The sequence below is a fragment of the Homarus americanus genome, unplaced genomic scaffold, assembly GCF_018991925.1.
Source record: "Homarus americanus isolate GMGI-L3 unplaced genomic scaffold, GMGI_Hamer_2.0 scaffold32583, whole genome shotgun sequence".
Classification (NCBI taxonomy): Eukaryota; Metazoa; Arthropoda; class Malacostraca; order Decapoda; family Nephropidae; genus Homarus; species Homarus americanus.
Window position 1 is genome coordinate 15232680 of NW_024713129.1, and position 72089 is coordinate 15304768.

General features: G+C 39.3%; 4 protein-coding genes across 12 annotated transcripts in view; 1 reads left to right on the forward strand and 3 right to left on the reverse strand.

Moving 5' to 3' along the window:
* Positions 1 to 9070: 9070 nt before the first annotated feature.
* LOC121868607 (nuclear pore complex protein Nup54-like) lies at positions 9071 to 44037 on the reverse strand. 4 transcript variants are annotated; one of them, XM_042369418.1, is made up of 16 exons: positions 43899 to 44037; positions 36357 to 36450; positions 20819 to 20869; positions 19603 to 19650; positions 19010 to 19057; positions 16045 to 16150; positions 15072 to 15109; positions 14673 to 14819; positions 13718 to 13868; positions 13047 to 13183; positions 12637 to 12710; positions 12204 to 12285; positions 11758 to 11863; positions 11187 to 11337; positions 10786 to 10905; positions 9071 to 10340 (listed from the first exon to the last, which is right to left on the reverse strand). In XM_042369418.1, the coding sequence occupies exons 2-16, from the start codon at positions 36361 to 36363 to the stop codon at positions 10131 to 10133; spliced, it is 1476 nt and encodes a 491-aa protein (XP_042225352.1). In that variant the 5' UTR covers positions 36364 to 36450; positions 43899 to 44037; the 3' UTR covers positions 9071 to 10130. The 4 variants fall into 4 exon arrangements, with proteins under 4 accessions (XP_042225352.1, XP_042225331.1, XP_042225341.1 ...); XM_042369397.1 differs by having other exon boundaries at positions 19004 to 19057; XM_042369407.1 differs by lacking the exon at positions 43899 to 44037 and having other exon boundaries at positions 19004 to 19057; positions 36357 to 37193.
* LOC121868618 (vasorin-like) lies at positions 21748 to 42943 on the forward strand. 2 transcript variants are annotated; one of them, XR_006089432.1, is made up of 8 exons: positions 21748 to 21935; positions 25503 to 25733; positions 26448 to 26624; positions 27335 to 27550; positions 32713 to 32924; positions 33336 to 33859; positions 34635 to 34831; positions 42134 to 42943. XR_006089432.1 is itself a non-coding variant. In XM_042369441.1 (7 exons), the coding sequence occupies exons 2-7, from the start codon at positions 25512 to 25514 to the stop codon at positions 34760 to 34762; spliced, it is 1479 nt and encodes a 492-aa protein (XP_042225375.1). In that variant the 5' UTR covers positions 21749 to 21935; positions 25503 to 25511; the 3' UTR covers positions 34763 to 36734. The 2 variants fall into 2 exon arrangements, 1 of the variants encoding a protein (XP_042225375.1); XM_042369441.1 differs by lacking the exon at positions 42134 to 42943 and having other exon boundaries at positions 21749 to 21935; positions 34635 to 36734.
* A 4047-nt stretch (positions 44038 to 48084) lies between the features above and the next one.
* On the reverse strand, positions 48085 to 55189 carry LOC121868626 (adenosine 3'-phospho 5'-phosphosulfate transporter 2-like). Of its 3 annotated transcripts, none has more exons than XM_042369475.1 (8): positions 55136 to 55189; positions 54530 to 54708; positions 53699 to 53823; positions 53244 to 53340; positions 51970 to 52135; positions 51132 to 51322; positions 50605 to 50786; positions 48085 to 50165 (listed from the first exon to the last, which is right to left on the reverse strand). In XM_042369475.1, exons 2-8 carry the CDS (start codon positions 54698 to 54700, stop codon positions 49985 to 49987), a joined length of 1113 nt encoding a protein of 370 aa, XP_042225409.1. In that variant the 5' UTR covers positions 54701 to 54708; positions 55136 to 55189; the 3' UTR covers positions 48085 to 49984. The 3 variants fall into 3 exon arrangements, with proteins under 3 accessions (XP_042225409.1, XP_042225393.1, XP_042225403.1); XM_042369459.1 differs by having other exon boundaries at positions 55104 to 55163; XM_042369469.1 differs by having other exon boundaries at positions 55071 to 55149.
* A 1085-nt stretch (positions 55190 to 56274) lies between these two features.
* LOC121868645 (rab3 GTPase-activating protein non-catalytic subunit-like) overlaps positions 56275 to 72089 on the reverse strand; it is a 19682-nt gene continuing 3867 nt past the window's right edge. Inside the window, exons 7-25 of one of the 3 annotated variants that reach the window (XM_042369492.1) lie at positions 71954 to 72043; positions 71282 to 71421; positions 70634 to 70802; positions 69911 to 70045; positions 69183 to 69418; positions 68802 to 68947; positions 68499 to 68603; positions 67820 to 67973; positions 66999 to 67190; positions 66285 to 66695; positions 65798 to 66022; positions 65362 to 65535; positions 64663 to 64844; positions 64203 to 64421; positions 63782 to 63931; positions 63562 to 63633; positions 63263 to 63388; positions 62214 to 62366; positions 56275 to 61156 (exon numbers count right to left, since the gene is read on the reverse strand). In XM_042369492.1, coding sequence (XP_042225426.1) covers positions 60989 to 61156; positions 62214 to 62366; positions 63263 to 63388; positions 63562 to 63633; positions 63782 to 63931; positions 64203 to 64421; positions 64663 to 64844; positions 65362 to 65535; positions 65798 to 66022; positions 66285 to 66695; positions 66999 to 67190; positions 67820 to 67973; positions 68499 to 68603; positions 68802 to 68947; positions 69183 to 69418; positions 69911 to 70045; positions 70634 to 70802; positions 71282 to 71421; positions 71954 to 72043 — 3247 coding nt within the window. In that variant the 3' untranslated portion in view covers positions 56275 to 60988. Of the gene's footprint in view, positions 61157 to 62213; positions 62367 to 63262; positions 63389 to 63561; positions 63634 to 63781; positions 63932 to 64202; positions 64422 to 64662; positions 64845 to 65361; positions 65536 to 65797; positions 66023 to 66284; positions 66696 to 66998; positions 67191 to 67819; positions 67974 to 68498; positions 68604 to 68795; positions 68948 to 69182; positions 69419 to 69910; positions 70046 to 70633; positions 70803 to 71281; positions 71422 to 71953; positions 72044 to 72089 lie in introns of all 3 variants that reach the window. The other 2 variants (XM_042369484.1, XM_042369499.1) reach the window with 2 other exon arrangements.

The window sequence follows — 72089 nt, forward strand, 5'->3', positions numbered from 1 at the left end:
GCGGGAGGGTGCCGCCCCGCGGAGCCTGCCGCTGGCCCGCTGGCCGCCTCCACCAGCACCTGGGCACGCCCCATGCCGCGCCCCCCGCCTCACCCGCCCAACACCGCCGCCCGGGGCCGCCCAACACCACCCGCCGGGGCCGCCCACTTCACTCACCACCAACACCACACCAACAACACCACCAACACAACGCCAGATTATTGCGAATCGTATGAGTGGCCGGGAGGCGATACACAGACTGGCTACTCCAGATCAATAGACACAAACACCGAGCCAATCTCACTCACTACACACTCTAGCTCGGTTCTTATATAATCAATACACAGCTAGGTATGTTCTTACACTATTAGTTCACTCCCAGTAGCTATTTCCAAGGTAAACTGCGGCCTGTGGCTCCGACATTAGACATCACTAGCTACCGGAAGGGGCTCCATAAGGCCGCGGGATTACTGGAACCCTGGCGCGGAGGGATACACGGGACTCAGCACTCCGATCCCGCCTGGAATGTTGCGCCGGCGTCAAGTAGTGCGCTCTCGTTCTCATAAATAATGGGATGCTATCACTCGCCCCATCAGCCAATAGGATTCTGGCTGGCAAGTGACGTCATTGGTGTGGTGTATTGATCTCTGAGTGGCCGCTCGTAGTGTGGCTGTGAATGAAAATCAGAGTCAGTCAGAGGCAACCCCGCAGTGGTTAGGTCTGCTGATGACTGAGATGAAATGATTTGGAATTCTGACGCAAGTAAGCTGGACCGCTAAGTTCATTTTCGTGCAAGTCTGCCCTAGTCGGCCACCCTCGCCTGACCAGAGCTTTAAGACTGAGCGGCAAATGACCTAAAGTGGTGCTGGGGGCGGCAACAACTTGTGTACACGAGTGCCTGGGAATAGTGAACCATTAACACGCTATGACCAACACTTAGTAGTTAGTTTACAGCTCCAGGACAACAACCACTTAACCTAACCTAACACTACTTGACCCATCTTAACCTCGACTGACTTGACTACTGTAGGTGAACTATTATATAAGACTTAACTCATCCTCTCCTATCCTATCCTATCCTATCCTGACCTAACCTAACCTTCCTCTCATTATCTTCTCAAAAAAATGTATACATAAACAAATCGGTTAATGTTTCACCGTCAGGTCAGGTCAGGTTCAAATGGGTTATGTTAAAACTGGATTAAGTTAAGTGTTAGGTTAAGGTACATTAGATTACGTTATCCTACAAGTCGTTAATCTCCAGCTATCGTACCGTTATCCTACAGCTATCGTACCGTTATCCTACAGCTATCGTACCGTTATCCTACAGCTATCGTACCGGGTATCCTACAGCTATCATTGCCGGGTATCCTACAACCTCATTGCCGTTATCCTACGGCTATCGTACCTGCGTTATCCTACAGCTATCTGTTACCGTTATCCTACTGGCTTCTATCTGTTACCCTGGGTATCCCTGCAGCTATCGTACCGTTATCCTACAGCGTATCATGCCGTTATCACAGCGCTATCGTGCCGTTATCACTACAGCTATCGTACCGTTATCCTACAGCTATCGTACCGTTATCCTACAGCTATCGTACCGTTATCCTACAGCTATCGTACCGTTATCCTACAGCTATCGTACCGTTATCCTACAGCTATCGTACCGTTATCCTACAGCTATCGTACCGTTATCCTACAGCTATCGTACCGTTATTCTACAGCTATCGTACCGTTATCCTACAGCTATCGTACCGTTATCCTACAGCTATCGTACCGTTATTCTACAGCTATCGTACCGTTATCCACATTCTCAAACGCCTCAATTTTACTTCAAACTAAATAAATACAGGTAGAGTCTCACTGTAGTTTGGATGACTCAACCCCGAGAGTATGATGACTTAACCCCTCGAGTATGATGACTTAACCCCTCGAGTATGATGACTTAACCCCTCGAGTTATTGGGTTATCATCGTACTTCAGGGGTTGTCATCGTACTTCAGGGGTTATCATCGTACTCCAGGGGTTGTCATCGTACTCCAGGGGTTATCATCGTACTCCAATGGGTTAGTATCGTACTCCAGGGGTTATCATCGTACTCCAATGGGTTAGTATCGTACTCCAGGGGTTGTCATCGTACTTCAGGAATTTGTCATCGTACTTCAGGGGTTGTTGTCTCATCGTACTCAGGGGTTGTCATCGTACTTCGGGGTTGTCATCTTCTCCAGGGGTTGTCATCCATACTCAGGTTGTCATCATCTTCAGGGTTGTCTATCATTACTCCCAAGATTTGTCTCTGTCTTCAAATTTGTCCTCCATACTTCAAGAGTTGTCATCATACTCAAAGTTGTCATCATCTTAAAATTGTGTCTCATCACGTATTACTCAAGGTTGTCATCATGCACTTCAAAATTTGTCTGTCATACTTAAAGGGTGTCATCATACCTCCAAGAATTTGTCATCATGTGCCCAAGGAATTTGTCTGTCCATCTCAAGGTTGTCATCTCATACTCCAAGGAATTTGTCATCGTACTCAAGAGATTTGTCATCGTACTCGAAATTTGTCATCGTACTCAAGGAGTTGTGTCATCGTACTCGAGGTTGTCATCCTCACGAGATTTGTCCTCGTACTCCCAGAGTTATCATCGTACTCCAGGGTTGTCATCGTACTTCAGGGTGTCATCGTACTCAGGGTTGTCATCATCCACTCAGGGTTGTCATCGTACTCAGGGGTTGTCATCGTACTCAAGGATTTGTCATCGTACTCCCAGGGAATTTGTCATCGTACTCAAGGAGTTGTCATCATACTCAAGGGAATTTGTCGCTCGTACTCAGAAATTTGTCATCATGCTCAAGGGAATTGTCTGACTGTACTCCCGGGGTGTCCATCGTACTCCAGGGTTATCCATCGTACTCAGGGTTATCATCGTGATACTCGATTCATCGTACTCGAAGGTGTTATCATCGTACTCAGAAGGTTGTCATCATTACTCCAGGGTTGTCTTTTTCTCATCGCCACTCCCGGGGTTGTCATCGCCTCTCCCGGGGTTGTCATCTTTATTACTCCCAGGGGTTGTCATCGTACTCCAGGGGTTGTCATCGTACTCCAGGGGTTATCATCGTACTCCAATGGGTTAGTATCGTACTCCAGGGGTTATCATCGTACTCCAATGGGTTAGTATCGTACTCCAGGGGTTATCATCGTACTCCAGAGGTTATCATCGTACTCCAGGGGTTATCATCGTACTCCAGAGGTTATCATCGTACTCCAGAGGTTATCATCGTACTCCAGAGGTTATCATCGTACTCTAATGGGTTAGTATCGTACTCCCCTTAAACGATAACACAATATATCTGACTCATCAAGCTACGATACAGAGACGATATCCACAATGGCGTCGAGTACACAGAGGGCGCGAGTGACGAAGGGAGTGAAGTAGAGATTACCGAGGAGGAACTACAGTGTTGTCATTCATTCGGCTTAAGCCAACAGCTCCTCCTTTGTTGACGGTAATACCTTAGTTCTCTGTCTACTCCTCAAAAGTCCCCAGCGACCTCCTTCCTCCGCTCTACACTCTTATACACACAAGTGACCACAATAAGCCCATTCTAAAAACAGACGTTGACTAATTCAGACCCTTTTCCTTTATTCTCCTCACCCACCTTATGTTCCAGGACTCAGCCTCTGTATGGCTCCTTACCACGGTTAGGGTTGCCGAGTCATTGCTCATTATTTCTTTTCCGCTAAAATCACATATCATGGCGCTTCCTACCCATGTGGCTAAAACTTAAAAGAAACTTTGTCCAACTTTTGTCTCCTCGTAACTCCTAATGACGTCACACAGCATTATGTACTACAAACGCGTCTGGTGGTCGTTATTATTACTGTTCTTCACAAATAACAATACAGACTAGAGCATCTATTATACTGTTTATTTATATAGTTAATACGCCACCTTTTGTGTTCTTAAATTTTAATCAAACCGGTAATATTTACACTTTCTTATCTATTCCCTAATGCAGTGTTACGACACAAGGGAGAAACAATCAAAAAGTTTACAATCTTCTATCTAATTATCAATTACTTTATTTTAAAATTGTAGTTTGCTAAATGCCACTAAATTTTTAAGTTATTTTAGGATTACTTATTTAACACCCGGAAGAATTATTATGCCATTATGCCGAATGATTTTCCAGATAATGATATGGCTCTCCTCGCTAGATGCCACAGGTAGACTCACATTTACTGATACGGTATTTTAATCGTTATCGTGGCTATTAGGAAAGACCATTCACTATCACAATTATTCTTTAAGGGTCGTCAGGGGTTACAGCCTTAAATGGTTCATGTCACGTCAACATATGATGTCGAGGCATAATTTTGTATTATAATTTTTGTAAACTTTTTATTTCCTGTCCAAGCAGCTGTTATTTTGGCAAGTTTAGGGAGATTTTATTGTATATATTGATGTATTACTTATATAAGATTATTCTATAATGAATTGCATCATTTATTTTTTACTTTTAACTTTTATCCTTACCGTTGGTACGCCCCAGGTGCATCCTCTTACACTTCGTGACATTGAATCTCAGCAGCCATTCCTTCGACCATTCCTGGAGCCCACAGAGGTCCTTCTGCAGCTCTTCACAGTCCGCTTGGTTCTTAATTTCCCGAAATAACTTGCCATCATCGGCAAACATTTGTATGGAGGAGTGTACAACGTCAGGCATGTCATTTATGAAACAAACAAACAACAGCGGGTTGTTATGATTTACTTCTTATTGCAAGTCTCGATCAGAGTAAAACAATCTACTTTTATTCTCTTCGCCACTGATCAGCTCGCTAGCCGCCCGGGCGATCGGTCACGTCTCTGTCACGCACTGTTGGCAAATACTGGGCATGCACCGGCTCCTGAATGTACCTGAACCCGCTAGGATCGTCTGACGTGAACAACTGAAGATAAATGCTGTGCAATTATTGTGGAATTGTTGTGAACAATATAAAAGTGAAAAGACTAAGGAATTGTACACCGGTAGTGTGCTGACTATATATTAGAAGTGAGAAGTCCAGCTGTGAAGACATTACCCTGTTAACAGTGTTGTGAAGAATTAGTGATTATTAAAGAAGACTACAGTGCACAAGTGTGTTTCTGTGACTGGTGGAAATCTACCTGCCTGTTGTTTGTCTATACACTGATACCGATCGTCGGGGAATTACCAGAGACTGGCGGGACAGCCAGTGGTAATACGACGACATTTGTTCTATCTACTGCTTCTGTACACACGACCCTGGCCTCTGGTAACACGACCCTGGCCTCTGGTGACACGACCCTGGCCTCTGGTAACCTGTGGTGGAAGGTGGGTAAGCGGTGAAGGGAGGGTCGTAACAATACCAATAGGAGATAATTACTTCCCATTGCACATTGTCGACATCTGGAGCAGGTTGGCCCTCGAGAAAAACTACAGTAGACAAACACTGGGCAAATTAAGAGTTCATGTTCGACTATATTTTTAAGTAATTGTTGAAAAGTCACCACTAGCGGCAACAGCCCTCCGCTACAGCACCAACCTATGTCAGAGAAGCTGTTTAAAACTACAGCACAAGCCACACAAGCGTTCAAGCAGGCCAAGGGCAGATCCAGGGGTGGTCATGGAGTTCAGACCCCCCTTTTTATCAAGAAAATTCCAATATTTTTCTTTAATGCAGTATTGTACTCAGGCATTTTTGTATAGTAAAAAGTAATTACTATTGACCTCAGAATATCTCTTAATATCAAGTGCACATGGCTTCAAATGGCCTCAAAATGCCCATGATATTGGTCAGATTTAAAAAAGTCTGGGGGCCTTCAGCGCCCCCCCCAAGGTTGAGGCTGTTTGTTCTGCCTGTTCCCCATCCAACACTTCTTGTAAATTCCCCTATGATCCGTCCTGCACACTGGCCAACTAAAAGACGAACAACAGAAAACGCCATTCTGCAATCTGGTCGAGTCCTGATTCTTTTAACTCTACCGCTTTATTTATAATTTCACCTCTAAATATTCACCACAAAACTACTACGTCTACCTTAACTAAACACAAAGTCAAAGGAACCTTATGATCAAGACGAGTCACAGACTACACTGGAACGGGAGAGTAACACACCTGAGCCTGGGTAGGTTGTGATCACGTCACTCGTCTCTCTCTCCTCCATAACACACATTATCCTCTTCGCCACTGATCGGCTCGTTAGTATCTTGGGTTGTCGGTCATGTCTCTGTACACACTGTCGGCAAGTACTGGGCATGTACTGGTTCTGTTACGCTCTGTTGGCCAGTACCGGCTCTCTATTACACATTGTTAAGTACTATACTGACAATATATCTGTACCCAACTCCGAAAAAGTTTGGCCTCGCAATTTTCTGAACTTGTGGCTACTTCATCCTTAAGCTGTGAGCCGCCGTAGTGGGAAGGTCATCCACCAGCTCCAGGTGTAAACACTCAACTGGGTAATGACCTATTAAGTCACCGGCTCCACTGAACTGCCTCTGCTCGAAGCCCAAGTCGACCATACAGTGAAGCAAACTCTCTCGAAGGGAATCACTTACGACATGAATTCGATGATACCAGAAAATATCTTACTTAAATAAATTGTGAAGTAGATTATTATTTTTAATATTTTCCCTTTAAATGGTGGAAATTAAGGGACAATACTGTATTTGTTTACAAAGTCGCCGGAAGATTGAGTAACTACCGAGCGACAAACTACATAACTGCTCAATTACATCTCTCACTAACTATATACTGTATGTTAACAACGTATACTGTAGTACTGTATCGTAATACTACTGTAATGTATGAATTAATTTATATATTGATAAGAAATGTTTATACAGCAACACAGACCTTAATGCCTCACTCAAACTGAAAATATGGCATCACTTACAAATAAAATTTAAGATTTATTGGAAAAAATAGACTTTAATAAAGGATATATAGAATTAGGCTTCTATAGGTATAAAATCTTTACTGGGAAGAGGTAGATATTTATTGATAAAATTTAAATTATCAAAACAAAAATTATCCGAAACTGCATCTACTTTCTCAGGTCCACCAACACTCCCCCAGCTCCACCACCAACACTCCCCCAGCACCACCACCAACGCTCCCCAGCACCACCACACCAACACCCCCAGCGCCACCACCAACACTTCAGCACCACCACCAACACTCCCCAGCGCCACCACCAACACTCCCTGCACCACCAACACTCCCAGCACCACCACCAACACCCCCCAGCACCACCACCAACACTCCCCAGCACTCACTCACCAACACCTCCAGCGCCACCACCAACACTCAGCCCACCTGCCAACACACAGCACCACCACCAACTCTGCCACCAACACTCCCAGCACCACCACCAACACCCCCCAGCGCCACCACCTCCCCCAGCTCCACCACCTCCCCCAGCTCCACCACCACACTGGAAGCGCTCCACCAACACTCCCCCAGCGCCACCACCAACACCCCCAGCGCCCACCACCAACACTCCCCCAGCTCCACCACCAACACTCCCCAGCACCACCACTCCCCAGCGCCACCACCAACACTCCCACGCCATCACCACTCCCCACCAACACTCCCCAGCTCCACCACCAACACCCCCCAACCACCACTCCCCAGCTCCACCACCAACACCCCCAGCATCACCACTCCCTAGCTCCACCACCAACACCCCAGCGCCACCAACACTCCCCAACGCCATCACCACTCCCAGCTCCACCACCAACACCCCCCAGCACCACCACCAACACTCCCAGCAACCAACACTCCCCAGCACCATCCCCAACGCCATCACCACTCCCCACTAACACTCCCCCAGTGCCAACACCACTCCCCACCAACACTCCCTCAAACAGGGAGGTACTACCGCCTGGGAAGATATTGGAAGCATACTGTACAGTAGTCTAATGGTAGACCCTGCTGCCATATGGCATCACAAAAATTGTGACCAAGTCCCAGGTTGCTGATCTGACTTTCTGCCTCATTCACACACAATTGCAGGGTCTCAATTGTTTCTCTTACCATTGGCAACACAACATACATATATTGTTTCTCACTTTTGATCTTTTTTTTCATTTTTGTATTTCTTTATGATTTTATTATTATTACTACAGTGTTGTTGTTGTTGTTGTTATTATTATTATTTCATCTTAAATGTTCTATTTTTCCATTATAGATTTTATTTACTATGAATTATTATTACATTTTCACCCCCCTGGCCCCGATGTGGGTCAGTGACCTGTGCCTGGGTGGACTGAACCCCGTAAAAAAAAAATAAATAAAAAAATAAACTCCCCCTGCACCACCAACACTCCCCCAGCACCACCAAAACTCCCCCAGCACCACCAACACTTCCCCACCACCACTACCCCAGCATGATGGAGGCTGATCAACTCCACAGGCCTTATTATATATCTTTATACTCAAAAAATACCTCATATGGTTTCCAAAATATTAATACCTTTAGTTTAATCTTACTTGTTCATTTTTTTTTTCATCAAAATTATACAGTTCTTCTACACATTCTGCCTTACTTATTTCCTTAAAATAAAATTATAGTTCTACACATTCTGGCAGCTATTATTTTTTCCTTTATTAAACTTGATTTTATTAAATTTACTGTATTATTCTACCTTATTTAATATTCCTTTAATTATCCTCAATTTACATTCATATATAAAGATAAGGTAAAAATAGACCACCTGAAGAATCTCCATCCCAGCTCACTTCACCTAAAGATTACCTACCCTAACACTATTTGGGGGGGTGAGGTTAAGTTAGGTAAAGGTTAGGAAAAGTTAAGTTAGGTTAAGGTCAAGTCAGATTAGGTTAGGATAAATTAGGTTAGGTTAGAATTTGGGTGGTTAGGTTAGTTTAGGTTAGGTTAGGTTAGAATTTGGGTGGTTAATCTTTAGTTGAAATAAACTAGTGGTCCTTTCCTTACACAGTACTCACGTCCCACAACAGAATCAGCAAAAAATATTGATCCCTAAAAATTTTTACTCGACTTCAAACAAAAACATAAGTTAAGGATAAATTAAGCACAATAAAACACAAACTTCCTTTATATAAGATTTTGTCACATTTCCCTTTATCTTTAACACCAGTTGAAGTTAATTTGACATAGATTCAGTAAGAGTTTGTTCCAGATCTGCTTCATCACTTTCTGCAGGTGAGTTCTGATGATGCATTCTATGTTGACAGCAGCTTGTGTTTCATCTGATTTCACTCATTGTCTATTGGGTTTAGGTCCAGGGCACACTAGTACTCAAATAGTCCTGTATACACTTAATAAGGAGTGGTGTTGATACATTATTGGGGGAAAGAATACAAGCATACAGGTACTCCTTGACTCAAGACCTGGTCGTCGGTCCCTAACCCCATCGTTAAGTCGAGGACTGACTCTACTATTGAATCATCATATAAACATAACTATACATGAGAAAATAAATGAAAATATGGATCCACGGGCATATTGCCTATGTACTATCACAAACATATTAGCTCAGATAAGTTGTAATTTTAACCAAACACTCGGCAGAAGGTAGTATCAAATGTTTATAAATTCATCATATAAAAAACATTAATCCCTTCACTATAAGGATGCCGACTTTAGTATTTTAATTGGCAAACACCCAGACCATTTTATTCAGCACAGAGGAGGCCCCGTACACAAGAGGTTAATCATTATCCAAGTACAAAAATAAACTTATGTTAAATCTAAGTTAAATCCATCACAAAATACAAGACCAAACTGTGATAACATTAACATTTCACTGCAACATATTTCTTTTCCAAACAGGTACACTGGCAGAAGATCAATCAGGCCTCCTCATATGAGTGTCATGTTCTAAACCAACACACTATGACACATCAACAATAATGTCAAATGTTTGGATAAATTTGGTTATGAAAAGACATATTATGCATGATGAAAAACCTCAAATTTCAATAGTTATTTCATATAGCAACTGAAACATTATATCTTTCTCAAAAGTTTTATGTATTAGTTTTAAAATATGAATTGAATTTTTAAAACTATGGTAAATAAAGCACAGTAAGAGCCTGCACGGAATCCAAGCTATTAAACCTATTCAATGGGGTTAAGTTCAAGATTTCCGTTGTATTTCCTCGATCATACTGTCGACCACCTGCATGTCTTCTTTGAGAACAACAACTACAGCCTGAAGAGCATTATGCTGCAGTGACACATATTGTGAAACGTCTCTCTCTTTATCACTAATGAGGCCATACCGTGGACCGCCTCGACAACTCCCTGGCTTCACCGACATCTGGGCCATCAGTTCGTTCAAACATCCCTGTAGTAATATTAACAATTATTAGTTATAAATAATGAAATGAAATATAACCTACCATCTTAACAGTTAACATTCTCAGCAAGTACTGTTCTGTATATTGGCTCCTTGACCTCTTAGCTCCGAGAGGTCCATATGGCCCTAAACCACCAATCAGAGGTATCATATTATTTCACCTGTACAGTACTTGGCTCAAAATGTTTTAAATCTACATTATATTTCATTATTATGCTTGAATGTTGTATTTCCCTCTTTTCTTTTTATTTCTCAGTGTATATTTACAACATATACTTTGCTCTGAGATAAATACAGTATTCAAGGTAATACTGTAAGGGAAGGGAACGTGACACTGGAAAAAACCTCACTTTTTTTCCACCGTTCCTGACTGTTCCATGCAATAACTAGTGTGGTAAACTGATGCACTACTGTACTCTACAACATAACTCACCCGGTACTGTGTGGGCTGCATCAGCTGCAAGTACAGGTCCTCAAGTCGCATTCGAATCTGTTCTTCCGTCTGGTCCAGCGGCACCCCTCTCTTCCTCTCAACCTCTTGTGCTGACACCAACTAAACATTCAAATAAAACACAAGGTGATATATTCATTTATTAGTAAGATCTTGGTGACAAAAAACACAAAATTAAATAAGAATTACTTATATCTTTGCCTAAATAACAGATCAACTCCATGACTTCTCAGATCTTAAAAGATTTATGAACTAGCGGCCTAACTAGATGTGGGATAACAAACTATACCACCTGCACAAGAAACTGGGTGTACTGTCTTGCCACTCTGAATCATAACAAGAAAGGACATGGAAGACCGACACAGAAACAAAACATCACAAACCTTGAGAACTCTACGGGTGAGACTGGCCTGTTTCCACTTAGCGTTCTGAATGGCAGCCTTCACCATGGTTTGTTTGTGCCGTAGTTGTGTTATTTCGTCCATAATGTTGTTCATGCTTGATTGGAGGTTTGCTGCGTGTTCTTCTTGATACCTGCAAAAGAACAACTTAGATGTACTGTATGTAAATGGACATATTGGTATATACAGGAACATATTGGTATCTTGAGGGATATATTGGTATCTAGAGGGGCATATTGGTATCTTGAGGGATATATTGGTATCTAGAGGGGCATATTGGTATCTAGAGGGGCATATTGGTATCTAGAGGGGCATATTGGTATCTAGAGGGGCATATTGGTATCTAGAGGGGCATATTGGTATCTAGAGGGGCATATTGGTATCTAGAGGGGCATATTGGTATCTAGAGGGGCATACTGGTATCTTGAGGGATATATTGGTATCTAGAGGGGCATATTGGTATCTACAGGGACATAATGGTATGTTTTTGGTAGTGGTCACAGGTACTCATATAGAACCCAAGTCTACACAGAATGAAAGGTACATCACTCACTTGAACTGTTGCTGTAGCTCCTGGAAGCCAACTTTCACAACAGGGACAAACTTGTGAGGGTTTGGATTTTCCCTCTTGCCCTGTTCCCACAATGCTGGGTCAATACCTACCAGGAAGGACATGACATCGTTAACCCACTATTCCTTGAACATTTCCCTACATAGATGATTAAAAGGTTCATATTTAAAGATGAAAAATCTATAGGAAGAGTTTGGTGGATTTGTCTATTTTTTCAGGTACAGTATAGGAACAAATATGATTTAAATTCTGGAGGTATATTTGTTAATGTGACTCCTTGTAACGCACTCTGACACTCCTGGTAAGTAACTCACTCTCACACTCTTAGTAATGCACTCTCACACTGCTGGTAACTCGATCTCACACTCCTGGTAACTCGATCTCACACTCCTGGTAACTCACTCTCACACTCCTGGTAGGTAACTCACCTCTTTGTGGAGTATCAAGGTATTCTTTCATCTGTACCTCCGTCAACATCAACATCGGAGTCACCTGCTCGATACACAGGTTCTGCAAAGAGAAATGACCCACATCACATCTGGGGGGGGGGGGATACAAAGGAAATTGGACCTACTACAACACTAAACACATGTGGTTATATTCTCTCCACACTGAACTAACATTAAACATGACTATTATCTCTATATCATCATCATCATCATCATCATCATCATTATCATCATCATCACCATCCAAGGCTACATCCCATTCTTCTACAGGTTAGCCTTCAGAGATATTAACACTTTATCATGTACCGACAATAGCCTAACTTTATGACAAATTCAGTGTGACTTTAGCAATACCTTAGATATGACAAATCTTTGTTTTATATAGGAAATAACTCACACATAGCTATTGTACCTTTAACGACTGGGCATAAGCCGGTCCCAACATGTGGCGGGAAACGTCAGCAGCGGCCGCCCTCTGTTTCTCTCCTGTAACAAAATTGTAAATAAACTTTCCATCTAACGTCAACCGAGTTCTCTATAAGCTCTGCGTTATGGTCATTTATGGATTGACTTTGATAAATTGGACGTTATAGATTTCCTAACCTAATCAAATCTAACCTAACATAATCTAACCAAATTTAACTTAACCACCCCCCCACCCCCCATAGTATTAAGGTGCTTGATCATCAGTTAAAATTGCTGAATGTGAGGGGGGGAGGGGTTAAAATCTTCAGTTGCTCAGATATACTCTTTTTTAAATTGTAAAGTTTGGATAAAATCATAAAAATACTAATAACAACAATAAACATCAAATATAATCACCATTAGGGAGAGGCTGTTGGACGTAAAACCTTATGTTAGTCTTATCGGGAACATCAGCGTTGAAGACTTCATCGATGACGACTTCGGCACCGCCAAATATAGACGACAACGTTGACACGATCTGTTGTTTGTGGGGCCTGGCCGGGATAAACGGAAACAATTAACCAATACGTATTTAATTCACTTCATAACAAAATGTAAACTAAACAATAGACTATAACAAATATGTGAAATTTGTACAGGTTAGGTTAGATTAGGTTAGGTTATGAGTCATGTGAAAACCAGCTTAATTATTTGTCCTGGTGGCCTCTAGGTCCTTAAACTTTTCAAAGAATTATTGGATTACGATGAGGTTCTTCTCTTATTAACTCTTTCACTATGGGGACGCCACTTTTAATATTTTACTTGGCTAATGACGAATGATTTTATTCAGCTCAGAGGTGAGCCCATACACGAGGGGTTATTAGACTAACACCTTCACTACATTGACGCCACTTTTACTCTAATTGGCTAACACAGGACTATTATATTCGGCACAGAGGGGAACCCACACTCAAGTTGGTTAACGAGCAATCCAACATGAAGTTAACCATTTATGCAACCTTAATTACTGATCAGTTTAGGACAGTGTCTCTACTAAGGACACAGTAGAGTAAAGAGATTGTACTTACTCTACAGCTGAGACTCCCTTTCCTAGGATGATCTGCACAATACCATTTTCATTGCGGTAGTTGGGTATCCTGGCGTAACAAACTACCTTGAAGCGACAGTATGGGTTTTCCGCTGTGAACTCTACCGGGGGCATGTTTGGGGCGTAATAACCTGAAAGACAATAAATAAATAAATTAATAAATACATACATAAATAAAAAGGCTTTAAACTTCAAATTACCATAAGATTAGACTCTCAATATTAACATTAAACACAGACAACAAACACTCATTAAATCCTTTCTTCAAAAATTACAAATATTCTTCTAAGAAAATTATTTAAAAGAGATTGTGAAAGGCATTATTGTGTCATAAGATAATTAAATAAATAAAACAGACGGCAAAACGTGGAACCACATATGAGACGACCAATCAACTGGTGAATGACTGGACTGAGGTGTGGACCCTGGAGCCCCCCTTATATATCCCACTTGGGTCGCAGGGAACACACAGGTACACAGTAATACAACTATCTACACTCTCAGTTCTTGCTTTTGGACACTCACTGGTGTTGGCCAATAATCATAAGGGCTGTGGATAAACTAAGGAAGATCCTATCTCTAGATTTTTGCAGTATAGACCAGTTGTAGAGTCACACACAATAGTCCTGTCATCTCTTCTCCTGAATCATGAACCCCGAGATTCAGATTCGTGAACCCGAAGCATTTAAGGATAGAATAATGCATCGGTCTACTGCTTCGGGTTCGCGAGTCAGAATCTCGGGGTTCATGGTTCAGGAGACACGACGGGACTTTTGTGGATGACTGCACATATGAATCATCCCTGGGAATCTAATTAATAAACCCCCAAACCTTGTCAGTACAGTAGGAGTCACCCAATCCATTACATCAATTATGAAAAAAAATCTATATTCAAAACATTGAATATTATGAAAAAATTTAAATAAACATTTTACCTTTCCCAGAACCCCAAAATGCTTGTAGCTGATTCCACTTGCGTAACACCTCGTCATTCTCATTGTTGAAGTAAGAGGGGGTACAGATGGCAAGGTGCAACGCTAAGGAGGGATCAAGTTGACCCAACGCTGGCACCTGGCATACATCTGAAAAGAATTGAGGAATATCCTGTTTTGTACAGTTGTGGACAAAAAGAAATTGGCAGAGAGAGAGAGAGAGAGAGGTGGTATATAGGAGGGTAGAGGTGTAGGTGGAGACTTGACAATGTTGCATTATCGATCCTCACTACAAATTGATTTCTTTATTTTAATTATGTCACACTGGTTTACAAAGGTCAACTACACACAGTACACCTGGAGGTTGTCAGATGTTACATTATACACAAACACATACAGTACCTGAACTCTGTGTTCCGAACGCTGAAGTCGTTTTTGTTCTGAAACAAAAAGATTTCATTATATTCCAATACTGTACATCTGAAATTCAGGGAAATATCTAATTAACTGATATTTGAAGTATAAATTGTTGCTATTCTTTCAGTAAATTTATATGTAATAATAATAATAATAATAATAATAATAATAATAATAATAATAATAATAATAATAATAATAATAATAATAATAATAATAATAATAACAATACTAATAAACTTATATCTTCCTAGAGAAGTAACTGCAAATCAAATCTGCATAAAGGTTGTCATTATATTGATCACAGTATTGTACAGGTCCACCACTTATTTTCCGGCACCCTTGGTTCCAAAGCCTTGCCAGATTATGTTTTGCCAGACCAACCGAGGTCAGGTAATTATAATTCAACAGTACACCTCTGACCCACTAATTATACACCTCCTGTGTCTCTAAAGCACCATGGACTGCTAGAAACTTAAATTAAACAAATATTAAATGTAAATTAAATGTGAAAAAGACATAATTTTGAGCAACATTACTGGACACACTTTGTAATCAAATGTACTGTACTACACTAGACTAAAATGTTTATCTCTTGTGCAAACTATGTGATGTTTATACTCAAATTAATCAATATCTTACAAGGATTCCAGCAATGTAATTTATATTCTGCTAAGTCTGGTCAGCTACATTTTGTAAGATAAAAACTTTAAGCCTAAAACTACCATCACTCAGGCAGGGAGGGAGGGAGGTTAAGTGCCCTCTCATAGTATTGTCTGGACTAAAGGAGGTGCTGGACCATCAGTTCCCGGTGGTGTACCTGTACTGTATTAATGGAGATACATTCCTGACAGCAATAAATCTTATATATGAAGGCTTCCTTAGTGTACCAGCAATAGAGCCAATAATAATACAAATGGTCAACATGATATAGCAACACCTGTTACTCACAACCTACCCAAATCCAGAGCCCAGCAGAAAGCCTCCAGATGTGCCGCCAGTAGATGTACCAAATCCAAACGGTGTCTTGGCTGGTTGGCTGGTATTTGTCCCGAAGCTAAAACCTATAAGCAATAACCAGTGATAATTAAACAATTACAAATAATAACACAAAAAAGGCGATTAAAGTATCTTTGTCATTTGCACTGAGTTCCAGCTAGGTAAATATAATCTACATAATCTAATATATACGCTGAAGTTTATTGTCTTCTATAGATATAACAAACAAAAGGACACATTTATCTATAACCCCATGAGGATTAGGAACACATAGTAAGGCTCTCCAATGTTCACTGTCTTCATTACTGAGGCATCAAGCAATAAAATACCTAAACAGATACATACCAGAGAGACAGAAGGCCATACCCACTCCTGTATTGAAGTCATGGAAGCATTGAAGCACTATTATCTGGCCTGTCAACTGCTGTATTAAGAGTGTAGGTGTCAGTGTGCCAACATGATCTTCATCGCATTTTTCTTTATCTCATTTGTGTCCTCAAATCTTGAAACCTTCAGCGGCATCATCTTAATTTTAGAAAACAGCCAAAAGTCGCAGGGAACCATGTCGGGAGATGAGTCTTGGGTGTATGGATACAACCCAGAAACGAAAGCTCAGTTGTCACAATGGAAGTCACAGGCATCACCAAGGCCAAAGAAGGCACGGCAGGTTCAGAGCAAGGTGAAGCTCATGCCGACAGTTTTTTCGACTACCAGGGTATTGTTTATTACGAGTACGCTCCAGAAGGCCAAACAATCAATAAAGAGTACTACCGGGGAGTTCTCCGTGCAGTGCGTTGTAAGATACGAGAGTTGTGGGAGGCGGGGGACCACCACAACAATGCTCCAGCCAGCCCACTCATCATCCCATCTTGTCCAGGATTTTTTTGCCAAACACAGGATCACACAGGTCCGGCAGGCTCCCTACTCTCCTGACATGGCTCCCTGCGACTTTTGGCTGTTCTCTAAAATTAAGATGATGCCGCTGAAGGGTTCGAGATTTGAGGACACAAATGAGATAAAGAAAAATGCGACGAAGATCATGTTGGAGATCCCAAAAACTGACTATACAAAATGTTTCCAGCAATGGAAGGACCGCTGGGCTAAGTGTGTTCAGTTCCAAGGGGCCTACTTTGAAAGGGATTAAAGTCTCAACTCAGTCAGTAAGCTTGTTTTTTTTTCACCTGCTAAAGGTCGGATACTTTTCGATCAGACCTCGTATAAGGACCTTTACCCTACAGACAGATATTGAATAAGTGTGTCTTACCCAGGAGGTGACAGAAAACACTTACCCTATTGAGTTGACAACATGATGAACTAACTCCACCATCAAGTACAGTCCCCATCACTAGTGCACTTACAGAGGCTAGTCATATAAACATTCCACAAATAATTATCTTTGATATGTTGTTTTAATATGATTCCATAGTACTGTATGTTTAATATTGTGAGTATCCTCCTGTCGAATATAAACAGACACACGGCTGACACATTGCACAAAACCTGATGAGCCCTTGTAAACACACCAGTGAAGGGGACTGTACATACATTATGAGGAGAAAAGCAGAGGCATGAAAGCAGTAAATTATAATGTGAAACTGAAATAAGTAAAGCAAACTATTAATCTTGACAGGACAGATTAAGCATGATGTGTGATGGTCCCTACTGGAAGCTGAGGTATTGTTATTACAGTATAGGAAAGCATTAATTATCAGGAGAGTTAAGGTAGTTTATTATCTTTATCAATGGTTTTAACTCCACAGGCATACTAAGTTCAAGCTTTGTTTCTTACAACTGCAAAATTTGGCGATTCATAACAAATCGCAACTAGGCCTTAACATCATGACAAATCAGAACAAAGCGTCCACACCAGCATTTTTTAACATAATCACAACACACCTAGTCTTCCTACCAGCAGTACTCATCACGACCATAACACAACACAGCCAACACATAAATCAGTACACAAGTATAGTATACCATGATAGTGCTGTACTCACTACTTGTTCCCGGCATTGTGATAGTTTTCCCTCCAAGACTGCCAAAGCTAAACATAGATGGCTTGGGAGCCCCTCCACCAGAGTTAGACAGAAAACCAAACCCTGGTAATTGTATAAACTAGTTAAGGTAGGCGTCCACACAACACTTCTCAGATGTTAATAACTAATATTGTCTCTATAACAACAAGATCACAACCACATGATGTAAAGACAACACCAGTGTCACCAATGACCATTATTGTGTTGTACTGTATAATGTAGTAATATATTCTGACGGTAATTAATCTCTCCCTCATGGAACTGTCTCCCTTAATAAAAGGTGAGGAAAGAAACAGCAGTTCTAGGAGACAGTGAGTCAGGCACCACAGAGGACATGTGTGACTCAGGCTCAGCCAGGTTACACAGCCAACACTTGAGGACTGTGTGTACGAGCTGATCATAATGTCAGAACAGGTCCTCACCGCGCAACCGTGTGACCGGCCTGAAATGTTGGTCCTCGTGATGTCATCCGTAGCCAACGTCACCAAAAGGACACCGGACTGTACTGTATAGAGTAGGTGGAGCCAACATTCTGTCTCCCCTCCACACTTTGACACCAGAGAACATCTCAACAATGTATCCAGAGAGATGTGACAGCCTGATAAAAACTTACAAGGTAAACACTGCTGATAAACTGGCATGCTGTTTGACGACAGTTCTTAAAACATCTACAGATAAAATGAAGTAACTAAATATCTTAGTCAAAATTTGGGAGATTTGTTTATAAAAGAGAAGCACAAGCACTGTAAACCTGAACTATACGGCAAAAGTAATTCAGAATTAATCATTTTTAACATAACTAGAACCAAAATCTGAAAAAATATAGATAAAAATTACATTAAAGAAACAACACCACCACTTCATACTCCATCCATGCCTCACCTGTACCTGAACTGGACACTGCCGGGGTAGGTGTACCAAAAGGTGTCCCAAAGGCTGTAAAAGCAATGGAACAATAAATATAACAACATCCTATGCACTTTTGTCTGCATTACAGTACAGCAATCCATTACCGTACACCGAGCAATATAATCAACATAAACGTGATTGATGTATGGTAATTAACAAGCGTCTTTGTGTGAGTTTACCAGATGATACTATTACTGGTAGATGAACTGTACCCTGTGCTATAACTACTGAGGCCAAATTTATCTTCTTTAATACTAGGACATCTACTGTTTCAGGCTGTGATAAAGAGCTGCCCTGGTGTATATTACTGTACTGTACCTCCACCATATCTGAATACTCATTCTCTGGTTTCTTCCTGTACTAACAATGGCCAATAAAATTCATTAATAACAAAGATCAGACCGACCGCCCAAATGGCTCTTAAGCTGATAGGTGGTGAAATGTTAGATCAATATGGGCCAACTTTCCAAGGTAGAGAAGACTCAACTCACATCAAGACACAGACATATAATGGGATAAAAAGTATTATGTCAGTATTTCACTTTATCACCAAACATAGAGAAGACTCTTACGTGTCGCCATGGTTGCAGTGCCTCCGGTCGTGCCTCCGAAACTGAAACCTGCAATTTATATCAACTTACAGTTTTGAAAGGATACAGTACAGGGCAGAGTACAGTATATAACAAAACTACATATAACCTGTTAACTGCTCACAGGGATGTTTACAGAAGCAGTGTTGTAATAAAATATATCATATCTCCCTCATCACAGGTTAGATGCCAGAAGGTCACACACCAGCTCAAGAGAACCCACCTCAACCGTGCTGCAGGTACAGTGAAGGAAAGGTGATATCCCCAGACAAGGTACGTATCATGCATGAAACTATATCCCTATATGACTGCACGGGATGACTCGAAGCATGATCCACGAGGCATTAATCAACCGCCCCCCCCCCACTCATCTCTACTACTGCGATGCTTCTGCCACATCTTAACTGGGGGTATCACAATGGATATAAAGACACCTTACCTTCACTGTACCTGGCCAGCAATTTATTAGGATCACCTAACCTAACCTAATCTCCAGGGAGCCAGAGGAAACAGAAAGTTTTACCCCAACTTTTGCTGAGACTAACCTAACCTTTATATTCGTATGTTTCTCAGTACAGTACAGTGTGTATCCGGCAAACAACCTCAGAGAACGTTCCCAAGCTCCTCCTAGATATAAAATCACAGCTGCTGTAGAATCCACTCCACTTAAAACATGAAATCAATCACACTGTCATAGTCCTGAGGTTGAGTACGGTTAAATAAAGAGTTCAGCTTACAATAATCACCATAACTAGTACAAGAACCAGAACTAACCAGAGTGTTTAACCCATATACACAATTGGGGAACTTGGAAACTTTACCCTAGTGAATTATCTACAATGAAGAGAAAAGTTATAGTCAGCAAAGACACATCCCATCACTTAATATACAATACTGCAATGACTTGTCCACATAACCTTGAGAATATCCCCTGCCTATAGTACAGGTTATGGTGTACGACAACCCAACAAACAACCTATGATGCAGCCAGAGCCACACTGTAGTACTGCACAATAACACACAATACATCACTAAGACTCCCTCTAGACGCGTTGGGTGAACGGTTGCTAAGACTTGGCCAAGAAATAAGCTGTTTTATAAGTAATCCACATGTAGGCCTATGATAGTAATTATCCACTAGGGTTATTGGATACCCTTTTTAAGTCAATATAGTTGTTTTAATACCCTTTATGCTCACCTCCAGTTCCTGTTGTAGCTCCACTGGGGGCAGGTGTTCCAAAACCAAAAGCTGTGATGAAAAAAATAAAATAATAATAATAATAATAATAATAATAATAATAATAATATAAATTTGAGTAGCTTCAGTAATGACCAATAAACAGAGAATGATCAGCTTTACCCCACAAGTTAAAAATAAAAGATTAATTCAAATACAGTATCTTTTCATAGTCCGACCCCACACTAGGCAGCTCTGTTATAATGTACATACTAAGCCTCTGGACTCATGACAGTAGTGACCAGGTCGGACAGACAGACAGAGGATGGGAAAGTCTGCCTTATCATAGGTCACATTTTACCAGAACCTGACTCTTACCATTGTTATGTATATATTTATAAGGTAATGTATTTATAAGGCCAAAATAATCTTGTTTTATTTTACTACTTCTAACATTCATCACTCTGGGGTACAGCTGAATAAGTTGAAGCTTACTACAGTACTGTACTTCAATAATGAAACATATTTAAATACAATCATTCTGTACTAAATCACCACTTTTCTGATCATACCACTACAGTATTTCTACACGTGACATTCTAATACCATATTATCATTAACAAGCTGGGTTAAGACTCCAATAAATTAGTACCCGTAATAAGGCTTCATGGCAACTGTGCGAGTCATCCCAGGTGTCTTCTAGATCTTTCCTGAAGGCACCAGATAAGATCCACAGGAAATGGCTTAACACAACCCTTCCACACTCTGTACCTGTATTCCCCACTTTACTTGTTGAAGAGCCTACACAGTTTATACTTAACCTAAATACACCCAATTTATAATCTATATAATGACCATAAGCTTTAATTAATCAAATCAATTAAAAGAATAATTACACTAAGATTCCAAAAACACTTCATAGTTAAAGCAGAGACACAAGATGATGACGTAGAATCCAAGACTCACATCCTGTTTATAAGAAAAGGAGTCAGTCTCAAGTACAGTATACTGGACAGTATTTCCCAGCTTCGAGTTGCTCTCAGTGTAATTACAAAGTGCATCGTCTCAGGAGCTCAACATACAGTAAATGAATATTTCTCCTATACCCTGAAACACCTAACAGTCTGCATATATCCAGGTATGAGTGAACAGTTCATATTTAGCTTTAACTTAACATATACAGTAGTGACAAGGAGGAGAAGTAAGATCAATTCTCGCTACTTCTTTTTCTTTTCTTTTAGGTCTTGATATAAAGATTGAATCGTCATCTATTACAGTGATCCCTCGGTTAACGAACGCCTCGGTTAACGAAATTTCGGTTAACGAACTGCCTTCCATAAGGATCTTCAATTCGGTTAACGAATTTCTTACGAACCGACCTCAACATGTTTTCGCTTGCACTGGCCGGGTAACCAGCTTTAGTATCAATCCGCCAATACATTAATCGGTTCTAGGGCTTAAATTCCTTACTACAGTATTACCCCGCTTAATGCGGTTTCGCTTAGCGCGTTTTACCGTATACGCGGTGCCTCGCCAGAGCCTAACTTTCACTTAACGCGGGTTTTTTCCACATATACGCGGTGATTGTCCGGCTGGAGAGCTATTTTTAGATTCGCCCCACCCCGCACCCGCCACCCTGCCTGACTGCCTGTTTTAGCTCATAAAATTCATACAAATTACCCGGTCAGAATATAATTTACATTGCTGGAATTCTTACAATTTGGTGATCATTTTGAATATAAACATCATAGATTTTGCATTAGACATACAAATTTTAGATGTAATGTTTACTCTGAGTAAATATGTTATCTTTTGTGCAAAATATATGACATTTATATTCAAAATATTCCTGGTCTTACAAGGAATCCAGCAATGTCAATTGTATTATCCTAACTTTAGTTTGAGGTATTATTTATTAAAATTTAGTGGTTTTCCCCCAAAAATTTCTCAGAGAGGGAAGAGCCAGCAGTGTAGTGTGAGGAGAGGGGGAGGGAGTTGAGTCCATTATTTGAATGGACATTAACTTGGCGACTGTATTTCTCTATTTCTCTTAAGTATTAATTGTGTGCATGTGCCATCATAAAATTAAGATGTTCTTTTTACTAGAACATAGGTATTGTGTCGGAAAAAGTGGAGTTTGGGGATTGGGCCAGTTTCTATTGGAATTAATCCCATATGTTCTGTTGTTCACTTAGCGTGGTTTTCACTTAACACGGTACCCTGTGGGTTTTATTGACCGCGTTAAGCGGGGTACTACTGTATTTTAATAAATATCAAGAAGTTTATACTATCCAATAATTTTAAAAGTTTAATATTCAATTTTTTAGTCATTTTAACTATTATTGAACATAATTGAAGGTAAAGTGACTAGTGTAATGCGCGGCATCCAGCCTCTTAACACAGCAAACAGGCGTTAGTCTCTCTCTGTTTTCACTGGAGGTAACATCTTGCTTGAGACTCTCTTCAACTAAATGCTTTTTTTCTGTGTTTCCAAGCAAATTATTGGTCATATTGAAATATATTTTACATATTGACAATATATAATGCAGTGCAGTGTTGATTTAAAGAAAATAATCTTGAAATACACCAAGAGAACTAAAATTTTATGGGTGAAATGGTGCCATGGGGTGACTTCTCTTCCACCCCAATGCCTTCTCTTCTTCCTTCTCCTCCACCCCCATTCTAATTCCCATCATCATCATCATCATCCAGGAGCCTTCTACATACACACCTCAAAGTAAGTGAACTTTTCTACCTTTTTTGTTGAATTTAGGAAATTTTCGGTGAACTGGAACCAATTACCCAAAAACCCATTGAAACAATGGTTTATGTTAGCGAACTTTTCGGTTAACGAACAACCTGCTGGAACGGATTGAGTTCGTTAACCGAGGGACCACTGTAATACTATGGCAAATAATATTCATAAGAAAAAGAAAGACAAATCAATTGGTGATCTTTAGGAGGAATGAAAAATGTGGTATTAATGATGAGCTGAATATTGTATTGTATATAATTTGATGATATTCATGATTTTTACAATTTATCTCATTACAAGAACAATACTGTACAGTGGTCCCTCGGTTAACGAACAAAATTCGTTCCATAAGGTCGTTCGTTAACCGAAAATTTCATTAACCGAAACCAATGTTTCAATGGGATATTGGGTAATTGGTTCCAGCTCACAGAAAAATATATACAAAGTAAAGCCAGAATATAATTCACATTGCTGGAATTCTTATAAGATGGTGATTAATTTGAATATAAACAAGCTAAAATTTGCATTAGACATACAGTACAAATTTTAGATCTACAAGATGTTTAGAATTTTATTAGGGAGAGCAAAAATTTTATCTTTTGTGCAAAATATATGAAGTTTATATTCAAATTATTCCCTGTCTTGCAAGGATTTCAGCAATGCAAATTATATTATCCTAACTTTAGTCTGAGATATTATTTATTTTTAAACCTGTAAACCTAGTCTTTTTCCCCAAACGTTTCTAAGGAAAGTGGGGGGTGGGGGTAGGGAAGGAGGGAGGGGGGTGAGGGAGGGAGGGATGGAGGGGGGGTGAGGGAGGGAGGGAGGGAGGGAGGGGTGACAGTGACATGTTTGACAGTTGGCGCCTGTGGTGTGAAGTACAGTATTTAATTGTTAATTTATGTCCTTTAGATTGACTTTTTGTGCTTTGCTTATAAAATTTAATAGAAGTGACATAGGTGAATTTAATTTGCATTGCTGGAATTCTTATAAGATAGTGATAAGTTTGAAGAGATCACTGAATTGGCTGAGTACCTCCTCAGCTTATCAGCTAATGTTCAAAACAAAATGTGATTTTCGTAAGGATTTCGTTAATCGAATTTTTTTTCGTTAACCGAATTAAAGATTCTTATGGAAGGTAATTCGTTACCCGAAATTTCGTTAACCGAGGCGTTCGTTAACCGAGGGACCACTGTACTGTAATAAGAGGTTAACAGCTATAAACTAGTGTGTGAAAAGTTTTTGGTCTGCAGCAATTTCTTTACTATATTTTTTTCACTTCACGTATACCTAAAGTACTAGCGTGGGGTCGGCCCTCCGAGTCCTTAATTCCTTCACTATGGAGGGGACGCCACGTTTTGTATCGTGGTTGGTTAACACCATCATTCAGCTAAGAGGAGACCACTCACAGTACACGAGGGATTAACCCGTTTGGTGCTCTGGACAGTTAAAGATATAATCTTGCTACCTCCACGCGATATTATTCAACTGAGAGAAAACCTCCAGCACTGAGAGTTAAAAACCATTACAAACACATGAGCCAGACTGTTGGGTGTTCCTGACTGCCACATCCACTACCCCCAGATATTATTGTTGACTTATAACAACATGAGAGAAAGCTGGTACAAATAAATTCTTCCCATACATAACAACATCAAGAACTGTGTAGGACAAACTAAAGAGCCCAGTGTCCAATATATTTCAGAGCCAAGGAACACGAGCTTCTCTGACAGACAAGAGACACAGGTGACATGTTCCCTCTAAGGTGTTGGCTGGTGGAGTGGAGGTTGTGGTACTGTACTGTGAAACATACAGTACAGTACAGTACATTATAATGGATACTTCGCTATACTGTATTATAATCTGAATTTATATCCTTATACACTACTGTATTTATTTAGCATGACACCATTTTGCTCATCAGTAGTCACGTCAATATTTCTTTAACAGCAACAGGCCATGGAAGGTGTAGTGCTGGTGGTCTGTAGCCTCATTGTGGCCATGGCCTACTGCAACCCTGTTGAGTGTCCAGCCAAGTGTGAATGTGACAGTCCAAGGATCACATGTGAGGGAGGAACAATATCCATACTAGACAAGAGACTCACAGCCTTGGTGATACAAGATGCTGATCCACCCATCACTACACTCAACCATGCCATAACTCAGCAACTGGAACATCTTGTACGGAAGTTATTCTCTTTTATCTATTTCATTACCTTATGGTATTTTTATATTATTAGTTACAGTTCTAGAAAATCTTAATATACTAAGACTCCAGAGATCCCTAACTCACATGCAACCCCTGAACCATTTATTTGCAGCCTTCAAACTTTCCAGTAATAGACTAGTTACTTGTAGGTGTGGTGGAAGAGTTTTTAAATGAAGTTCAGAACAGCATACAGCATTAATATAAATGACACTATTTAAACAATAAACAGGGAGAATAAGGACTACTAAATATGTTGGCTGGTGGACGGAAAGTATTGTTCAATGCAGTAATAGTGTACACAAGATTATGATTGTCTTGTTACCATTAGTGTGTATGTATCTTAATGTAAACACACATGCACACATGCATGTGCACACACATACACACACACACACACAAAACTTCTATATGTATATACAGGTACACAAATCACTTCCAACTTTTTTAATTCCAACAGTAAAGATTACTCAAGCAAAATTAACTGTACTCTGGACTCAGTGAGTACTCTAGGCTTTATCAGGAGGTACTCAGCATGCTGGAGTGTAATCTATCACTCACTCACACCTATAGTACTCTTCAAAGGATTCATAACTCTTCCTCTTGAATGAAATTTCTGGAAATATTATATTAACTTAGATTAACTTGATCACTATAACACAGCCTCCGTGCACTGCTTTACTGAACAGGTGAAGCTACAGCTGGACTCGGTAGGCCTGACAGAGATAGACCCCGGAGCACTGGCAACAATACAACGCCTGGAGACTTTGGAGATAACCAACAACCGCATCGCTACGATTGGACCCGCCACCTTCCGAAACTGTGGCAAATTAATTTACCTCAATCTTGAAAATAATAATATTGAAGTGAGTATAATTATTACTGATCTATCTATAATCAACTAAATATAATAATCACTGATCCATCCACCTGACTTCCCAATTAGATGACTATATACTGAAGCTATCTTAGTATATAACACTGACTATATAGACCATTCCCAATTAGATGACTATATACTGAAGCTATCTCAGTATATAACACTGACTATATAGCCATGGTATATACTGTACTCTATTTCATCATTAACTTATTGGTTATATGTCTATTATTCAGTGTATCCTAGATCACTACTGTCTATGGAAAACTGTTTGTCATGTTACTGAGTGGAAGCATTCATGCACCTGACCTGACCCAAACTAAAGTAAACTGAACTAACTTAATATAATCCATCTGAACCTAACCCAACCTAACTAAACTTAACCCAACCTAAACCAAACTAACTTGACTTAACCCAACACAACCTAACCTAACCCAACCTAACAAAACTTAACCCAACCTAAACCAAACTAACTTGACTTAACCTCACCTAACCCAACACAACCTAACCTAACACAACCTAACCTAACACAACCTAACCTAACACAACCTAACCTAACCCAACCTAAACCAAACTAACTTGACTTAACCTCACCTAACCCAACACAACCTAACCTAACCTTTATACAATTTACGTCATCAAATAAATAACACTCACTGTCATTTACCATAACAGACGTCTATAATCTCTCAACAGGTAATTGAGGAAGGGACATTCACCTCGCTGGATAACCTCCATCACCTCAATCTGTCTCACAATGCCTTAACCACTCTGCCGAAATATTTACCCACCAGACTCCAGGTTCTTGACGTGGAGTATAACCGGATAAGTGAAGTCCAAGATTTATCCTCCGCTAGTATGACATCACTCAACCTGTGTCATAATGACATCTCCCACATTGACCCAGACCAGGTATGATGTTGTCAATTCTCTTTGTTTGTCTATTGTCTCTTTGTATGGGCCCACATATGTACGTACATGTAGATATCTCACACTAAGGATTGAGGTAAGATAGAAACTCACAATGCATTCTGTATATACCTGTATTGTATGTACAGTACAGTGCTAGGGAGTTGCCGTGTGGTGAGAAGCTTGCTCAGAGGTCCTGTTGGGTGAGGAGCTTGCTGAGGGTCTGGTTGGTGAGGAGCTTGCTCAGAGGTCCTGTTGGGTGAGGAGCCTGCTGAGGGTCTGGTTGGTGAGGAGCTTGTTTGGAGGTCTTGCCCGTTCAGGAACGTGGAGTAGAATGGACTTCAATGGCGAGACTGAGAGCTTATATACTCGGCCACCGGAAGTAAAACCGGATGTAAGCTGAACTCCGCCGCTATGGTATGCGGCTAGGCTTGTCAGTTGTAGGGGAGAGTATCCACTACAATACTCCCCTTCCCCTCCGAGCGCTGCAGGAGACTTGTTGTCGGCACGGTTGTATACCACTTGAGAGACATGTTAGGGTTTGGAGAAGACTGGTGTGGGACCGCTGGTAACGCATCTTCAGAGCATCCCACAGGGCATCGAACTTGTGTGGGGAGCTTCTGTGCGTGAAGCTGATGCAGGACAGTGTTGGGAAGCCTGTCCGTGTGCCTGGAGTTCAGTCTACACATCTCGTCCCAGAGACGTGCAGGCGTGGAGTTGCCGAGGGAGAGAGGGAGTGAAAAGTCTCCGGGTAGGCGAAGGGGCTCGCCTAGGGTGAGATCTGCTGGGCTGCAGTCCATGTCCTCCTTGTGTGATGCACGGATGCCGAGGAGCACTAAGGGTAGAGCATCCGTCCAGTTGTAAAGGTCGTGCTGTCCTTGATTGCGTCCTTCAGCTGCCGGTGGAACTGTTCTACCATGCCGTTTGATTGAGGGTGGTATGAGGTAGTGCGGTGCCTAGAAGTGCCGAGAAACTGTAGGAGGCTGTGCCAGAGTCGTGACTCAAACTGGGCTCCTCGGTCAGTGATGACGGTCGTGGGGGGACCAAAACGGAAGACCCAACCGGACAGGAAGGTGCAGACGGCAGACTCTGCTGTAGCATTGGGCATGGGAATGGCTTCTGTCCACCTGGTGAAACGGTCGATGCAGGTGAAGATATAGGTGTTACCACAGGATGATGGAAGAGGTCCCACGATGTCGAGGTGTACTACCTGGAAATGTCCCTGTCAACAGTACGCCGGTTGGTCTGTGCATGGCAGCTTCTGTCGAGAGTTACTACCACTCTCTATCATCCATGAATCTATTCAGCCTCCTTTTAAAACTTTCCAGCGTTTCAGCACTTACTACAAAGTTGCTAAACTTGTTCCACTCGTCCATCACCCTATTTGTGAACCAGTTCCTTCCTATCTCCCTCCTGACCCTTAACTTATCCAACTTAAATCCATTGTTACGAGTCCTATCCTGCTCTGATATTATAAGAACTTTATCTATATCTCCTTTATTGATTCGTTTCACCAACTTAAATACTTCTATCATATCTCCCCGCACTCTTCGTCTTTCTAGGGAATGCAAGTTTAGTTTCTTTAACCTATCTTGATATGGAAGGTTTCTAAGTCCCGGAATCATTTTCGTCATTCTTCGCTGCGCCGACTCCAGTGAATTGATATCCATTCTATGATAAGGGCACCAGAACTGAACCGCATAATTGAGGTGCGGTCTGACTAGTGCAAGATATAGTTGCAATAAGACCTCTGCACTCGTGTTCCATTAAAGCACTGTTTTCTAGGCCGTAGGTCCGGGCTTACAAGTACCCCTAAGTCTCTTTCACAAGTCGACTTCTCTAGGTTGATGTTGTTAAGTCTGTATACATTGAGAGTATTTGTTCTTCCAATATTAAGTACGCTGCTCTTGCTGGTGTTGAATTTCATTTGCCATTTTTCTGACCACTCCTGCAGTTTATTTAAATCCTCCTGTAGTGCATTTGCATCCTGCTCTGAATTAATCTGCCGCCCTATTGTGGTGTCATCCACAAACTTGCTTATGTCACTGCTGATCCCAGTATCTAGATCTACGCTGACCCTCTGTGTTCTATCGGTGAGCCATGATTTTATCCAATTTAAGACTTTCCCCTTGATACCATGAGCCTTAACTTTTCTCCGAAGCCTCTGATGCGGTACTCTGTCAAATGCTTTGCTAAAGTCTAAGTAACTAACACTGTAATTTTCGTCATTATCTACTACCTCGAAGACTTTCCTAAAAAAGTCAGCAGATTTGTTAGACAAGATTTTCCCTTAGTAAACCCATGTTGAGGGGTCGTAGATTAATTTGTTTTTCTCTTAATGTGATCGGATGCTATTTGCTATAATTGATTCAAGAAATTTCCCCTCTACTGACGTCAAAGTAATCGACTGGTAATTTGACGCTGATGCTCTGTCTCCATTTTTTAATATGGGTACTATATTTGCCTATTTCCACAAGTCTGGCACAACTCCCATGTCTAATGATTTTGTAAATAAATTTACGAGGGAATCCGCTAATCTGTTCCTTACACGCTTTCAAACCTCGAGGGAAGATTTCATCTGGCCCTGGTGATTTTGTCTTCTTTAATTTATTTATCTTCTTAAGAACATCCTCTTTTCTGATAGTGATTTCTTTAATTTTTCTTCTTCATTTCTCCTAAATATCAGTTCCACCTCTGGAATTTCCTCGTGAATTTCTTCTGTGAAAACTGATAAGAAGTAGCTGTTTAATGCTTTGCTTATTTTCTCAGTATCATCAATCACTTCTCCTCTCTCTGACTTTAAAGGTTCCACTTTTCTCGCCCTCTCCCTGAATCATCTCAAATCTCGCATATACACCGCACAACGAGAAGCATTCGACAAAAATTGGACACACCTGAAACAACGGGGTAGCGTCACACTATGCCACTGTGACGCTGTAACCGGTGACGACAACCGCCAACACAAAGCGTATCAATCCCAGACTCGATGTCAACAGATTATGTACATGAGACTGAGCCTAGGGTACAGGTACCTATGGGAGTACATTGGCAACCCTGAGCCTGGCCGCACTGTTTATAAACTTTGTGGCCAACCCGACTCCCACACCCTCCGTCACTACATCCTCACTTGACCTCCTCCTACAGGTCCCCAGCCGTTATCAACACCTCTTCCCTCCCTGACCAGATATCCCTCCTAATAGTGACAGGCCTGGCACTTGACATTATTAGGGACCTGCCACGCTTTGCCATAAACAGATGAAATGTACCGGGAACTTTTCCCCCACACACTCATCAATCCGTCACTTTATGTAACTTGCTGACAAAACCTGACCCTTCAGGCTTCCACACCCTTAATGCATGAGTCATAAAGGCAAATATGAACTTAGCATGCTTCGCAGTCGGGCACTGTAAACGCTTCTGCGCTTCACCTAGCGCAGGATTTAAGGGGGTTCCCAATAAACTAGCCCCCTCCAGGGCAATCAAATCTTGCTATCCTGATATCGTAGTCCCTCTTTGCCTTCCTTACATTTTTCTTAACATTCCTAGTGTTGTAAAAATCCTCGGTCCGTTGTGTCGTATTGTTTCACACAAAATCATTCACGATACTTTTTGGACTGAGTGTACAGGGATCCATCAGTATACTGTACTGTACTATAAAAGGGTTCCATTCCTGAAAAACCCTTAGGTAAGTTGAGCAATGCCTGTAAGTTTTGTTCAAGTGTTATCTGTGTTTAATAAGTAATGTTCCAGATGTTATTTTAAACTCTTCTGTGACCTGAATCATTGACATATACACACTTGAGTTAGGTTAGGTTAGGCTAGGTGTAATTATGTATACTGTACTGTACTCAGATGAAGGTTTATTCCACCATCTTATCAACACAATGATAATGACCTTTACTGCCAATGATGGGAGATGTATAACCAGCAATTACCAACGTCTCAGTAAAATATCTGACAGGATAACTATAACAGGCCATTACCAACGTCTCAGTGAAATATCTGACAGGATAACTATAGCAGGCAATTACCAACGTCTCAGTAAAATATCTGACAGGATAACTATAGCAGGCCATTACCAACGTCTCAGTAAAATATCTGACAGGATAACTATAGCAGGCAATTACCAACGTCTCAGTAAAATATCTGACAGGATAACTATAGCAGACAATTACCAACGTCTCAGTAAAATATCTGACAGGATAACTATAGCAGACAATTACCAAGGTCTCAGTAAAATATCTGACAGGATAACTATAGCAGGCCATTACCAACGTCTCAGTAAAATATCTGACAGGATAACTATAGCAGGCAATTACCAACGTCTCAGTAAAATATCTGACAGGACAACTATAGCAGGCCATTACTAACGTCTCAGTAAAATATCTGACAGGATAACTATAGCAGGCCAATAAAATATCCAGGATAACTATAGTCTCAGTAAAATATCTGACAGGATAACTATAGCAGGCAATTACCAACGTGTCTCTCAGTAAAATATCTGACAGGATAACTATAGCAGGCCATTACTAACGTCTCAGTAAAATATCCATAGTCTCAGTAAAATATCTGACAGGATAACTGACAGGATAACTATAGCAGCAATTACCAACGTCTCAGTAAAATATCTGACAGGATATTACTCAGTAACTAATATCTCAGTAAAATATCTGACAGGATAACTATAGCAGGCAATTACCAACGTCTCAGTAAAATATCTGACAGGATAACTATAGCAGGCCATTACCAACGTCTCAGTAAAATATCTGACAGGATAACTATAGCAGGCAATTACCAACGTCTCAGTAAAATATCTGACAGGATAACTATAGCAGACAATTACCAACGTCTCAGTAAAATATCTGACAGGATAACTATAGCAGACAATTACCAAGGTCTCAGTAAAATATCTGACAGGATAACTATAGCAGGCCATTACCAACGTCTCAGTAAAATATCTGACAGGATAACTATAGCAGGCAATTACCAACGTCTCAGTAAAATATCTGACAGGACAACTATAGCAGGCCATTACTAACGTCTCAGTAAAATATCTGACAGGATAACTATAGCAGGCCATTACCAACGTCTCAGTAAAATATCTGACAGGATAACTATAGCAGGCCATTACCAACGTCTCAGTAAAATATCATTATTTTTCTCAGATTGAGCTGAAGAATCTCAAGTCGCTCTGCATTGGAGGAATAAAGTTTAATCTGAGCGATGATCTGGTAAACCACAACAAGCTTCCAGTTCTTGAGAGTCTACAGCTAAAAGGAGATCCAGAGAATAAACTGAGAGTTACTAACAAGATTCAGGAAAATATCCTCAACATGACAACACAATCACTCAAAAACCTGGAGCTGTCCTATTGTGGGTAAGAATGTTTCCAGTCTCACTTAACCTATACAAGACTTTGGTGTACCTTTCAGACCTCAGTGTATCCTTCAGACCTCAGTGTATCCTTCAGACCTCAGCGTACCCTTCAGACCTCAGTGTACCCTTCAGACCTCAGTGTACCCTTCAGACCTCAGTGTACCCTTCAAAGAGGCCACAGAGTTTAACAGCATATTCACACTTCCATCTCTCCAGTTCCTATTGATGTTAAATTTAAGTCACATGAAGATCAGCACCAAGCTTATTTCACCTTGATACTAACCTAATATAACCTAACCTTAATTTACCTGAAATCCAAGTACAGTATACAATAGAGTACGGTACAGTATTGATAAGTTTGCACATTTTTGTATTAACTAAAATATACCTAACATCTACTTTTTTCTTTCAGACTAGCAAGTCCAAAGATTTTCACCCAGGCCAACAGCAAACTCCAAAATCTCAAAGCAACAGATGTAAAACTGGTCCCGACAAGACTAAGCTTATGGCCTAAGTTTGAACTTCCCAAAATAGAAATACTTGACTTGTCAGGATCCCCTTATCTGACAAAACTCTTCTTAACCTCAAATGCACCAACAACCTTACCTGACCTTAAGATTCTTAAAATGTCCCACTGTTGGATAAGGGACTTTCCCGAGTCTCATTTTGAACAAAAAACACCAAACGTCAAACAGCTGGACATAAGTCATAACCCACTTGAGTGTACGTGCTATGGAATCTCTTGGATCCCAAATTACGTGAGATACGGGAAGCTTATTCTCCTCAACGAAGAGAACACAATCTGTGCTATCCCTAAACACCTCAAGGATATCCCACTGTTAACAGCTTCTCTCTGTCCCATCATTCCCACACCAGACACCACTAGTACCCCAGCGACCTACACTACGTCCCTGGTTACTTCAGTTGACACAACAGGTGAGCAGCATAATTACTGTACACAAAAGATCTTAACACTGTACTATTTATCTGTAAAGGTACGAGGGAAAGTCAAAACGTATCTAAAGCTTCTGGACAACAACAGCTGAAGTTCCCCACCAACCTGTGAGCTCACTGTAGGTTATGTTAAATATGGTACAGTACACCACAAGACCATCCCTGAGCCTTGTAGTTGCCCACATGACCAGTGACAACCACCAATGATTCCTTCACACTGTTTGTGAGAGATTCATCACCTTATAATTAGATGTGTAAATAGGGTATGGTATTGAATATCTTTAGTGGTGGTTGAAGTGATTCTATTTCAGTACAGTATCACATAAGAGGCCCAGCCACTAAATCTTCTGTTCCATTTATTTTTTTAACTTTGGATAAAGGTGATTGGGGTTGTGTAGGTACCAGGTACAGTATCTAATATAACACCTAACAATATTCCTCAGTAAACAAGAGCTAACATGACCCAACAAGTTCTTAGTCTACCTTAAACTCACATTTTCATAACATAATATGAAAAATTTGGAAACTAATTTCCTGTTAGGAACAACAAAACTACAGTGTTAAGTTTGAACAAAATCCACACGATTGATGCCATATGTGTGTCTTTACTCCCACCTGTGTAACTAACAGTACAGTACAGTACAGTACAGTACAGTACAGTACAGTACAGTACAGTACAGTATTTCATTTCCAACTTGGTGGATAGAACAAGTGCACAAAGCTTCATATAAAGATATTAAAACATTCCTTCTTTCAGTTATACCTGAAGAGTCACATTCATCAAGCCCTGGGATGACTACAACCAACAAAGGAAACCTGCTGCTGGTTTCACCTGTGATCATAATGATTTCTTTCATCACACTGTGCGTGTGCCTCATTGTTTGACACTACAAGAATAGCGCGTTCAACGTTAAAGAAAACAGCAGCAACACAGAAGAGGCCGGAAAAAACAATGTTGCTACGGCTGAGAGCAAAGATCAAACATCATTAACGCCAACTGACACACAGAATGGTCAGCATGACAACCTGTTAAATGAGGGTTACACTGTAAGCCCCAGTGACCCTGAGGAGAAACTTTAGGCAGATGCAGGTAATAGAAAGGAACAATACCAGTGTTGTAGCTTCTGTAGGCCCACCTGGGTAACTCAAGCCTTCCTCACCAAACTTAATATCTCACAGCTTGTGTTGCAGCAACAAGTATTCTCATAATATCTGCACCAAGGAACATAAACTTTTGTTCATCCGACTGCATAATTAGGCTCGTAGGGATGCTATCATACAACAATAACTGCATTAGTGGCTTATTGTAATGTGTGTGTGTCACAGGCACTACACTTGGGCTACAGTACAGTACTGTAAGGTGAATGTTCTGAGACAATGCTGTACTGTACTGTATTAAACTACACTACAACAGAGTCCATATTCATCTTACTAAAAATTATCCAGAAATCTTCTAGACTTACAGGCCAAAAACTTACGGAGATTATGACTAGTCTTGCCTGACATGTACTGTACAGAGGCAGCTCATGTGTCATGCTGTAAACAGTGCTGAAGGGGACTGCCTCACCCACCTACTATACTCACTACAGATCAATAACTTGTGATGAGTACAGTAACAACTTTAAGCACTATATTGTCATCATCATCGCTGGTTTACTGCTATTTTCTACACTTTAGAGGGTCAGCTGATGGCAAGGTGTCGTGGCTGCCATCAGGTAAATGTCAAGCAAGTTTTACAGCTGGATGTCCCTCCTGTCACTCACTCAGTTGTATACTCTAAACATCCTTTAATATATTTTAACGATATACTGTCTATTAAAATGTGAATACATTTTAATATTCAAATTTTCTGGATGATGCAGGTCTAGATCAAGTGATGCTCTGTGGTCCAAGTCAGTATTTTGGACAAACTAAACCACTCAGAAAAAACTCACCTCATAAATATCTTCAACTATGACATATACAGTATAATTAAATACAAAATGGCCACAAGTCAGCCATTTTTCAATATAGATTCATTGAGGACTATTGTCTTCTTACTCTTTACATTTATACAAATTTTAATAGGAAAATATCTCCAGTTGTTCCTCGATAATGAATGGTAAAAAGTTTAACAGATGAAAATAACTTCGAGGCGACAATTATCTTCGTCAACCAGAATATAGAGATTAGTCACGTCGTCCCTTCCCGTGAAATTCTTAAGTGACCAACATGATGAGTTACTTACACCTGAACAACCATAAAACATAATAATTCCAACTCAAGAATATAACACCCATCTACCCTTTCTCTTTACTCCTTTCCCATTTAAAACAAATTTACAAACATGTGAATATATTAATACTGAAAATTATTCCCCAATAATTCAATTCATTCACGTGGTAAGTCAAAACACGGAGATTCATAAATAAATAACGACACAACATACCGGACTGGCACGGCTACAGAGCATCAGTCGGTACACAAAATAATAACTTACTCGACATTGTGAATTAAGACGAACAACAACACTTCTCTTGTAGGACGTCGGTAAGGATGTCTGCCGTCAATACCAATCCTCTGGGGTTGAGAACCTAAAAAATAAGGAAAGGTTTTAGGAGACCCGGCGCCCCTCTCGGTCGTAATTATCATGAGCTTCACGTGTAAATCATTTATTCCCTCACGTCGAGAACACCACAAATTAGTTACAGGGTTTACAGTTTTTATATTATTAATTTCTCAATTTTTTGGGGGGTTCTCAATATGGATCTACGTTCACCTACAATGTGTCATTAATGTACACCATTTTTTTTCATTTTAATACAGTTGCTTTCAATAATTGTTTCATACACAATAAAGCTTCCATCAAATACTACAATATATTGTATGATTTATTCTACACAAGATGAACCTTACCTAAATAAAATACAGGTAACCTTAGATTTATGTGAATTCATCTCAGAGTTAAAATACAACAATAGGTTACTGTATCATCTTCTATTATCTATAATTATATAAAAAAAATTGTTTTCTTCTTCTATAAAAACAATTTTTATTACACCCTTCACCCGACCCCACACTAGGCAGCTCTGTTATAATGTACATACTAAGCCTCTGGACTCATGACAGTAGTGACCAGGTCGGACAGACAGACAGAGGATGGGAAAGTCTGCCTTATCATAGGTCACATTTTACCAGAACCTGACTCTTACCATTGTTATGTATATATTTATAAGGTAATGTATTTATAAGGCCAAAATAATCTTGTTTTATTTTACTACTTCTAACATTCATCATTCTGGGGTACAGCTGAATAAGTTGAAGCTTACTACAGTACTGTACTTCCACTAGCGTAGCTAGGGGGGGGCGGGGGGTGCGGTCCGCCCCGGGCGGCACTTTTGGGGGGCGGCACTTTTGGGTCTGCTCATCACCCATATCTGCAGCTACTGGAGACGTTAATCCATCCCTTTGTATCGGCGGCAAGTTAATCCTTGTCGTGTCTGACCTAACACCTGACCCACATCATCACGGCCACGTCATGAGCTGCACCCTTGCTATGCGCCCCCCCCCGCCACACACACACAACCTGTAACTTGTTGAGGATTAAGGAAACAACTTCAAACAAGTACGCCAGTGAGCTCATGTGGTGTGGGTCAGGTGTTAGGTCAGACACGACGAGGATTAACTTGCCGCCGATACAAAGGGAAGGATTAACGTCTCCAGTAGCTGCAGATATGGGTGATGAGCAGACCCAAAAGTGCCGCCCCCCAAAAGTGAAGGATCACGAGATGCTGAATTGCCATACGACATTGAAATGAGGAGAGAAATGTTTTCTTCGCTGGACAGAGTGATCCAAGAAATAACTTTGAGATTTCAACAGCTTCATGAACTTGCTGAGAAATATGCCTTCCTTACCCCATTGAATCTTTTGGATGATAAATATGAGTGTCAAATAGATCACGATCACGACGACATTGATAAAGAGGAGTTCCTCGTTGAGAGAAAAAGACTTCAGCATTTTGTTGCTGTTGCTGCTATAACTATTAAAGACAGAATACAGACGTGGAAAGAAGGCCCCCTTGAACTTTTGCAGTTTATTCAAAAGTATAACCTTAGGAACTCGGTTCCAAATATAGTAATAATGCTGAGGATTTTCCTCACAATTGCTGTTAGTGTTGTTACCTGTGAGAGGAGTTTTTCGAAACTAAAACTGATCAAGAATTACTTAAGATCTACTATGAGCACCTTGCGGTTGAGAGATCTTGCCATACTGTCTATAGAGCGACAATTGACAGATGAAATAGTTTTTGACTATGTCATTGAAGAATTTGCCAACAAAAAAACAAGAAAAGTTACTTTGTAGAAAGTTGTAGTTTTCATTTCAGAAATAAAGATGGTCCTAATTTTTTACACATTTTTTTACTTTTTTCCCTATCCTATATGTCATTTTTGCTTTTTGTTTAACTGTTACTTATAAAGTTTAAGCATGTTTGGTGTGTATTTAAAGCATACTATATTTGAGTATGTGAAAGTACAGTAATATTATAATGGTACACAAACTATTTAATATATATATATATATATATATATATATATATATATATATATATATATATATATATATATATATATATATATATATATATATATATATATATATATATAAGAGTGAGTCACTGTGCAATATGTATTTTTTGTGGGGGGGGGCGGCAAACTCAAGGGCCTCCCCGGGCGGCACACATTCTAGCTACGCCACTGTGTACTTCAATAATGAAACATATTTAAATACAATAATTCTGTACTAAATCACCACTTTTCTGATCATACCACTACAGTATTTCTACACCTGACATTCTAATACCATATTATCATTAACAAGCTGGGTTAAGACTCCAATAAATTAGTACCCGTAATAAGGCTACATGGCAACTGTGTGAGTCACTCAGGTGTCTTTTAGCTCTTTCCTGAAGGCACCAGATAAGATCCACAGGAAATAATATTGTATACCGTTACACTGTGTACAGCTACATAGTGCCTCGTCTCAGGAGTTCAACATACAGTATATATGAATATTTCTCCTATACCCTGAAACACCTAACAGTCTGCATATATCCAGGTATGAGTGAACAGTTCATATATAGTTTTAACAATGATGCTGTACAGAATAATAGGTTCAGAGAGTTATACAAAAGGTAAACATAAGTGTCAAACTATACTACACAGTAAGACCAATTCTCTCTACTTTTTTTTCTTTTCTTTTAGGTCATGATATAAAGATTGAATCATCATTTATTAATACTATGGCAAATAATATTCATAAGAATAAGAAAGACAAATCAATTGGTGATCTTTAGGAGGAATGAAAAATGTGGTATTAATGATGAGCTGAATATTGTATTGTACAGGTGCTCCCCAACTTACGACGGGGTTAGGGACCCAAATCCAGGTCATAAGTCCGATTGGTCGTAAGTTCGACATAGATAAAAAAATAAAATTAAAAATAAAAAAAATTTCAAAAATAAATAAATAAAAAATCTACAATGAAATACAGTACAGTCGGCCCTTAACATACCTTACGCGGGTTTAGCATACACAGATTTGCAAATACGCGGATTGCCCCACAGGAGGAATATTCTGTACATTGAAGTAATTGAAGTACATTCAAATCGCGCGCCATTCAACTCGCGCGCGGCACCGAACACGGGACACCGCCTGCTCCCGCAACCTCACACACACACACGCATAGCTCTCCCTCACTCAGTCAGTCTCGCTGTAACCACGCGTGAATTGACATCAGCATTGTAGTTGCAAAAATATTACACTTCAGTGAAGGTATTATATCAAGCACAGTATGAATAGAATATCACTAATACATGTATAACAGTATTTTAACCGAAAACTATTAAAAAAACGAGTAACATATCTTGAACATCAGAAGGTTAGGTAAAGTCTTTTGTTTTCATGTAGTTTATCCTAATTTACATTGAAATACACCACGTTTCAGCAAAACTACTATTTATTTCTGAGAATATGGAAATGTACATTAATATTTTTGCTGAAATGACGTACGTATTACAGTGGAAAGTGACGAAGGCAATGACTTTCGCTTTCTTTCGTTCAAAAGATGTTGCCATAAGCGCTTTTAGAATGGTTTTCAGTTAAAAGACTGTTGTATTACAATAATATTCTACCTTAGTTCACTTGTGATGCAACAGTTTTTTTAACTGAAAACCATTCGAAAAGCGCTTACGGCAACATCTTTTGAACGAAAGAAAGCAAGTCATTGTTTTCATCACGATTTTATCCCACTTTCCACTGTAATGCGTACGTCATTTCAGCAAAAATATTACATTTCCGTGAATGTAGTATATCAAGCACAGTATGAATAGAATATCATTGTAATATAACAGTATTTTAACCGAAAACTATTAAAAAAATGAGTTACATCTCTTGAACATCGAAAGGTTAGGTAAAATCTTTTGTTTTCGTCATGCATTTTATCCTATTTTACATTGAAATACATCATGTTTCAGCAAAACTACTATTTATTTCTGAGAATATATTCATTCAGGCGCAGTTTAGGTAAAATAAACATGTGATGTAACATTTTTTTAACTGAAAACAATTCGAAAAACACGTACCCTCTAGCCCTGTTCAAGGAGAAGACTGGGAGGAGCTGTTTGGTGCTGAAGACGATGACAAGGAAAATGATTTTGATGGATTTTAATGAAAATATTCAGAAATATGGTATCGTAGTATTTATTCAAGTGAATTAGGATAGAATATTATTGTAATACAACAGTAGTGACGATGTGGAGGAGGCGGAGGGATAGAGCGGGGAGGAGTGTTGACTAGCGGGAGCAGGGACGAGTGGAGATGCCAGCCAGTACATTACGGGTGTACAGTATTAATTGTTTTTATAGCTCTTTTTGCATTTTAATATTAAATACTGTACATTACTTTTCAACAAAACTACTACTTATTTCTGAGAACATGGAAATGTAATATTTTTGCTGAAATGACGTACGTATTACAGTGGAAAGTGACGAAAGCAATGATTTTCGCTTTCTTTCGTTCAAAAGATGTTACCGTAATCGCTTTTAGAATGGTTTTCAGTTAAAAAACTGTTGTATTACAATAATATTCTACCCTAATTCACTTGTGATGCAACAGATTTTTTAACTGAAAACCATTCGAAAAGCGATTACGGTAACATTTTTTGAACAACGAAAGAAAGCGAAAGTCATTGTTTTCGTCATGATTTTATCCCACTTTCCACTGTAATATGTACGTCATTTCAGCCAAAATACTACATTTCCATATTTATTTCTGAGAATATATTCATTCAGTCGTTAAGGTAAAATATACTTGTGATGTAATATTCTAATGAAAATACGGTATCGTAGTTTTCTTTTGTTTCAAATTTAATTAACAAAGATTGATGTTTCAAATGTGATGAACAAAAATTTATGTACAGTATCTATAAATAAACTTTAAAAAATGAATACTTTGTTTTACATCGTCCTGTGCATACCATACCATGGATTTGGCTACTTTGGGCTTGCTATGATGACGCAAGAGATCTGCCCTGGCAACTGTACCGACACTCACAGCTGGTGGTGCGTTGGTGCGTCATTTCCATTGTTTACTGGTAGTTACTGGTAAATATTTTTCAACCTAACGAAACCATTACCAGTTTAGAGGTCGACCCCCAATTTTTTGCCAAATAATTTGGTCTTAAAAACTCGAACTACACACAGGTATATACAGTAAATAAGGACAAGGGGGGCCAGGGTTTTTTTTTTGGGGGGGGGCAAAAGTACACGGATTTTTAACATTCACGGGTATCTCTGTTAACTAACCCCCGCGTATGTTAAGGGCCGACTGTACAGTAAAAATAATAAATAATGAGATGTGGATACAGTGTGACTGAGCACTTATCTTTAATGTAGTCAGCTGAATGCACACGGGGCCCCCATAATTTTCCATTTACAGAATACATGGAGACTATATTAATTGGATGAAGCAGAGGAGGAGACAGGGCTGGGTGGGTCATCACTGTCGCTTTCTTCAGACAGGTTTATGTACTGTGGAAACTTGCTGGTTGAAGGTATTGGATCATCTTGAGGGAGTGAAGAGGCAGCACTGGTGGGGCGTGAGGAGACAGCACTGGGGGACTTCTTAAAATAGATGTCCAATGCGTGTACCGCATTGTTCGATACTACGTTCAACGTTAAAGAAAACAGCAGCAACACAGAAGAGGCCGGAAAAAACAATGTTGCTACGGCTGAGAGCAAAGATCAAACATCATTAACGCCAACTGACACACAGAATGGTCAGCATGACAACCTGTTAAATGAGGGTTACACTGTAAGCCCCAGTGACCCTGAGGAGAAACTTTAGGCAGATGCAGGTAATAGAAAGGAACAATACCAGTGTTGTAGCTTCTGTAGGCCCACCTGGGTAACTCAAGCCTTCCTCACCAAACTTAATATCTCACAGCTTGTGTTGCAGCAACAAGTATTCTCATAATATCTGCACCAAGGAACATAAACTTTTGTTCATCCGACTGCATAATTAGGCTCGTTGGGATGCTATCATACAACAATAACTGCATTAGTGGCTTATTGTAATGTGTGTGTGTGTCACAGGCACTACACTTGGGCTACAGTACAGTACTGTAAGGTGAATGTTCTGAGACAATGCTGTACTGTACTGTATTAAACTACACTACAACAGAGTCCATATTCATCTTACTAAAAATTATCCAGAAATCTTCTAGACTTACAGGCCAAAAACTTACGGAGATTATGACTAGTCTTGCCTGACATGTACTGTACAGAGGCAGCTCATGTGTCATGCTGTAAACAGTGCTGAAGGGGACTGCCTCTCCGTACGTTTCATTTTTGCTTTCGTTTAGTATTTTATGTTAGGTTTGCTTAGATTATGATGGATTAGGTTTGTACAAGTTAGGTGAGGGTGAGGTTAGGTTAGGTTAGATAGCTTTGTTTGATTAATTTCCTTAACAATAAACTATATAACATAATTATCTGGTAATTCTGAACACGTCGGACGTAAACAAATGAATATATAATTTTATGTCGTTAAACACAAGACCACTGCCAGCATTGTCTCTATGTCCTTATAAATTATATGACGATGTTACAGAATAAATATCAGTCAAATTATCGATTCATTCATGCTCCTACTTGGAAGTCGTTCAAAACACAATTAAAAAACTTAAAATTCTTAAATTCGCTGCAAGACCAAAATTATAATAATACCTAAATACTGTTTCCAGCTTTGTCGATTATCCTTGGTGACATTGCCTTACAGTTTACCAATGTCTTATACCTGCACTGTCTGGGTATACATAGTAAACTGTATACTCCCAGGTATACATAGTAAACTGTATACTCCCAGGTATACATAGTAAACTGTATACTCCCAGGTATACATAGTAAACTGTATACTCCCAGGTATACATAGTAAACTGTATACTCCCAGGTATACATAGTAAACTGTATACTCCCAGGTATACATAGTAAACTGTATACTCCCAGGTATACATAGTAAACTGTATACTCCCAGGTATACATAGTAAACTGTATACTCCCAGGTATACATAGTAAACTGTATACTCCCAGGTATACATAGTAAACTGTATACTCCCAGGTATACATAGTAAACTGTATACTCCCAGGTATACATAGTAAACTGTATACTCCCACAGCCTATGAACATACACCAAGTAGCCACATAATAAACTGTATCTACATTACTGTATCTGTATTCCTCTATAGTCTACATACACGCCTCTCCAATTGTAAACCTAAATGACGATTTTAAAGAATAAATTGTTTAATTATTATCATTATGTCTCTAGGGGTCAAACTTTATACCACGTCACACAATCTTCCACACATTAATCCCTCACAAAAACTCACTTAATTAATAATAAAAACATAAGAATTAAACAGACAACACACCAATTAATCAACCGGGGTGTATTTGATAGGGAATTTCTATATAAAATACTCACTTAATGTTATAGAGGAAGTTTTAAACCTTCACTCTTGATGGTCTCTCCCAGCTGACTGTCTTCCTTAACATCCACTACACAGTCTAATACCTTCTATACTCCTTTTATTTATTAATTTAAGCTTTATAGTTATTTAAACCTTTTTATAAATCTTGTGCTTATCTTTATTGGTGTTTATATTGATGGTATTGGTGGTTATGTAGGAATTATAGGAGGTTTCTGCTTTTAGTGGATGACAATGAAGGTATAGAAGCCTAACACTGGGTTAAAATAAAATAGATTATTTATTTATATATTCATTTATTAATTTATTCGTTTATTTATCATTTCATCTCTTATAAGTTAAACTTGGAATGTTATATTTTCTTTATAAACTTTAATGTCCAGTGTTAATAAAAGAGGAACTAGACCATGTGAAGCCCTTCCCTCCCACGTGTGTACCGGGTGAGGAGGAGGACTCGAAGCCTGGCAGTGGTGGTGAGGGGGACCTGAGGAACAAGGAGTGTGTGTGTGTGTGTGTAAGGTAACCCAAGTGTGTAAGGTAACCCAAGTGTGTAAGGTAACCCAAGTGTGTAAGGTAACCCAAGTGTGTAAAACATGCACACAAAGGTTAACAATAATAAAGGAAATGACTACTTGGACAGGAATTTCCTGCTTTGTTGACTAGAGGCGACATAGCCAGGATGTTAAGTTAGGTTGTAAAGGTCATGATTGACTACTGTATTACGGTAAATAAATATTATACTATATTTGCCGTAATATATTTTGGAAAAACTTAAATAATCTTATTATGATAATTAATCGCCACCTATAGTATTTCAATGGTACTTTTTGGTGTTATTTTTACTTTAAACTTCTTTGCCACTCCTACAGTATCAATCACATTCCAGTGCATTGTTTTGTGCTCATAGAATGATGGAGTGGTGATGAATTATATAAATAACTGTTTCCCATCATTATTTATCATGTGAGAAGGTATCTTTAAGTCTCAAACAGTACTGCCTCACACAGCTCACTACTGTACCAGTTTCATAGGCCTAAAACAGTACTGCCTCACACAGCTCACTACTGTACCACTGTATCATAGGCCTAAAACAGTACTGCCTCACACAGCTCAATACTGTACCACTGTATCATAGGCCTAAAACAGTACTGCCTCACACAGCTCAATACTGTACCACTGTATCATAGGCCTAAAACAGTAGCCTCACACAGCTCAATACTGTACCACTGTATCATAGGCCTAAAACAGTACTGCCTCACACAGCTCACTACTCTACCACTGTTTCATAGGCCTAAAACAGTACTGCCTCACACAGCTCACTACTCTACCACTGTTTCATAGGCCTAAAACAGTACTGCCTCACACAGCTCACTACTCTACCACTGCCTTACAACTGCCAACTATTAACCTCACAAAACCATAACATTGCAAATATTGTTACATTTCAACCTGTACAGTACATAAATATTTATTAATAAGGAAGCAATAATACAACAAATGTTTTAATGTTTTTATAATAAGAATACAGTATTTCTACATTGTGAAAATAAGTTGTAAAAAAGATGAGTATGTTTTGATAACATTTATGATTGGATGGGAGAAAGTGGGTGACCAAATATGTCCACTAACCTAACATGTACGCCAAGATGATAGAATTGAACCTGTGCATCGTAAAATAACTGAAATAAATATACAAAGCAGAGGTCAAGGAAGCACCTGGAGACTTGAAATATTATGTTTATTTTAACATTCTCACTGATGAACGGTTTGTGGGGTTGTTGTATGTTTTGGTTCACACTCAGGATGGGGTGGAGAAAGGAAACTCACAATGTGCTCTCTATACACATGTTGTATTGGATGTACAATGCAGCTTGGTGCTGGGAAGGCAGCATGGTTACAAGCGTGATGTAGAGAGAGCTGGTTGGTGAGGATGCTCAGAGGAGGACCAGCCTGTGGGTCGCCGTGCTCGCCGGCAGGAGCGAGGACCGCCAGGCAGGCGGAGGAGGAGGTGTTGCTGGCTGGTTGGTGTAGGTAGAAAAAGAGAGATCACCACGAGGTCAGGTCTTAAATAGCGAGGGGTAGGCGTGGCTTAGTAGTTGACCCCTGCTCCGTGGGCGGCGCTGGTTGACCCAGACCACCAGGCATACACAGGGGAATTCGTGGGGTCGGCTATGCAGCGACAAACAGCGTTTGTAGGGGAGAAATCCACTACAGGCTCACTCAGAGGAATGTTCCAACATACAAGTATACTGAATATTTGTCATTCACAATAACTCTGTATACATTCACATCCTCATTCTACAACAGCTACTGTATCTTGATCTTACTACCACTATCTCCTTCATTAACTCCTTGTCTTACTACATAATGTACACTCACTCTAAAACATATCTTTACTATTTTGTGCGAGACAATATGACAATTTTCTCAACCCTGCCGAGACAACAGGAGTCGCAGTGTTCATTTTGGAATTCATCGATCACCTCCGTAAAGATACTTTTTGGAGCGAGTACCCGATTGTACCAAGATCACTTACTGTCGTTGTATTATTTTCACCTTTCTGATACTTTTACCTTTATCCTCTTCGCCACTGATCAGCTCATTAGCCACTTGGGCATAGGAACTTAACCCCTTCACTGTGGGGACGCCAAAGGGAAGCCCAGACACAAGGGGTTAAACACCATCAACATGAATCATCAAGGACTAAATAAATAAAAACAATAAATCTTTTCTTTCTTATGAACATGAAGTAACTCCAACAAGCAAGTCAATTTACCTCAAATTCTCTGAAAAAAATCAATGAATCCAGGTAAAAATTATTTCCCCAAAACTGGAATAAAAAAGTATCCAATATACCCCCCCCCCCCTTACACACACACTCCTTCTCATGTCATATTTGGCAGATTTGTTTACATCTCACAAGGGTAATCCCCTAAATATCTGAAGCCATCATGTCAACAACACCAAACCAAACTGTCCTGAACAAGCAACAAACACCTCATTCACCCAGAAGAGCTTATGCCATTCTCAAAAGGATTGAACTTTTAACTCATAATTACAAAATCTACTTTGAAGTATTTATGAAATCTTAATTCAAAAACATTATGCTAATGACATACATTACTATAAACTACAAAGTAAAAAATCCCATGTAGATGTTAAAAAAAGGCAAGACAAATTAAATATAAGATTTATGCTAACTTGATCAATGTTTTAAGACCATTTTAAATGTTCAGTATTATTGTACAGTATGTATAAATCTGACACTGAAAGGGTTAGAGAAAAAAGGGCTTAAAGTGTTAATGATGAGATGTGTCAGGAAAAAGTTGGGTAAATCAGGAGAAAACAGAACGAGAAACACAGTAGTAAGACCAATGACCCAGACAGAGGATGACACTAAATCAAACACACAGACAGATTCCTGAAGCTGGTAACAGAGGGAAGAGTCTGGGGAAATAGAGACAGAAGAAGAGATGGTATAATGGTGTCAAGAAGGCGAGGGTGTACATGGGGTGGGGAGAGGGGCTGTGTAGCAGAGGTGACTACCATGAGCAATGTTTCGACCACAGATCCTGGAGGAGGTGGCCGGACAGTCAACGCATTGGTCTCGTCACGGCCCAGAGTTAATAAGTCACTGTCCAAACCTATACTAAATGATATGCTGTATTGAACTGTACTATACATTATATCATGACATTTGAGAAACTGAAACTGAAGAACCTATATCACTTTGAACAGACACATGATAACTCAGTAGTACAACCCTGTGTGTCCAACAGAACATATGAGACTTATTCAAGAAACATTCTGAAATCTGAAGTCCAAACAAGTACTTTCAAGCATGCAAATTCCCTTAGATCTGATAACTGACTTTAACATGGAACCGTCACAGGATTAACTCTTACAGCCGATACCAAAGGAAATCACTATGACTTATTCCTCGGTCCCGCACACACAAGGTGAGGTAGTTCAAGTCACATCAACATAGAATATCAACAATGTGGAAAAGGGCTTGGGAAGGCTAATGAAGTTACATTGTTGATAATGTTTCCTGTGTTGGGGCAGGTCATGTGCACTGTGGATTTGGGGTTAGCCATATCACCACTAGTCATAATAATAATTTGGAAACAATTCAATACACTTGATCATCTACAAACAAGGTGACGACATGAAACAGAAAAATATTGTTTAATTTTAATGACAATTAATATAAAACCTAACTTTATAATGATGTCTTTTCTTGTCACATTATTAACCATTTACCAAAACAAAAATAACACAGATCCCTGACCATTAAGCTGGATGCCTGGGGATACTTGATGAATCAATGGAATGTATGGAAATATTCACCCAAGAATCCAGGATTAATTTTAATACTACACAATGCACTGTTGCCTGAACTACACAATGCACTGTTGCCTGAACTACACAATGCACTGTTGCCTGAACTACACAATGCACTGTTGCCTGAACTACACAATGCACTGTTGCCTGAACTACACAATGCACTGTTGCCTGAACTACACAATGCACTGTTACCTGGACTACAGAATTCTCTGCTATCTGAACTACAGAATGCACTGCTGTCTAAACTACACAATGCACTGTTGTGTGAACTACAGAATGCCCTTCCGCCATAACTACAGAAGAATGTGATGCACCACTTCACAGTACTACAATAATAAAACATAAAATCTACCATTAACTTTCGATCATCGTCAAACTACAACTTAAACAGAGACATGACAAAACATATATTATTTCTTGGGACAAAACTCTGCCTAATTAATAAAATATATAACACTTAAAGTACATATAAAATCTACTGACCAACAACATTATTTAAAACATATCTTAAAAATTGTTTACCAATAGTCCCCAGAATCCTATAATGAAGCACCAGTTTGGACCCAATATATAAAATAATTTACCAAGTGAAATGGAACACAGTTGCTAAGACAGAATCAACCACTTAACAAGGAAAGAAATTGATCATGTAACCTGAAAAACTTAAACAGTCCCACAAATACAGCAGCCTCGGGTTATTTCGCAACATAGGAGCCATAAGTGAGATAAAAATATACATATACAGTATACAGTAATTCAATACAAAATACAGTAAGGAGTTAGGGGCAGCGGGCCTAAAAAATTCCCTAAACATTGCTTAATAGGTTTATTTATTCATTTAAAATAAGCAGGAAATAGACAACGTTCAGGTACACAATGGGTAAATAAAGAGAGCTGTAAAAAAAAAGAGAAGAAAATTGCAAAATAAAAGAAAGAAAATTGCACAAGATATCGCTGCCTTTGATCGACCAAGTGACCCAATGATTCGACAGCAATACTGGATGATGGTAAGACATGTCTACCTGCTACTTATGGAAATTTTCCCATAGAAGATAAATATGTTCCTGTCACATGATACACCCTTCCCCCCCCCCCCTAAAAATAAAAGGAATACCAATGCAGCTGCAGAAGTGTGCATTAGGGTAGTTATAATTGACAGAGCGGTTGATTTAAAATACTTTGAGTCTGGCTTTTCTCTCATTCAGGAATATGGTTGTGATTTAGGTAGACGCAAAATAAAAAAACGGTAATATAAAATCGCAAAATAACCCGAGGCGTCCAAAGGGAGTTTCCTTCCTCTTGATGTAAATGAATGACTCATAACACACACAGAGTATGATGACCTTGCTGGCAGTCAAGCACTACTCTTGGGACAACTAGGATAACCTAAACATTCAACTGCAAGCAACACACAAAATAAATGTTGTGCACACTGTACTGTATCCCTTTCACATTGTGTTTTACATCCACTTAGGTCTAACCATAGCTATGGTCAACCTTATAATCATCATAGAGTACAAGCTGGAACTAAATATGCATGTCAGGTGTTTCATTACACATAGTTCTGCACTGTACAGCAGATGTCCTTCAGTTCCTACCAGTATCTATCTTTGGTCAGTACTGTATATTTATCAACACTAAGTGGAGGCAATATGACAACAGCTCCTAGTGTGTCCAGGTGAGAACTATGACTTAAAACACTTTGGTGTCACAATATAATAATACAATAAGATATTCAGATATTGAATGTTGATCTGTCGCCTTCATGTATCTGGCTGACCTTTGGTGCCATATGCTGCTGGACCTTCATATAAATCTGTTGTATAGACACCAGTAAGGGAGTGGAACTCTTGTTCTTCTTCCCAAACATATTGAGATATATCCCAGCAATTACCAGCAGTCCTCCCCACACATACCTGCAACACAACACACTAACTCATGAACAATCTGGAAAATTAATAAGTTCAAGAAATTAAAACCAAACATAAATTTTATTCCAACATATCATAAAAGTATAATTGTGCTGCAAAGAAAATATATACAGTACAATGTAACTACTGTGTCTGCTGCTATAGTAATACAAGAAACAACTCTGAGGTTTACATAATCTTTATTTGTAAAACTTTAAGACATTACAGCACATAAGAGGATACTGTACTGTCTGTTAAATTCAGCTTTCAACAATTCCAATAATTCATGAAATACATCAAAATAATGACCTACAATATTTCATATACTCACAATATTCAGTCAACACAAACAGCCCTGAACTTACTGTATAGTGAACATACTGTATGGTGAACTTATTGTATGGTGAACTTACTGTGTGGTGAACTTATTGTACGGTGAACTTACTGTATGGTGAATGGTTTACTGAAGAGTATGAAAGAGAGGCAGATGGTGATGGCCTTGCGGAAGGTGGTGACAGTGACAGCAACCAGGGCCCCGTAAAAAGTCACCAACGTTAACACAACTTGCACCCCACAGAACCCCGCTGCAGAGAGCAACACAGCACGGCCATACACCTCCCACGGGAACTGGCAGAGAAAAGAAATAATGAAGCATAAGTCTTAGTTAATAGTTAAAAGGATGAAGTAAGTATTGTGAGATTCATAATACTGTACTGAAAAGGCATCTCACAGCAGAAAGATATGTTATTCTGTCCAGGAAAAGCAATGCAATGTAAAATATTTTGAACATGAATCCCAGTAGGTGGTCCATTGAACATCCTAAAAAAGCACATGACATTGTTGAACATATATTTTGTGTTTACTTGAACTGTTGGACACCCAGGAAATATTAACCCTACTTTATATACAGTATAGACCTCTATTCAGTATAAAACTACTTCAAGGTTTCAGTGCCAGTATCTCACAACTCACCTGACTGGCAAAGGACACAGCTGGTATTAACTGGTCTGTTAAGATGAGACCAATAAATATCAGGAAAAACCCGATGCTGTAGGAGTAGAGGACCACGTGGGTCGTGTCCTCCTTGTGTTTCTTGATGGCTCCCTCCTGGACGTTGCCGATGACAGCATCACACAGCAGTGCTTGACTCACCAGTGCAACACCTGTAGAAAAATATATCTTTTATCTTTCCGTGCATTAAGCCCTCGTGTACGGGGCCATCTCTCTGTGGCGAATATCATCATCTGGCGTTACCCAAATAAAGTGTTATAAGTGGCATCCCGGTAGTGAAGGGATTAGGGCAAATCTTTAACAGCATTTTAACGTAAATAATGTTCAATCGCGGTAGGACAGAGGTGTACAGGCAACCCTCCACCTACCAGTGTTATGGCTGCCCTACTAAAACTCCATCATTAATTTATCATATATTAAATTGAATCTCTCCATTGATTACCATTATAATTTAGGAGACATAAAAAATATTGCCACATGTAATAATTGACTTGCAAAATAACAAATATTTCCATGTATAAATATTGAATATACAGTACAGATGACCTTTGCTATTCAGAGGGGCTAGGTTCCACAGACCCCAGCGAATTGTCACAATCAGCAAATAGCAAGAGTCTACCAAACACAGGCAACAAACTAATGAAAAAAATTTATCCACCTCCGGTAAAAGACGATAGCAGCAACACCACCTCCTGTAACCAGTCGACCAGGAGTGACCAACAGACATAAAATATTTAACACAGAATAAAGTAACAAAGAACACATTATCCTGTGCATAGTTAGTATAAAAACCACTTACCAGTTATGGAGAAGTTAGGCTGGACGGTGGTGTCGGCGAGGGTGAACCAGATCAATCCCAGGCTCATACACAGACAGGCCACCACTTCAGCGAATGAATACCGTTTCCCGAGGATTAGCATCGAACCAATCATTACTGGTATCAACTTACACGACTTGAATATAACCTGAAGATGGAAGATTTATACCGGTATCAAACACGAGAAAATATATTAATAATTATATGATGCACATTATATATTATATATTTGTACAAGATTAATTAAAACAGAAGAATTATATTTTCAAGGAAGTTATAATATCAATGCTCAATATTTTTTTCTGTTTTACCTTTGCAAACCTTTTTCCTGTTACTGTACTATGCATACTGGAAACTAGTAGCAAGAGGGACCCACCCCCTGCCACACACACACACACACCTCTCATTGCTTAACTCTTATCATAGATGTATCTTACAGTAGTGTTTCCTCTCTTCAACAGTAACCCAACATCACTCTCTCTCCTGTTCCTCTGTTGCATCACACATCCAAGCTCATACATCACTCAAAATGTATGTTCACTGCAACAATCCAATAAACACACACACACACACACACACACACACACACAGGACTACAGTATATAATGATAATTTTTGTAAAGTAAATTTCAGTTTTTCCTGAATAATAAAATTAGTCTGAATATAGAGAAGATTATGTAGAAATTTATAATACAAAATTTAAATAAAAGGAAATCCTTATATATTACCCTAACTAACTTAACCTGTCCTACCCTAACTTAACCTATCCTACCCTAACTTAACCTATCCTACCCTAACTTAACCTATCCTACCCTAACTAACTTAACCTATCCTACCCTAACTTAACCTATCCTACCCTAACTAACTTAACCTATCCTACCCTAACTTAACCTATCCTACCCTAACTTAACCTATCCTACCTTAACTTACCTATCCTACCCTAACTTAACCTATCCTACCCTAACTTAACCTATCCTACCCTAACTTAACCTATCCTACCCTAATTGAGGTATAGTTTGGCTGTGTTATGATAGTTAATGTCTTAATTAAAACAGACCAAACTTGACCTGACGTGAACTAATTTCTATAATGTTATAATAATGAGCGCAAAATATTATCGATATTGGACTAAAACATCAGTTGTAATTTTAATTGGATGATTACCCCTAAAATGTGTGATATATCAGGGTTTATATAAACATAACGAGAACAAATATACAATAAACATTTTCAATAGTTTAGGAAAGTTATCATACCTGCGTTGGGTAGTTTAGATATCCAACTGAAGAATTTGAAAACCCCATTGTGCCAACAGTTAATATAGCAATTATCACATAGGTTTTCAAAGGTATTCTGTAAAAGGGAAATAAAAAAAAGAGAGTTACTTCACATGACAGCAGTACAGTACAGTTACTCCCAGAGTCCGTTCGTCTCTCCTCCTGCACCAAGAACTCTATTATATAATCAATGTTAAGCTCAAATTCACTCTTATGTTACAAATCATCAATCAAGTCTTAAACAATAATAATAAAGAAGTTTTCAGCCTATGTGAGACATTATACAAGTCTTCTTTTGTAATGGTCATTTTCACTTATTTTTTTAGGACACAATGTGGAAAATATGGTAGATGTCACTCTTTTTAACATCCACACTAGCAAAGTTCATTAAAATACATATATACAGTACAGTATACATATACACATATACTTACTTTCTGTTAATACTACAGCCAGATATAAAAATCTCCAGGAGAGCAAACAACGTATAAAATGCAAACTGGACCAGAGTCAAGAACCAACCATGAGGCCGCATCCCATCCAGGGTGAAGATTAGTTCCTGGGGACAAATAATTAGAGTCTCTACAACAAAACAATTAACTGTTTAAAATCTATCACAAACAATAAAAAAATACATTAATCTATGGACACAATACAGGTAATTATTATATAAACTAAACATATTATGGCACTAAAAATTGACTGAATACATCATGGTGATTAACTACCCCAACCAGTTCACATCCAGACTGAAACATGTCAGTGACCTCACCTGACCTGTCTCCAATGGTCTTAACAATACTGACGATAATGCTGAAGCCGTATTTGACCTGAATACCCAAGATAAAAAATTCACCTAACCAAGAGTTTTCGAGGAAACTAACCTAACTCAACCTAGCCCATTCATAAAGCAAAGGATATCGGTTCAGTATTTCTAATTAGCCAGCATTCAAGAAAAGGTTAATTATATAATATCTTTAGCCACTGAAAGAGGAAGAAAGACAGTCCCCCCCCCCCCTCTCCCTCTCTTGGGTATCGACTCACCCTTGAACCTGTACTATGGGGTGTGCTAGAGGGGGTAGCCCACATTTCACAAGTTAAACGACCCATTAACCCAAACAAAATTTCTGTATTGGACGTAAGACTTAAGAGTTTGGTCTATGTTATATATTAAATTATAGCATCATGTGTAAACTACAGTATCAAGAATAAGCTACAACACACAATACCATGAGCCAAGATGGTTGGTAACTGCGTCCACTTACCAGTATATATCCGTAGATGAGATAGAAGATAAAGACCGCCAGTGACAGGAGGATGAACCGTGAAGTGGGAGGAAGACTGGAGATGGGAAAACCAAACACTTTGACGACATTCTTCTTAGGTTGAGCAACATTCTCCTCGATGGCCACACTCACACTCTCGTTCTTACTCATATTTCAAACTGCAAAAAAATCATATCATTTAAAGTTAAGCAAATACAAAGGTCACCAATATATCTTTTTTTTTCAATTCCACAATGCTGTGTACTGAACTTAACTTCATTAATATCAAGTTAGGTGCGTCAGACACTATGAAGTCATGTTTTGTGGCTTCAGTTCTGTATCCTATAATTCCTATTGAAGTATATTAAATGATATAATGAGATATTATTTTGTAAGACAAATCTCAGCCCCATTCTCATGTTGGTACAAGCACTAACGACCAATCCAAAGTTGAGGTTAAGCTCGACCACTAGACGCTCAAACTACTACACAGTTTTATAAGTACAGTAAGATATTTTCTACACATTAACATTAACTATACTTGTGAGTAGACGCCTCACTAGTGGAGCTATACCTCAGACCAACACCCGCCACGTCAAGTGTCACCTCGAGTGGTTGTGTTGACTCCCAGCTGGTAGTGACGTCATGAGGTGATCAGTTGGCGGCGTTTTTATTTTATTATTTCCACCACTTATCAGGAGAGGTAAATTGATGAAATTGATTCATGAACTGACAAAATGACACTATATTATAAAGGTGGCTATAGCCTTGGCCCTAACCTTAGGTACAGCAGTAGAACAGTTAACCACTGAGTCAGGAGAGGAACCTTTGGCACTCGGTGGCTCCCTCCTCACATGTGTTGGACTTAAAGTTTATTGAAGTTACATAAGTAAGGCTAGAGATTACCATTCTCAGCATGATAGTATATCTTAATGCTTTAAACACTCGTTTTCAGTTTCCAGAGAAAATGCGTTTTAGCGTGAAAATGACCCATGGTTTTGGCATAGGAAGTAAAAACGTGGATTTTGTTCAAGATTCATACATAGGCGACTGACTGAAAAGGAGTGTTGGTGAAATTCTGTTCTCTAATCTTTTTTTATCGTTGTTTTATTGTTAATTTTTGCTTCCTCAAGTGCAGAATTTATCAGACCCAAACTGAACCCTGCTAGGATCTTCATGTACAGAGTATAGGCATGTAGTGGACGTCTCCTCTACAAACTGCGTAGCTGCACACCACCTGCTACCGTCTTCCCTAGCAACCAAGCGTATCCGCATTCCAATGCCCGCAGTATCCTAGCAACCGAGCCAAAAGGCCGGCGACTTCTCGGGTTTTCCCAACACGACTCATAGCGGCTGCTGGGTATATAAGCTCTGTCTCTCCATTGAGATTCATTCTGACCATTCTTCTTGAACAAGCAACACCTCCTCCTCCACCGCTGCCTGGCTGCCCCTAGCATCTCCTCGCCTGCCTGGCGGTCCTCGCTCCCGCCAGCGAGCATGGCGACCCACCAGCTGTCCTTCTCTGATCTTCCTCACCAACCAACTCTCATTCTGCCCATCTTCCTGAACAAGCAACACCTCCAGCACCAGACTGTCTTCATATAACTTATATATTATACAAGAAAACCACATTAGAGTTTCCTTCCATCCTGAGTGCTAGACAACATTAATATCTCGATACCCCTACAGGCATCACAGTAAAACAATTCTTATATGTATAAGTATGGTTAATAAAATACAATATATGAATACAATATTATTTATTAAGTTCATTTGAGATTTAAAAACATTTTCATATTACAGTAGTTATACAATAATTAAAGCTTCCATTGGACAAGAAAACTGAGATGAATCATTTAACCCCGACCACATGATATCCAAATACCATCAGTTTCACGTACAGTCGCAAACAAAGGTCCTGTCACCTCTACTGCTGCTTCACGAACCCCACGATTCAGACTAGTGAATCCGAAGCATTTATAGACAGAATAATGCATCAGTCTACTGCTTCGGGTTCACGAGTTTGAATTTCGGGGTTCGTGAAGCGGCAGAAGGGGCAATGGTATTTTTGTTAGCGGTTGTATATATCCAAATCGAAATGGCGTAGTAATAATAATAATAATATATACCGTATCTATCTATATATGTATGTATCAACAGCTATTAACAAGGATGATCAGCACCATGGATAAGATAATTACACTTGGACTAATCACAACTTTGTCACCCACAACCCCTCGTTAACATCAGCGAGAGATTTACAGGATCACGCCAGGGCTTCATAGTTAACTGTGGTAGTGATTTTTTTGGGGTACAGTTTATAGCTAAAGGTCATTTATAGTGTCTGAACATAGGAATCTGTTTCATCCCATTTTTAACATGAGCAAAAAATAAAATGTACTGGGAAGATATGAATGAATCAGTCCAACACATTAAAAAATTTTACCTATTAAGTTGGCATATTGTTGTGGGCCACACACACACACTGTAAATATCTTATTATTTCTTAGAGAGAGAGTTTCCAAAAACACAATCACACTCACTTCAAAACCCCTGACATGAGCTAATATTCTCTGCAGATATTTTTCATATGAAGAACAGTGATGTGATTAGTAGGTTGAGAGATGATGTGAAAACTCAATTTGTTTCTATTCAATACTGTACTTCAGTGCATAATATAGTTAATAATGTCTTTAGTTAATGTCCCCCAAATAGTTTACAGTACAGTACTACAGTTCAGGAAATATGTATAAATATCAAAGGAGAAGACGATTATGAATGACAGAAGTTGTGAGTATTCCTCCCTGGTCTATACTAAGGTTCATCATCAACAACTTGAGGCTTCTTGAACACATTATGATTCTGTTCTTCCTTATGGGATTATTTCAAAGGTGTGATATGATATTTCTATGAGCTTCCATAGAGATGATGACAGTGCGTCTATACTGAAGAACCCAAAATACCTAATGTCGGGTCAATTGTTATCTCTATAGGTGACCCCTGGTATAGAAATTATCCTGGATTGGATGCAGTGATGAGATCGAAGACAAAATTTCAAACAAGACTTTTTGTAAATTTAGCCATTATAGATCACTTGAATATTAGCCCCCCTCCCCCCGAAGTGCTCACCTAAAGAGTCATCCTCCCCCCCCCCTAAGATAAACCAGATTGAAGTTTAATCACCCTAAAACTATTTGTATGGGGGGCATAATTGTGAGGTGATATACAATATAAAGACTAAATTTACATATGGTCTCGTTCATGGTTTGGGTATATACAAATCTTCCCCAACCCGGGTGAATTTGTGTACATAGGGGGTCTCCTTGAAGGTTCACAGTCAACATGGGATTTAATGATTTCTGGTCCCACAGCCACACTGATAACATAACCTGTACACATATCGGCTTAAGAGCAGGATCACGCCCCCCTCTTTGAACTCCTGATATAATCCTCTTAACAAAATCAAATATGGTACTTAGTCTCACACAAACTCTATTAAGGAAATTTATCTACTGTCATGATTAGCAAATAACTCATAGTACTAATTAGCATAGAAGTTAACATACTAAATGGTTAATTAAAGTAATGAGAACTAGAGAGTTTTTTAGTTAAATTAGATTAATGTAATGTAGTTAAATTTATTGTCAATCTGTGGTGAAATGTCTGCTACCTCTTGGTTCTTCAAACTCATGTTAATTTATGTATCTCCACCTCTCAGGCACGCATGCACACACACACACACACATCAATTAGTTACAAGTTGAAAGTGAAGTACATAAGAATAATAACTTTGAGCTTAAACCATAAATATCTTCACTGGTCCTATACAAAGGCAGACATCTTTCTAATGACTGTGAGGACAATAACACGACTCTACCAGAAGCTAGAAGGAAACAAGCTATGATTCTGTTATGGTCCTAATCCATTGTATCTGCTGTTACAAGTATTCAATGTCATTTGCCAGTTCAGGGATTGTTAAGAGATAGTTTAGTCTTGTACCTCAAATAAATTCTATCATAAATTAGTCGTGTGAAGAAACAAAATGTAAAGCCTAGGAGTTCCATGTCACATTTTTCTCTAACTGGGGATCCCAGAACAGGTCTTAAATTACTAGTTTTCATCATTATGTACACCAGATTATTTTCCATTATTACTAGAAATAAATAGTTTAAGTACTTATGCTTTTGTCAAAGAAAAATTTGTATGAAATGTATAATTCCTGATTTGTTCGTAATTTAAAAGTGTCAATTCATTTAGCAGCCATTTGTTTCCTAATTATAATGTGCTGGTATACATGGGAGCTTATCTTCAGTGGTCAGAAATAGTCTGATTCTATTCAACACAAAACAAGTGTAAAGATCCATCACTGGACACCAAGACTTTGACATTTAAGAATATTAATATTTGTCTGTCTCCCACCTTACTCTTGTGCTGATCTACTGAACACACAATGATGACTTGTGCAGATAAAACATTATTTCTTATTCTCTGTGTCCTCCACCCAGCTATTTACAGTTGGTACTCTACACTAGTCTGGTGAGAAGTCTGTATATCCAATGATTCTGAAATCTGGGTGACGATTTGGTTACAAACAATACTAAACAGGTAACAGCTATGTATTATTAACAAAAACCTGCAACATGTTTGATTAATTATATTTTTAAATCAATGTTTGGTGTTCACAGTTTGATACATTGACATGAGACACTGACACTGAGTAATGATGTATCATGGTGGTGATGTGATGTAGAAACTATAGGTTATATAAAGGTCCCTCGGCCTCAAGATACATTAACGGACAGTTTTTTAATCACCCTCTTCCGTTGACGGGGGTCATCGTGTTTCAACCAGAGTTTTAACACTGAAGCGCGTTGTCCTTTGTGACTCATTTTTATTTCTAACTCTGGTTGAAACACGATGACCCCCAAGTAATGGAAGAGGGTGATTCAACCTCCGGCCGTAAGAGGGACCACATTGGCTGGAGTCATGAAGGTTTACTCTTGCTAATGATGTTGTACAATTCTATACAGTACCTCAAGACCTCAAGAATGTTGTTTTAACAGATCATCAAGTTTGAAAGTAAATACCAAGAACATAAAAACTTTGTAACATCAATGATCCAAATACAAAATATTCAACAATTACACAGAACTCTTTTTATATCATCTTTGATACACTGTGGCAGAGAGAGCATCAGGGAGCAGCTGTAAGTGTCTGTCTCAAGCACCACCATTTCATATTCCCAGACTCATGCAATAATGAACACCCACCCTGGTTACAACATGGTCAAGCTGATAATGATATAAAGGTATATGAAAGTGGATTCCAGATAAACCCTTTAGGACAGTAGGGATAAAACACCCTGTCTACTAAGCCTTCAGGACACATGGAAGCACTAAACTTAACTGTCTTCCCTCTGTAAGTTACCAGATAAATATGGTACCCTTTTACAGCTGGGTCGACTGGGGTTCCTTCGGTACAAACCAAAGACCCTTAGATTAGGAGATGAGTGCTGTATCCACTCATCCTCCATGAAGGGGAGGGGAGGGGAGCATAATGACAGCCACACCACACATACAATACGGTATTGTTCATATACTCACTGGAAATACATCATTAACACCACACCTCTCCTTACTGATGGAGGTGAGTCAGTCTGAATAACAAGGAACATCTGCAGATATTCACCAAAATGTAGGCACAATAATTTTTTTCCAATTAAATTTCATTTATTATTGTGTAGTCTTTAGTCTTAGAACATTTTATTTAATGTTTTTGATTGTTGCATTAAACATCCATTAGCATAAAATAAAATCTAGAAAGGACATGAAAGATTACCATTATAAAATCTCCGTCAACACTAATAAAATCCTGTAGCCATTGGCAGCACAGCTTAATGTGTGAGCCACAGTCTGTGCTCATAGTACAGTAGTGATAAATTATAGAAATGCAAAACTTAGGAACATCTTTATGTACCAGTCAACTCTCCATACACTGAACATGTCCACCTTACACTAGTATCCCCAACTCTATTTCCTTACTCCTCGCCCTCACAGCTGTATCAAAATTGTAAAAAAAATTATATAATGCGCTCTCCATTTTTTTACAATTGGGAAATAATATTTTTTTTTAAAGCTCGCTCCTTCTCCAAGAACATTTTTTTGCAAATCTGAAGATGAATGAGATGTCATTTCTGTTCAGTAAAAATTAAAGAAAATAGGCAAAATATTTTAATGCTGAAAGTGTATAGCAACAACTCCTCAACAATGATCAGCTTACCAAAAATACCTTGCATAAAATGTGAAACTATATGAAGTACAGTAAGGAAATTATGAAAATAAATTCCCTTTGAGTTTAACAAGCCAGGAATAACTATCTTGAATAATGAAAGACATTATACATAATACAGTATATATATAACAGCCCTTATTAAGATGATGTTATACGAGACATTGAAGACTACGTACACGATGAACTCTGATCCCGTACAAAGGCCGACAAAGTTTCATAGAGCGCAGTGGCCATCTTGTATTCCTGACTGGACTCTGAGAGCAGGTTGAGGGCCCTTGTGAGGAGCATCAGCGTCTGCTCCAGAGGCACCGTCGGACACCGTAGACTCCCAGTGTCCTGTTACAAGAAACTCTCATCAGGTCAGGGAACAGATTGTGGCTTGGTGGAGAAAATAAAGATGTAAATTAACAGTCAAGGAGATGATACATAGTTATAAGTACAGCTGTATGTAATGTATATACTTTATGTGTTGGTAAAAATAAGGGATATCTTGTACTGCATATATGTTGACTGTGTGTTGGTAAAAATAGTTCATTAAACCTATCAGGGATGTCCGTGTTTTTGTCAATTTCACAATACAATGACAATATCAAGGTGGACAGTAGGTACTGTCCTGTGATTCATAAGGATATGTATGCTGAATGTACAGTATTGTCTATGCATTAGTACTTTGTAAAGACTTAACCCAAAATGTTTGAGTTTGAGAAAGGCAGCACAGCACAGTACATGTTTTTACCTCATGAATCCAGAAAAGAACAGCTTCAAAAATATAACTTTAGAGGGACAAGAATATTAACATGATAGTAGTGTAATTATGGACAGTCTTAGACAGACATGACACCAGTGATAACAATAGCAAAGACTGTGTAAGAGTATAGAGCAAAGTACTGTACCTGTCTTTATGATCTTACGTAACTTCTATAATAACATATAACTTTATTAACTTCTTATATTATCAATTTGAACTTATCTATACCAAAATTAATTCTTGTTGCAAAAATTATAATTCTACCTTCATTCCTTTTCCACTTTTGTAGGGTGAATCAAAGGGGTCAGAAATCTCAAAGAAAAAGGAGAGAAATAACCTGGAAGAATTATGCAAAACAAGTGTCAAAAGAGCAACAGAAGTGCTAACACAACAAGTAGAAATATCCACACATCTCTGCACATATCCTCAACTTACACACATAGTATAGATAGTAAATCATGAAATAACACCTAATTTGAGTTAAACAAAAATGCTTTATACCCATTTACAGTGCATAATTAATCTACATACTAAGAATCATAGTTAAAAATAGAGGGGATATGATTTTTTTAATGGAAATGCGACTACAGTGCTTTAATCCTGAGAACCAAATCCTTGAGAAGTATGAGGTATTGAGAGGCTTACACAGGACTTGACCCATTCAGTGATGGTGGGTGACGTCAAGGCCAGGTGGTGGGCAGTACGCGGGGAGTTGAGGAGGTGGTGGTGTAGTCGTTGGCCGGCGAGTAACACCAACTGAGACCCTAATAATGGACCGTCGTTGACTATAGGAAGAACCTGGGAAGTAGAGAGTCAAATTATCTTCTGTTCATTATAAATTTCATCATTTAGATACACACATTTCCTTACCTACACCATATCCACAATACATTGGTTGATTCTTCCTCAGCTACACTATAACCACAATACATTGGTTGATTCTTCCTCAGCCAAAGGTAGTGAAATGCTCTTTGTTATCCTACACCCATGAAAACAAGGTACCTGTGTTCTCTCAATAACTGGGTGTGCTGTCTGGTGACCCTCAAGTGAGTATGATAACCTAACCTAACCTGTAAGAATGTCATCCAAGAGAACTGTCATGATTGGCTGGCGTGTCGGGGAGTCGAGGTTCGGTACATTCTGGGGAGGGGTGTGCTGTAGGTGTGTGGTTCAAATACTCAGGGAAGAAGAATTACTGTACTATCACCATAAGTAACCATACTTGCTTCAAATAAGAGTATAATTAGTGAGCAGCCAGTTTGGTAGGTAAAGGGAATACTATACTGGAATCTGAGAAGCAGTTCGGTATATAGTGAATTTAGGTACAGGGTATATATAAGTTTCGTTACAGAGAGGTAAAGTTTATATTGCAGGTGTAATTGTTGCTAGTATGGTACATAGGTAGAGATAGTTTTTATTATTAACCTTGTGTGTCAATATCATTATGTTAAGGGTAAGAAGATTTATCACTGGGTCTTCCTCTACACTAGTCCTCTCTCTCTCTCTCTCTCCTCAACCTCTCACCTTTTTGTCACCTCACCTCACCTTCCCTCCCTCCATCATTCAGTTAATAGATATAAATTGCATATAAATATAAGCAATACCACAGCTTTACACAATATAGCATCAATTTATTTTATACTTCCTCAGCCACACTATAACAATATTCTGGTACTGTATTATACTGTACATACTTCCTCAGCTGCACTATCAAAACCAGATGTGTAGAGTTCACAGATGTGGTGACGATTCAAGACGTCGAGAGTCAGCCCCCAGGCCCTACCCAGGTCTATTGCTTGACGTATGTTCGTCGAGTTACCCTGGGAATAGGTAATGCAGAAGTTTGTATAAATGCACAAGGTCAATACTGTACTATAGAGGTTGTACTGTACAAGTGAAAGTGGGTCTCACAGGCATGCCTGTCCATTAGGGACTGTATACTAAGCCTTCAGTACACAAGGAGGCAGCATGGCACTCGACCACCTTCACTTACCCAAGTTGTAAAACTAGGTACCCATTTACAGCTGGGTGAACTGGAAGTACCCGGGAATCGAACCATCAACCCCTAGAAAAGGAGGCGAGCGCTGTATCCACTCAACCACCATGCTCCTTGTACTGTATAATGTATATTAAAAAAATTACTCTTATGGTTATTTCTTGTGACCTGACTCCTTTAGGTATCAAGAACAATCCAATTTGTAGAACAAACTCACCTGACTTGGACCAGCTATGTCTGGTAGAGAAGTGATGGCGGCGGTGATCACCCGACACAGGAGAGCCATACGAGCCTTGGACACTGCAGGGTCAGTGTAGCCGCCAACTGTCCAGCTCGTTGTTAGGGACTTAAATAACACACTACGACCCTGAAGTAATTAAAAAAAAGTTGCAACAATACCCAAATCACGTCTATTTTTACGAATTAGTTAATTTCTCAATATCTTGTGTGTATATTTGACACCATCGCTGGATCAGGTTACCCATCCTAAATACGAGAAAATAGGGCAGGTATATACAGTATACACTATAACATGCCAAAGTACATACACTATAACAACAAACCCAACACACTTCTAAGTCATTTCCATACAGTGGTCTGAGTACTGTCCAGTATCCAAGAATGCCAATACTTTTTACCTTGCCATCAAAACACGACAACGGTCTGATGTTTTTGAGGTTATGCTGCGCGGTGAGGTACAGTACAGACACCAACTGGTAATGCTGGTACACGAGGTCATAACAGGTCATCTTCTGCATGATGGTCAACTCTACTAGTGCTGGGGAACCTTCTTGACCCATCCAGAACCTATCAGCTGACAACACCAATGGCTTCTCCACCTCGCACACCACATTTGCCTGTGATAATGATATTCAAGAATTAATATAAATAATACTTGTCCTGTTATCTAAAGAGCTTTCAGAACTCTTTCACAAATTGTCAGTTCACCTGATAATACCATCACTTCTCCATTTACAGCTTGATAAACAGGGAGTGCAATGGATTCAAACTAGGGACCTTTAGGACAGTAGATGAATGCTTTATCCACTCATCCACTACACAAGGTAACCTCCTCTACTACTACCTACACACACTCACTTCCATTATTTGTTCCAGTAATCCTAAACCAGCCTGGAACATTGGTGCCAGGCTGTGTTCACCAAGTCCCAGGTCACGGCGGCAGAGTCTATCCTTCGGTAGTCGTCCCACCTTCTCCATCAGATCCGAGGCTGCCCGGACACACTGACTCACCCAGGTCTCCCAGATCATCAGAGAAACACCTGTAGATCAATATCAGGTAATACAGGTACGTACTGACTAGTATTCTACAGTGGTTATAAGATTCATCCATATTATACCAATCTATTATTATACCTGTACCCAATCTCTAATAAGTGACTAAGACAACATAGTATATAATTTATGACACCTAAATCCTAAACTACATTCATTTATATATATTTACAGTTGCATGATGACATTTCAATACAGCACAGAAGAAAGAAGTTTGCTCTCAGTAAACGATTAATTTATCACTCAAACTCACTTGTTTTTGGACAGAGAATAATGTCCCAACCAGCATCACTTACAGACTGCATGAACTTGGAAGTCATAATAAAAGTCTCCATTTACATTAACCTCTTCACTATGGGGACGTCACTTTTAATATTTGACTAATGCCAACGATCTTGTTCAGCAGAGAGGAGATCCCATACACAGGTAGTTAACACCTTAATCCCATAAACAAGGTAGAGAATGTTGCATCATAAATGTGTAACAGATACAGAAGTGTCTTACCGTGTCTAATGTGAGAATTCTTTATCTTGTCAATGTGGCACAGGGCCTGGAACAGCATACTGACGTCATCTGGAGTTTTGTGCCAAGCTGCCGCCAACTCCCAAGCCATATTTGTGAAGACTGAATCGCCAGCTACCGAGTGTGGGAACTTCGCTCCAACTCTTCTCAACAGTTCTGCAAATACCATAAATAAATATTTAAATTAAGAAATATATTTTCCATCTGATAACCTTGTTATTAAATCTTACGTAAGACTTTCAGCTCATGACTTCAAGCACAAAAGTGATTCATTTACACAAACTCGCTTGACTTTTTAATCAACACTTATTTAACCTCTTCATTACCAGTCATCACCTTTAATATTTAACTTGCCCCACACCCCTGGTACAGTACTCAAGGGGTTAACACAGGCCTATGGGACCCACTTTTCACTTACTTTTGATCTCTTCAGAGGTGGCATCTTCTTCATCAGGTTCCTCAACATCTACGGTCATTTTCTCATCATCGCCAGCCAATATTTCTCTGCCATTATCAACGTCCATGGCCTCCTCCCGCTCTTTTGATTTTCTATACGTGTCTTGTTGCTCCAGCAGCTTCTCAACCGTGGACAAGGACAAGCCAGACCCAATAAACCAGTTAGCCACCAGCTCGGCAACGTAGCCTACACGGAAACAAAAAGTGTGGCTAAATTAAATCACATTTGGCACAACAGCTAGACAGCCTGAGTGACAAGGAATGAAAGATAATCTGCTACTGTTAGTTCTGGCTAACCTTGACCTATAATGGGAAGAAACTCATAAAACAAAATATCCTTTAAAGTTGATTACACATGAAAATGCTTCAATGTCATATTTTCTCTTATGGAGTCAATTTGTGGAATCAATTTCTGCACATGAGAGAGAGAGAGAGAGTACTGTACATACCTTTACCCTTGTCCAGTAGGGCCTTTGCAGACACCTCCAGTTTGGGTCTTCTCTCTGATCCATTTGGTGGCAACAGTGACAACAGCTGGTTCAGGGGCATTAGACATTCCACTTGCCACAACACCAAGTTCCACTCCACCATCTCCATAGATAATCCTTCCCAGTCATTTAAAGAAGAATAGCCGTCAGCTGTCTGAGTTTTAGCTTCAACTTCACTTTCCTCAGTATCTTTAGCTTTCTTTATATTACTTTGTCTGCGGGAGTGTGACTGAGCTTCAAGGGTGGCATGACTACCCCTACAGAGGAGTGCCGCTATGAACGCGTGATACGGCTGAGTAGAAGCTATCAACTTGTCCCTCACCGCTGTCCACCACTGGCTCTGTTCACTGATATCACACAGAACTTTATCACCTGTCAAACATATATCATAAGAATCAAAGTCATAAATAACAACAAGAATAAATATATAGTTATTATGTATACTGTAATCATGTATTCGTTCACAAAGCTAACTTTAAACTATGACATTTAATGCAGTAATCACAGAAAGAGGAAATGCACACAAAATATATCCATCCATCAAGACTCCCTCTACTCTTATGTGGGATGAACTAAGAGGTAAAGAAACCAAAAAGAAAGTTAGGAAATGATAGATAGTGAAAGGAAAGGGACAAAATATAATACACACACACACTCTGTTAATCCCAGCCTCACCTGCTAATGAAGAGAGCGTGTGTACGATAGTGCCAAAGTGGAGAGCAGCCACAGTGTCTGGGTGAGGGCTGAGTGACCAGTGTATGAGAGCAACGTGGAGCAGAGACTCAGGGTTGGTGCCGCTGGTTTTAATAGCTGTCCTAAATGACTTGACACTCTCCCCGTGCCATGCCCATCCATACAGAAATTCACCTGCAAGAAAATATACAAATCAATTAACATAATACATAAAGAAACCTAAAAAAATATAACTATTGGAGGAATGACTGCCTCCCTACATTCAACTCTTCATCCCATCTGTTTAACAAATCCCTACTGGTAAGTCACGGTTCCCTTTATCCTCAACATCTTTAAATACCGTACCTACTGAGCTTCCTATCTAAACATTCACCAAAAACCCTGAGCTTGATTTAAATAATGAAGTGTGGTACAGGCAATAATGAAGTGTGGTACAGGCAATAATGAAGTGTGGTACAGGCAATAATGAAGTGTGGTACAGGCAATAATGAAGTGTGGTACAGGCAGTCACCCATCATGGAGTCAGTTTTTATATATGGTATTCTGAATGTTCTTGTAATGTCAAAATTATTCCGATCAATTCTTTAAGTAAAGATCCCTGACTCGTTGAACTCCCTTTAATAAAATAATTCTCATCCTAAGACATGCCTAGAAATTTCTGATTATTTTGACATCCAGTTGGAAATAAATGAATGAAAAACATCTAGACATGGGCATATCAGCATACATATGAAGTCACCCTTGTATCAGTCACCCCAAAGCTGTAAGATTAAAAAAGATTACAAGTTATAAAAGTACTGTACCAAGCTTGAGTTTCTTCTCTGATGGAATGTCTTCTTTCAGCTCTACAGGCAGCACAGAGGCACCGTCGGTCTTGGCTAGAGTACCCACACACACGTCCCAACACCGGATAAAAGACCCAACACTTATATTTTGTGCAACTTCAAGAAACGTGACCTGAAAAAGACATTATACAAGTTAATATACACACAACTACTGTAGCTGCTGAATAAAACTTCATAATGTGTGTCGACGACCCTGTAAACGTATCTGTTTATAGAATGGTAATACAGCACAACCCAAATAAGACTCATTATCCTGTTTTGTCGTTTTATCTGGAAAATTTATATCATGTACGAACATTAGTTAAAAGCTGCCATACATATACTAAAAATACAGTGTTAGATTATTTACACAAAACCAGATATTTACAAAATAATTTATACTAATGCAACACTACAAAGCCAAATTCTTGTATGAATGTCTTGTATTTTAATGGTCCTCAGTAGAGACAAAGTACAGATCTTCAAGTGAAATTTATAAGAAAGTTTAAGTGTAGAAATAATACTTAATATCCACCACCTCCCTAAACAGACAAAATTCAGCCATCCTGTGCATGACAAGTGTAAAGTGACAGGAAAGTGGTAAGATTACTAATCTCTCTCTCTATCTACCTCACACACACACACACACACTATATACCTTCTTTGTACATGTATTTAAGTAGTTGGAGTAGCCGTTGTGTTCACAGGAAGTCAACACCTCCCCAGTCTCATGTGGAGTCAACACCAAGAGCTTTGCCAGTTCCTGAAAGAGAAGTATTGTACAGCACAGGATATTGTAAGCCAGGAATATATTCTTCATTTTTAAAACTCAAAACTGTGAGTACTAAAAACATGATACAGGTAGTGCTTATACATATATTAAAAAACACAAACAACAACAGTAATTTGGTTTATTGAACAAGAATTAACTCTTTAAGTGGCAGAGTGAACTGACTATTACAAGGTCTTGGTCGTCTGGGTCAGGTGATGCTTCCCGCACTTTATGCAGCTGAGTCAGGGCAGTGTATAAGTGCAGCAGTTGCTTGAGGCGGAGCAGCTGTTGGCCAAGCAAGCGGCTCTCATGATCCAGATTCTGAGCCCCTTCTTCTGTAAGGGAACAAATAATTACTGTACTCTCGGAAATATAAAAATCTGCATAAAATTTCAATAAAAAACAAACAAACAATAGACAATTAAAAATCTGTATAGTGTTTCCTGCTTATAATGACCAGCTCTGTATAGTGTTAGCTGCTTATATGGACCACTTCTGTATAGTGTTTCCTTCTTATACAGACCATCTTTATATAGTGAAGAAGTTAACAAATATCTGAACCTGACTTACCATCTTGTGTGTCATCCACTACAACATAGAGAGAGAGGAAGTGATCAAGGAGACCCTGTAACAGAGGTACAGTGAGGTGCTGAGACATGATGAGCGTCAGCACAGCCTGTTTACGCACCCCAGCGGTCTTGATCTCGCACATGGTCGCCAACACCTCTTCCTCGTTACCATTCCTCAGGTGAGTCTTAAGGGTCTTGACCAGGTGGAGATCTCGCGCTCGTTTACTAGTTTTGCCTCTGAAAATATAATACCAATTAATTGATATTATTTTCTCTTCTATATAAAAAACTTTCACCTTTCTGAAGCGAACATTTTTGTGTGTGTTGGGGAGGGAGGGAGGGAGGGAGGGAGGGGGCACTTCTGTTAACTTTTTTTTTTATGGGGATTAGCCCACCCGGACACAGGTCACTGACCCACATCGGGGCCTGGGGGGCAAAAATGTAATAATAATAATAATAATAATAATAATAATAATAATAAAAATAAATACCAGTCATAATAATTCATAATAAATAAAATTTATGATAAATCAAACAAAAATAAAATAATAAAATAATGATGATAATAATACAGTAATGCAATATGTCAAAGAATGAGACTGTGATGCTGTGTAAGGATAAAATGGCATGGAAGTAAAGCAACACACACAAAACCGATATAAAAACTACTGAACAGCAGATGGATTACCCTTAAACCTATGCTCTATATACAATTTAGTTGATACTCACCCAAGTGCCAAGTGGAAAGGAATGGACACCTCACTTATCAAGCCATCTGGGGTAATGAATATCACCGGAAACACTTTACATCGAACTCCTCGGACACTGTTTACTCCCAGCATCGTATGGGGAGTGTATATCAATCTGTTCGAGAGATAATTGTCACTTAGTTCACAGCTAAATAAAATAAACTTTATGATTATTTATGATAGTTTTCAGATTAAGAAGAATTCCTTAAAGTGCAGAAGGATGTATCAGGTCATACAAGACTCCATGGTGGTATAGAGGAGACTGTTGGGATGAATAAATAAAGAATAAATATGCCTCAAGTTTATGGGAAGTGCACGGTCATGAACAAAGATCCTGTTGCCTCTTTTGCTGCTCCATGAACCCGAGATTCAGATTCGTGAACCCGAAGCCGTAGACTGATACTGTACATTATTCTGCCCATAAATGCTTCGGATTCATGAGTCTGAATCCCGGGGTTCAGTGGCTCGGCAAGAGATGACAGGATCATTGTTCATGACTGTACATATGCTTTACAGTTAAATGAGAATATTTCAACTTGTTTCAGCATTTTTCTGTCACTTTCCACACCTGTCTTGCACCACTCACTTTCCACACCACACAAAAGATTAAAAAAGGAATAAAATACAGAAATAAGATACTGTAAACACAAAAGGTATCCATAATTCCTCTACTCAAATAAATTACCCCAAAAAAACGCTTTACCTGGATTGTTTGGGGACGTTAAAAGCTGCCACTCTCGGTCCCTGCTGTGGCGTCCAAACCTCCAGTAAGCCTCGACGGGGAGCATAGATGAGGAGGAACGCCACGAGCCTCTTAGTCCCGCCCCATTCCCCCTCCACCTCGAGCCATCCACAATTAGCCTCACGGTAACCTGGAAATATTCAATACTTTAATAATAGAACGGAGAACTGGCTCACCACAGTCGTTCAGGGGCCACATAGACACACTGAGAGAGAGATAAGAACTGGAATACAATTACTGACAGAATAACACAATAAAATATATGTAAATAAATATAAATTAATGGTATGGACAACAAGAGTATTACAAGTTGGTTCCTTTAAACTGATTCAATTCCTAGACTATTGGACAAATGGCCTGGCTTGTTTCTATGGACAACAGATACAGGAGAAGTGAAGCCAGACTCAAGGGCTTTATCTGTTGCAATGTATGATTTGTTTCCTCTCCATAATACAGCTTTAATGCATCCTTCTATTACCCCTGACACTTCATATAATAACACAGCTTTAATACATCCTTCTAACCTATCCCCCATACTTCATACAACCCAGCACCCCCAACACCCGCTCAAAGACTAAGAATATGACTAGGGCGGCATATAGTACGTACCTTTCCACATGCGCAGGCCGACACACCTGTGCACGTCTATCAGCGTCACACGGCCAAAATCATCCGTGACAACTGCTAGTCTTCGTCCCAGGGAAACACTCACCGACACACCGATTCTTTTCTTATCTGGTATAGACCATCTGTTGTAGACGGGAAGGAAGACATAAATAACAAGTGAAGAAAAGTTAATAGAACACAACAGTAAGTAGACATAGTGAAGTAGTTGTGTCTAAATGGCTTAAAACGATAATTAACTCAAATAAATTTCACACCAAATGTTTTCTCTTTCAACTGTGGCTTTTATGTAACTGATTGATGATTCTCTTTGTTACTCAAGTTACATTATTTCATCATCATCATCATCATCATCATAATAATAATAATTGTCTCAAGGCCATTATCCACACTAGAGTGAATTAGCTGCAAGTACCTAATGGCAGCTCTCGAGGCTATACGGTCCAATCATGAATAAAATTAACCTAAAAAATATCTAATAAAACATACATACATACACCACACTACACTACACCATATATAATAAAGGAACTGTTAGCTAAAAAACAAACTGACTGGATACATCTGTTATTCTTGATCTATTCAGCCTCATACTGCAACAGGTCAAACCACAAATAAACCTCTTCGAAGACTCACACAGTTACATCAGCGGCTCACCTGTAGGGTAATGGGGTAGCAAGTTCAATTTTAGGTTTCATCTTGGACGAATCCACCTCTTTTGTCTTAGCTCTCCCAAACAGCCAGCCACTAGAAGGAAACACAGAGGTGATCAGAGCATTGGACATACAACCTT

Bases quoted from the DNA above. Each gene is read 5' to 3' on its own strand.
- LOC121868626 (XM_042369475.1), bottom strand. From the start codon at position 54,700: ATGAGTAAGAACGAGAGTGTGAGTGTGGCCATCGAGGAGAATGTTGCT. The intron at 52,136-53,243 runs GTATGATAACTT...TTCCATCTTCAG, and splicing joins ATCTAAACTACCCAACGCAG to GTTATATTCAAGTCGTGTAA. The intron at 50,166-50,604 runs GTAAGTTCACCG...GTTGTGTTGCAG, and splicing joins AGTAAACCATTCACCATACA to GTATGTGTGGGGAGGACTGC.
- LOC121868618 (XM_042369441.1), top strand. From the start codon at position 25,512: ATGGAAGGTGTAGTGCTGGTGGTCTGTAGCCTCATTGTGGCCATGGCC. The intron at 26,625-27,334 runs GTGAGTATAATT...ATCTCTCAACAG, and splicing joins TTGAAAATAATAATATTGAA to GTAATTGAGGAAGGGACATT. The intron at 27,551-32,712 runs GTATGATGTTGT...TATTTTTCTCAG, and splicing joins CCCACATTGACCCAGACCAG to ATTGAGCTGAAGAATCTCAA.
- LOC121868607 (XM_042369397.1), bottom strand. The intron at 16,151-19,003 runs GTGAGGCATGGA...TATTGCTTATAG, and splicing joins AGTGTCCAGTTCAGGTACAG to GTTTTAGCTTCGGGACAAAT. The intron at 11,338-11,757 runs GTGAGTGATGTA...GTTCTTTTGCAG, and splicing joins GAGCTACAGCAACAGTTCAA to GTATCAAGAAGAACACGCAG.